We start from the raw sequence: 72,089 nt of genomic DNA, 5'->3' as shown, positions 1-72,089 counted from the left end.
CATTTGTAGTCACAAAAACTACATTTGAAAGGCTTCTCGCCCGTGTGTTTTCTTATGTGACGTTGTAACTTTGATTTACGACTGCATTTGTAATAACAGTAACCACATTGAAGAAAAGGCTTCTCTCCAGTTTGTATCCAGTTATGGGTCTTCTGGTGATGTCGAAGGTTTGATTCAACACTGCATTTGAAATCACATTTGGTACACCTAAAAGGCTTGTCTCGAGTGTGTATCGCTTGGTGTTTGTGTAAATCTCTTTTAAACAGAGTAGTGTAACTACAGTGACTACAATTAAAAACGTTGTCCCCAGAGTGACTCTTTAAATGAGTCTCCAAACTTTTCTTGAAATTGGTTGTATACTCACATTCTGGACACATGAAATTTGTGAAACCGTGTTCGCTTTTCTCGTGTTCGATTACAAGCAATTTGGTTTGAAACGTAGAAATACAAAAATCACAAGCAAATCTCTTGGGTCCAGACGATAAGTGAGTATATTGTATGTGTTTCCTTAAAACAGACTTGTTTCTGAAATGCTTTCCACAGTGTTCGCAGCTGTAGGGTTTGTATCCACTGTGAACAGCCGCGTCGCTGCGGAGGCGCTCGAGCACCACGAAACAATCCATCGCGAGCTGTTCCCTGGCGCGGGCGGCGCTGTCCAAACGCACTGAAACAAATTGGCAAAACAATTTAAACGGATTCTATCACGTAAAAATCATAAAATTAATTAACAGGCCTGTTATACCTATTTTGTGTTATATATGAGACCTACGGCCACTGAAGAAAGAGTTAATTGTCTTGTCACTCGTGTCAATGTCATTCAATAAAATAACGTAAACATTTACATATGTTATTATTAATATAAATTATGAATACATAAAAAGGCCATAGTCGATTTTGGAGGAAAAATGTAAAATTGATAGATTTTGTCGTTGAAATTATACACGTTTTGTTACGTAATATCTAAATAACAAGTATTGGTTTCTATTAGCACGTCTTCTCATCTTGCCTTTTAATAATGAAGTCGCGAGCGTGTGTCACCTGTAATATATGAAGAGAAGGGGCAGTTTTTAAAAATTCATCAAAAAATTATGGTGGTAAATTATACAAATTGATGTATAAGAATAGTTTCAGCAAATGTTGTAGATTGTTTAAGTATCAAAATTACGTTGAAATTAAGTCGATTTTAAGAGAAATTGTCACTTGTTTTGAAGTAATTTCTGGAGAAAATTGAATTCGTTTAACTTTCATTTCCTCGAACTCTAAGTCATATAACAAAAATGTAATCTGATAAAGGTCTAGTACAGGATATGTGTAACACAAATTTACCAGTTTTAGAAGTCCAAACTTTACATAGTTTACAAATAAGAGCGACAAAATCAGTGCTTTACGCGCGTTTACCTAAACGTCCATCAGAAAAAAAATCATTACTAATTTAGTGCCTCTGTTTAAAAAAAATGATCTGATAAAAGGCAAGATAAAGACGTGCTAATAGAAACCAGTACTTGTTATTTCAATTAGGTAACAAAAGGTGTACAATTTAACTGACTAATCTATCAATTTTACATTTTTGCGACTAAAATAATAAGCATATGCCAATCGGTGTTGACCTAATGTATTTCCACCTGGGGAGGAGCTGCAAAAACTAACATGATAACCTTTGAAAGATCTCAAAGAGCAGTCCTGAAGACCGTACTAAAAAAAGGTATTAGGTATCCAACTACTGATGTATACAGAGATATGAACGTCCTCAGCGTACGTGCCTTATTCATAATGCGCGCAACGCTAAAGACACACACTGAACTTCTGAGGTCACCCAACTACACCACACTGTTAGAGAAACGAATCTTTAAAATCCCCTATCCACAGTCGGTAACAATTTTCGCCAAAAGGTTTAGTTCACATCTTCACCCGTTTATCTACAACCAAGTGAGCAGCAAACTAGAAATTAAAAACCTTACCACCAAGCAACTTAAATCGAAGCTTCACGAATGGCTTAGCACTTTAATCTATGCTGAAACCGAGAGCCTTCTGAAAGGAATTTAGTACACTGGTTCTAACACACCTAACTTCTCCCTCGCACACACACGCTCACCCTTTTACACACACGCACATTCACATTAAATCACATACCTTAAGCAATAAAGTTAGAAATTAAGTAATTAGTGTAATTACCAATTGTTATATCTACTATTATAACCTCTGCAGCTCTGTTTCCTTATCTTAGACCACTCTTAGACTAGTTAGTATTTAGTTGTAGCCTAGTTTAACTTAACTTATCAATAGATATGTAAAATACGTTCATATTACTCTCTGTATCAATTCGCGCCAAATTGTGAAACTCGGATGTAAGCTGGTTTCCTACGGGACAGGCCCCGACAGGTCAACTGGGAGGCACACACCCTGTTCTTTCGAATTCTGCACTGTACTTATAGCTCTTTATTAAGTGTAAGCATCAACTTGAATTTGTAAAGAGGAATAAAATCGACACCGGCCTCTTAACCACACTTACATCTCAAAGTTCTCGACGTTATGTCAGATTTTCTGTGTCACTAAAGAGTGCCAGAACCAATATAACTTGGAACTCCGGTAGCCGTTTATAACACTCTTACGGTAGATGTCGCTAGGGCCTCCCTAAGGCACATCATAATATATGGTAGAAATATTCGCTGTTTTGGGTAAGATCTTGGTAGCTTAGATGGAAGAGCACCGTGGGTTCAAGTTCTACCCAAGACAGTGAATTTTTCCATTTTTAATTTGTTTCTATGCTTAGTATTCTTAGTAGGCCAAGCAAAAAAAAGGTATAGATGGAAATGCTTGGAACACGAGCTTTGACTTCGTAACTTTGTTTAGACTAGTTAGGAGGATAGGAGGTGAACATATCAAAAGTCTCGAGCTGGGGGGGCTACCTGAGCTGAGCCGGGGGCGAGAGGGGGGGGGGGGGGGTTTGAAGGTCCATTTTTTTGGTTTTTTACTTTTATCTTGGAACTTTGCGTCTTAGCGATATGACTTAGGTTGGTAATAACATCACTAGTTTATAAGTTTAGTTTGACATTTAGTGTTATCTATGGCAACTCTCTTTCACCCAAGATGGCGTCGCTGTAAAAGTGCTCTGTATTGTGTTCCACAAATATTTAATTAGAATAAATTATATAAAGTGCTTTCACCATTATAACAAAGACTACTTAAACAAACTGAAAGCTGATTAAATTTGCTACAAGTTTAATTTAGTCAAGTTTTTTCGATATCTTGAATAGTTTTCGGGATATCCTCTCTTGACAGTATATTTGGGCTCTCAATTTTATCTTGATATCTACATTAGTGAAACTACGAGGCCATGTTTGGTATCGTTTTCGTATTTACAAGTACAATTACAAGATGGTAAGATGACATTCGTCTGACTCTGGGGCCATACTGCATGAGGGTTGCTGCAGACAGAGCTCAATGGAGACAGTTGGAGGAAGCCTATGGCCTATGCCTTACGGCACACCGAACTGAGAGATCTATTATATTTGTAATTATAAAACATTCAATTGTAATTTGTATTGTTCGGAATAAATGGCTTTATTAATTATTAATTAATCGTAGTGTTGCCGTACTCACCTGACACGCCGTCCTCGTCACTCGCCTCGTCCGACAGCTCCGACTTGACTGCCCGCTCCTCCACTACAACAACAACTCTACTTCATGCTGTGTCTTACATTACTGTACAGTTGTATATAAAACTAAATATTATGAAAATAAATTAAATATTATTAAAGACTCGCATATGCGAGTATATTATTCTTATTCAGAGCCCACTGTGTCCCACTGCTGGGCAAAGGCCTCCCCCCTCTTTTAATATAATACCTGATTATATAATAGTTCAAAAGTGACCGACATACTCGACATACTCACTAAAATAGATCAGCAGAAGTGGAGATGGACTGGCCACATGTTGAGAGACAGGCGGGAAAAATGGAGCAAAATAGTAACAGATTGGTATCCAAGAGGTTGCCACGGGGCCAGAGGAGACCTCGAACAAGATGGGAGGATGAACTCAAACTCACAGCGGGCCCGAACTGGAGAAGAGTGGCCCACGACAGACCTCAATGGAAAGAGCTAGAGGAGGCCTTTGCCAAGCGGCACACTGAGCTACGGGACATACTCTAGCTCAGAATAAAAGGGCTAGATAAAAAAAAAATAGTTCTTCAATGACTGTCTTAAAATAATTTATTTTCCTTTCAGTCCTTCGTGTCCTTACACGCACAAATGATAATATTAAAAATTTTACTAAAGTTTCTATAGTAGTCTTTGTTATACTATTGCGCATAAATTTTTAGTAATTCACAAAAAAGTGCCAGTGAGTAAGGTTGCCAGAGCTCAACGAGGGTGCGGAGTGTTAGGGTCGGCAACGCGCATGTAACTCCTCTGCATGGAGTAACATAGGCTACGGAAACTGCATAACATCAGGCGGGTCGTATACTTGTTTGCCACCGACATAGTATAAAAAAAATCTTTCAGGAAAACCTAATAAGTCCAATGTTGTTATTTTTATACAGATATTTTAAACATCAAACAAAACAAACATCATAGGTGCCCTCGAGTTTGTGCTGAAACAGAAATAGAGATGGGCCGGCCACATAGGAAGATTGACAGATGGACCAACAAAGTGGCCAGGACCCCATGGCAAAAGGAAGGCGGGAAAACCCATAACAAGGTGGTCCAAGGACATCATAGCCACAGCTGGAGAAAATTGGCTAATCAAGGCAAAAGACCGAGAAAGGTGGAAAGATTTGGAGGTGGCCTATACCCGACAGGGGTCCTTAATATAGTAAAATGAAAAACAATAATATTACAAAACTTTTACTATGTAAAACTATTTAAGGAAAAATAAAGGCTTAAATAAATAAATATAAATAATTTTAAACATAATCTTAGCAAACTACTATCTAGTAACACTTTCTAAATCTGTTATTATAAACTAAGTACTCACGCATCGTCTCATCAGGAGCCCCATCTACATCCAGCGTCTCCGGCTTGACCGGGGGCTCTTCACCTGAAGCAAACATACAAGTTAAGTTAGCCACAAGCTATTGTATCCATAACAACTGTGAACCAAAGTCCAGTTAAAACTTATTACATTATCCATTATAGAGGAGTACCTAACTCACGCCATACAGAGTCCTCACTGGTCCCGTCTCCATCCTGCATTTCTGACCCGACTGTGGGTTCTTCCTCTAGAGCAAACAACAAATATCACATCATCTTCATGTTCAAACAATGATTTTGATTAATAAATTACAACTCTATCTAATAAACTATTTAGAACTATAGCAGAAGTGTGTATGGTGCGACCAACTAGTATTTAAATTAAAGTGTGAACGTACTTAAACTTTGGCGTTAAGATGTAATTAAGAAAGTTAAAATGGCAATGGAGAGGACATATGACACGGGATAGTAAGGAAAAATGGACCGAAATACTTACAGAATGGCAGCCACGAGACGGTAACAGAAAAAAAGGTAAACCAATTAAAAGGTGGATGTATGACATCAAGCCTATAGGGGGCGCCACCTGGACCAGGAAAGCCATTAATAGAAAGGAATGGAAACAGCTGGGAGAGGCCTATGTGTCACAAGACACGCTAACCACTAATCCGGACAATCGGATGTGTTAGTTTTTAAGTAAATTTGTATATAAAAATAATGTAATACAGTTTTAGTTCCGGCGATAAAGGCTATTATGATTATGAGTACTTAAACATAATGACTAATATTCCAGACTGGTTTAATGGCTTATGCTTTCCTACCTTTGACACTCACTCCCTGCAGCCGCGCCTGCAGCTCCACCTGGCTGCGCTGCACTTGCAGCTTGAAGTCGCTCGCGTCTCGCAGGCGGCCCACGCACGCCGAGCAGATGCCGCACGAGCCCACGCCGCCCACCAGCAGCTGAACGTTTAATTGTCAAGATATCGGCCAAAAAAACTCCAAATTTCCTTCAAAGTTTAAACTGTGTTACAGTTATAGTTATAGCTTCACGTAATGATGAACAAAAAAGTTGTAGTATATACTTGCATGTATATCGTAGCACTGTTTGAGCATGTCGGCATATATCTCCGTTTCGCCGAGATGTGTGTACGGCGTTGTCAGGTCCTTGTCCGGAGGACACCGCAGGCAGCAGCGACACGAATGCATTGCGTCCATCACCGCAACCGCAACCGTAATACTTCAATAGTCAAAAAAACAGAACACAATCACACGAGCTAATTAATAATATAGGAATATTAAATCTATTAAAATTATCTATATAAGCTAACCTTAACCTCAATAATTTGACACTGAGAGTTAAAATGATTAAAATCAAATAAAATCTTTCGTTCAGAAAAAAGTAAAGGCCATCCAGACGAGTCAAGTCGATTGTCAATTTGATAAGAAAAAACTGCTTCATCTCATCTAGCATTTTTTTTTTTTTTTTTAACATTTATGGCCTGGATGCGTCTCATCTAGCGTTAAAACGTACTTAAACTTAACGGGCGTACCTGTTGGCCTGGTCCGAGGCCTGTTCGTTCGTGTGGAAGGTTTCCATCGTATGTCCGTCAAGGAGGCATTTTAATTGAAAGCGAGAAAGAGGTATAATGACCGTATCTATGTCGCGGTCCGGTCGCGTTAGTGCATTAATGTATCATCGGAGCTTCAGACATTTCGGACTATATGTCAATGGGGTTGACAACTGTCAAAGGTTTGCATAGATGGCGCCACAATAGCTTACCCCTTTTTCTATGAGATTATAAGTTATAATTTTATAAATTATTAACTTAATCAAATACTAAGCGAGGCATATAAGTTATAATTTTATAGACCTATATATTATATACTTTTAATAGACTTATATATTCAATGTCAATTATTTTTAAATTTTCTCTACAATTTTTTGACTTTCAAAAAGTGTTCTGTATGAATCTATTTTGAATAAAAATATTATGATTATGATGATTATGATTATGAGCGTCCTTGTGGTAAGCGACAATGTGGTACCTTTTACTTGAGAACGTCACATATATTATGCTGAAGCTATCAACGTCAAAATCAGTGATTTGTTAAGATTTCAACCTTGATGCTGGCAAAATTGTCCCAATGGACAGATGCCATAAGAACCAAAAACTGAACTGAACTAGTTAGTGGAAAACGTTTTCTCCCGATATGGAAATTCTATGAAAAAGTGGCTCTTGTCAGTAGGGTTTACTGATGTTTTGGCGAAAATTACTTGACAAACTATGTATGGGGTTGGGAAATGAAATGCGAAGTAAGGTTATGGCAACGATTGGTTTGTCAAATGAAACTTTGGCGAAAACTTGGTTGCCAAGTGAAATTTGGCGAAATAAATTTCGCCAAAAAGGAGGTACACCTGTCAGTAGCTATACCTACTTCCCTCTAGTCTGAATATACGCGCGAGCGGCAGGCCGCGAGCGACGCGCGGCACACACTGCTTAACCTACTTCACCGGCAGTTTATTACTTTTGTCAGTTGGTGCTACGTGAATGCCCACCGCACCACCTGACATGGTAATAATAATAATTATGTGCGGTGGAAAGCTCATGCGGAGGGCATGCACGTCGCACCAGCTGGCAAGTATAGCAGGGGCCCGTTTATTAAAATGTGGCTTGTAATACAAGTGGGAGTCTCTTTTTACAAAAGCTGTCAAAAAGGGGCTTCCACACTTGTATTAAAAGCTGCAAGATTTTAATAAACGGGCCCCTGGTCAAGCAAATCTTGTCAGTAGAAAAAGGCGCGAAATTCAAATTTTCTAACGGACGATATCCGTTCGCGCCTACATTTTTTATTTTGGCGCCTTCTTTTACTGATAAGATCTGCTTGACCAACTATAATAATAAATACTGGTACGCATCGCACCGTAGAAGGTAGGATCCTATAGAAGAGGCCTACCGCGTGCGCCCGTGAGGGACATAACACAATATGATTGGTCGAGTAGATTTATAGGCCGCTCCAGACTACTAGACGCTGATTAGCGAACTAGACTCCACACTCGCGTTCGCGGCTTCGCGCCTTATTGATTTTTTTGACAGAACATACATTTTCCTTTTTTGTTGTTTGTAAGCAAAGAAAAGAATAGAATAAGATTTTATTCGTAAGCACAAACAAACATTACATAATATAAAAGAAAACATAAAATAAGATTAAAGTCCCACGAAATGGCCTCATCTCAGCATGTTGCTGGTGGCTTCCAGCGCTGATCTTCCGATGAGACCATCAGGTGAGAAGAATCACGGAAAGTAACATACAAGAAGAAAAGAGACAAAAAATAACATACAAAGAATAAAGTAAGGCCCTTACTCGCGAGAGCTTTTTCAACGCGCGTTAAAAAAGCGTTTTAATGACACAACATGTATTATGGATGGTGAACATGTATGTTGCATGAGCTACTACGTATCTACGCCGTGGCGTTGTGTGTGTCAGCAACACGTGTGACGCGTAGGGCGCGCGCGCGGACCACGCTCGTGTAGTACCGCGCGGACGCGCGCGCGGCGCGGGGCCGCATCGGCGAGGTGAAGTCCACGGAATACAGGCCGAAGCGCGACCTGAGACCAAATTCGTGTGATTTATAGATCTTATGGTACCTCTACACGATGGGCCATCATACTGGCACACTAAAACGGGTCAGCGTGTAGGGCGTAGTGGTGTCGGATGGCTTATGGCGCGGTGGGATGGCCACGGTGTCGGTTTTTCGTCCACACATCAAGTGGGCCAGCGATGGTGCGTGCTCTCAACCATCGCATGGCCATCTCGCTGGTCCAGCTCTGGGCCAGGCCTAGAGTAGCCATTACACATATACCATAACATAAGACATTAAGATGTTTAAAAGGAAGTGCAAAATATAGTTTGTCAAAGGACTGTCTTATTCAAACATGGAGAGAATCGTACTATCTTTGTCTTACACTAGTACTAGCACTCAAAAGAAAAGGATGAGTATAGTTTTTTGTTCTTATTTACTGACAATTTGGTTTGACCAACTATATTATAATTATAAATAAATACGATGATAGCCAGCTGATTTACTAGTGCAGCTGTTGGGGGATGGGGAGTAGCGACTCCACGTACAGTCAACCAATTTGATTCTAATAATGAATCAATTTGTTTCTCTTCTACGACAGTGGTTATTTGAGAGATGTAGGTATGTCATGTAGTACCTATCTAGTAGTTAAAGCGACAAGGTTGTATAGTGGCCTAGGAATCAAATTGGTTGACTACATGAGCACCAGAAACGCCAGCCAAAGCCAGGCATATAACGTACTGACTTTATATGCCTGGCTTTACGCTTGTGTTATGGATATGGATATTACGATCGATCGCCTTTGCGGCGACACTACTGTTCACAAGGGAGAAAAACCATACGCCTGCGATATGTGAAAAGCAAATTCATAGCTGAAGTGGAAGATAATGTACAGAAAGTAACAATTAAATATCGAAAACTTGTGATTCAAATTATCATAATTAGTTAATTATTGTTGTTTTTATTTAATCGTGACATTTCTTCTTTAATTTTTATTAACTTTCACATGTGTATTACATCTCGTACTTTCTCCGACTTCAAGAAGAAATAAGTTATGTATTCAGTTGTAGATATTTGTTCTTATATGGATAAAATTACGGATTTCAAATATCAGTATAAGCGTCGGTGGCCTAGCGGTAAGAGCGTGCGACTTTCAATCCGGAGGTCGCGGGTTCAAACCCCGGCTCGTACCAATGAGTTCGGAACTTATGTACAAAATATCATTATATATTTACCAGTCGCTTTTCGGTGAAGGAAAACATCGTGAGGAAACCGGACTAATCCCGATAAGGCCTAGTTTACCCTCTTGGAAGGTCAAATGGCAGTCGCTTTCGTAAAAACTAGTCTACGCCAATTCTTGGGATTAGTTACCAAGCGGACCCCAGGCTCCCATGAGCCGTGGCAAAATGCCGGGCAGGGGCGTAGCTAGAGGATATGGCGCCCGGGGCAGTCACCAAATTTGCGCCCCCTGACGACTGACAAAAGTTTCCCTGCTGCTGCCTTTTGGCTATTTTGCCCCCCCCCCCCCCCCCCGTTGGATCGCGCGCGGGGCACTTGCCCCCTCTGCCCCCCCTAGTTACGCCACTGATGCCGGGACAACGCTAGAAGGATAATGAGTATACGTACGTGTATCCACTAGTCCACTCGAAGTTGTCGAGCAGGGACCAGGCCGTGTAGCCGACCACCCGCACCGCGTCCTCGGTGACGGCCAGGAGAACCTGGGGATGCAGGGGATGTAACAAACACTATAGTTGTTCGCCCTGAACCAGTGAGGCGACACTCCTTTCGGGCAGCCTCGGCTCCGTTCGGCTCAGCATTGCTCCGAGCAATCATTATGGTCGTAATACACCATCGCACCGCACCAAGGTCATTGAGCGACGCACCCATAAGTAAGAGCGAGAAAGAGATATTGCTTTCTCATTCTTACTTATGGGTGCGTCGCACAATCACCTTGGTGCGGTGCGACGGTGTGTTACGGCCTTTAGGGTTGACACAACTTGACGTCCCTTTGCGTGCCAACCACTGATAAGATAATGACTTGATTTTTGACAACCCTAAATAGCTGAAAGGGATAGTGCCATACAGAAAGGACACTTCCTACAAAATCGAAGTTTGACAGCGATTCAGGGACGAATCATGCTGTCCCTTACTAATGTAGGTATGGTACTAATGTAGGTAAGGGGTATGGCACTATCCGTTGCGGCTATTTAGGGTTGTCAAAATTCAAGTCATTATTTTAACTGTGGTCGTGCGCGCAAAGGGACGTCGCATTGTGTCAACCCTAATATGCTCGGAGCAATGCTGAGCCGAACGGAGCCGAGAAAGCCCACAAGGAGGAGTGTCCCCCCAATTTACGAATCTTCGTATGAATATCAATGGACTGCGTCACCTGTTCCAAATAGTCTTTGTAGTAGTTGATCCTGTCGTGGTCGTCGAGCTGGTGGCCGGTGTCGGAGTATCCGTTCTCTGTGATCAGGATCTTCACGTCTCCGTACTGCTGCTTGATCAGCTTCAGGAGGTTACGGAGGCCTTCCGGATTCACCTACAAGTTATATAAAATAAAATAAAATAAAAATAGCCTTTATTTCTGAAGTTTTGTAACAATCTACTTAAATATACCTTATTTTTCTCTATAATTATATATATATTACTATTTACTATTTTCTAGTTCCCATCGACAACTTCAGCTTGTCCTCCGACATAGGCCTCCTCCAAGTCCTTCCAGGTATCCCGGTCTCTTGCTTTCCTGGTCCAGTCCACTCCGCCTATCCTTTTTAAGTCATCCGACCATCTACGAGTAGGCTTTCCTCTCTTCCTTTTGTGCCCCCTTGGGTACCACTCTATAAGGGGCCCTATTCGAGATGCACAACTGTCAGTTTCGGCTTCAACATCAGTTCAACAGTGGAATGAATCATTTGTTCATCAACTGTGGAAAGTATCATTTGGTTGTACACCAAAACTCATTAATTGAAAAAATTATGCAACAAAAATCAACTTTGTTTTCTTACTACTATACGGTTTAAAATGGCTCTGAACTCTGCGTGGTTCGGTTTGGTTTCGTTGTCACCTAACTGTGGATTGCTAATGTCAAATTTACCTATTTGACAACACACGATTTCTTCCATTCAACTGAAGTTCAACACGAAACGTCACTTAACGCATGTCGAATACCGCTCCAGGTCTCTTGTCCACTTTTCTAGCCCTTCTCTGATGATGTGACCGGTCCACCGCCACTTCTGTTGCTTGACCTTTTTAACTACTCTCCCACACTTTGATCTGGCTCTAATTATGGACAATTTCACTCTATCCTTGAGTTTAATGTTTAACACGCTTCTTTCCATGTTGTTTTGACATGTAGCGAGCCTTTTTTCTTGTTTTTTCGTAAGTGCCCAAGTTTGGCATCCATAGGTGAGTACAGGTACAATGCACATATTAAAAACTTTAAATTTCTGGCTTGTTGGTATTTCTTTCGCCTTCATAACCTCTTTTAATGACCAAAATTTCTTCCATGCATTTGATATTCGTTTTTCAATTTCCTTGTTAGACTGATCTGATGGTGATATTATTTGACCAAGGTATACATACTCAGTTACATATTCTATTGTATTTCCGTTTATATTGATTTGGTCTTTAGAGTTATTTGTCATTAATTTAGTTTTTGACATGTTCATGGACAGGCCGACCAGTTTGCTTTGTGTGTCTAGTTCTTCCAGCATGTACTGGAGTTCTTTGGGATTATCTGTTAACAGAATCAGATCGTCTGCAAAACGTAGATGGTTAAGTTTTCTTCCATTAATATTGAGACCATAGCTCTCCCAGTTCATCCGTCTAAACACACTTTCGAGGACTGCTATAAATATCTTTGGCGACAAAGGATCACCCTGTCTGACTCCTTTTCCTATATTAAATTCTTCACCTATTCTCTCTAATTTAATCTTTGCTGTGCTTTTTGAGTATATTTCTTTTATAATCCTAATGTATTTTTCCGGGACGCCTTGTTCCTTAAGTGCTTCCCATATCTTGTTATGCTTAAGTGAGTCAAACGCCTTATTATATATACAAATTATATTATTTGTATTATCTACAAATGCCACGTAATATTGTCTTCTGTATTCATGACATTTTTCAACAATTTGTTTGATGACTGAGATGTGGTCTATTGTGGAGAAGTTTTTTCGGAATCCAGCTTGCTCTCTTGGTTGGTTCTCATCCAAAACTTTTGTAACTCGTCCTAAAATTAATTTCGAAAACACTTTATATATATTACTCATTAAGCTTATAGGTCTGTAGTTATTTATGTCGCTTTTGTCTCCCTTTTTATGTAAGAGTGTGATTGTAGTTTTTGTCCATTGTGTTGGTATTTTTTCATTCTTTAAGATTTCATTAAAAAGGTTAGTGAGCGGATCAATAATACTGTTAAGGGCTGCCTTTAATAACTCATTAGTAATATTGTCATCGCCAGGGGATTTATCGTTTTTTTGACTTAAAATAGCAAGCTCCACTTCTCTTTTTAAGAATTCGGGAACCTCATCGGTGTTACTCTGGAAATCATAGTCCTTATTTTCATTTTCCTGACTTTCATCGTCGTTGTAGAGGTTTCTATAAAATTCAGTGGCCACGTCCATTATATGTAGTCGTTTGGATGTCTGTTTTTTATTTTTGTCTTGAATCGAAGGGATCCAAGATTTTTCTTCTTTAAGCTCTTTCATGGCTTTCTTTACTCCTCCTGTTTTTTCAATGCAATTTTGAATCCTATCTGTCCTTGTTTTATGTCTGTATTTTCTGATACTTTCATTTATTTGCTTGCTGATAGATGTTATTTCTTTTCTATTGGTTTTCTTGTCTATAAGCAGATGTTGCCTTTGAATTATGAGGTTTCTCGCTTCTGGTCCCATTCTGTCTCTTTTCTCAGATATGTTTTTGAACTGCTTATTTAAATCAATTAGTTCTCTTTCTATGATATTATATTTTTCTTGTATGTTAGTAATTTGGTCTGCATGTGAAAGTTTCTCCGATATATGTTTTTTCATCTCTTCTGGGATGTGATGTGGAATTACAGTCTTATTTTTAGTTATATGCTTTCTTGATTTTTGGGTATTTTTGGTAGTAATTCTTCCACGAATCAGTCGGTGATCTGAATTAAAATTCACATTGTTTAGTGGTTCTACGTCAAAAAATGCTTTTTTGTTATTAGTTAATATAAAATCTCTTTCATCTTTTACTCCCAGTGGAGACAGCCATGTCCATTTTTTGCTAAATCTTTTTTTGAAAAATGTATTCATTATGTATAATCTTTTTTCCATCGCAAACTCTATTAATCTGGTACCATTATCATTTCTTTTTCCTGTAGTGTATTTGCCAACGCTACTATTATTTGTCTCCTCGGATCCCAGTGTACAAGTTATAGTGGTTCAGTAATATTCTCCATTTTTATCAGACTTCAAAAACTTTTTTTTCTTTTTCAACAAGTAGGGATCATTGTTTTTTACAAGCTTTTTATTAATGTACGGTCAGCTACAGAGAAAAGGTGCCACGCTGCATACAAACTTCTATGTAGGGGTGGCACATTTTCTCTGCAGCTGACTGACTGCTCTGTACCTATGTATGTATGTACGGGTCTTGTAAGTTGAATTTGACCCACTTCCCGACTTCCATTGAAGCTGAAAAATTTTCATACATATGTAAGCCGGGTGACAATGCAATTTTATGAATATTATAATAACATTGAGCTGATCAGATGATGGAGACAGGAGGTGGCCATATGAACTCTGTGATAAAACAACGAAACCTACTTGTGTTTAGAGTTTTTAGAATTGTCTCGATGAGTATTAGTTGCCTGTGAAAAAAAGTACAGTCAGCGATAAAAACTTGTACCAAAAATGAAATTGTTGCCAAAAACTTATTATGTTCTCCGGTTCTTACGCTTCAACTAATTGCATACTTCACATGAGATCCTGAAGTAAATAATTGAGGGAACTGCAAATATTTATTAGCATAGCGTAGTGATTTGGATATTCTGTGATAATAACTCGTCGATTTCCGACAAAGTTATATTTCAAGAAGTAGAATTGCTGATGATTCATTCATTCATTTCATTTATTTATTTCTATAACAATATGATATTCTGTTAGAAAAATTTTAGAAACTTATGTATGGACATAAGTAATAGCGGGACATGTCAATAACTAAAATTCCAAAAATGCACTTAAAAAAAATACAGAAGATGTAAGAAGTAGAGAAGATGAAGACCTGCTTAACCATACTTAATGCGAAAGTCTGTCTGTCTGTGTGTTCCCTCTTCACGCTTAAACCGCTGAATCGATTTATATGAAATTTGGCATAGAAATAGGTTGAGTCCCTGAGAAGGACATAGGATAGTTTTTATCCCGAAAATCATCCCTTAAGAATGTAAAAAGCGGGGTGGAATTGATGTGTTAATAAAGTGCCTGCTAATTTGGGTGCATAATATGCTCAAATTGATTGATTGCTATGAGAATTTTTCCAAGCGCTATAGTTACTTTAGCTGCTGTTACTAAGTCCACGCAGACAAAGTCGCGGGGAAAAGCTAGTTGTTTTATGAATTCTGTTTAGTTAAAACGAACCTTTTTGTTTAGTTAGAACGATCCAGCCTGAACTTATAAATACACCATGGATAGATTGCTCGCTTAGTCGGCAAGAAATTGTAACAGCTCTAAGAGTACGTTCGGGGCACATTCCACTTAATAAGTTTGGATTCATGATGCATAAAGTTACCTCTCCATTATGTTCAGAGTGCGATATGATTGAGGACGTGTACCATATATTGGTGGAATGTGAGCGGAACGAATCCTTTAGGAGCCAACTGAAAATATCATTTAATATTTTTAACAATGTTGGTGGCTGCAATAGTGCCCTGGCTTCTCCATTGTCGGACGAGGCCAGAGCACTGTTTAAGCTAGTAAATATAGGCCTTAGTAATCGTAAGTGAGTGTGATTGTATGATGACTATATGGAGCGACATAATCGCTAAGCGATAAAGGTCTTTAATAAAGATTTAAAAAAAAAAACCTTTAACCAGGAAGACGCGGCAGTTTTCCAGTGGGGCCTGGTCTCCAGCGCGGCGCCCAGTTCCTCGGCGGCGACGCCCGCGCGCCGCGACAGAGACTCGCCGGGGGCCGCGGCGCGCACCACGCGCGACGTGTAATGGTTCAGACCGTAGAAGTCAAACGATCCTTAAAAAGTAAACTGGGATCAAAAAGGGGGATTTTTTTTATATACCACGTCGGTGGCAATCAAGCATACGGCCCGCCTGATGGTAAGCAGGTACCGTAACCTATGGACGCCTGCAACACCAGAGATATTACACGCGCGTTGCCGACCCTTTAAAAACCTGTACACTCCTTATTATTTATCTCCACGGGACTTAATCGCGTAAAATAGTTTTAAAATGTACCTCCGACGTTTCGAGGACGGCGTTGTCCCCGTGGTCTCGGAGAAGACTGGCTAAAGTTGACATCAACATCTTCTAGGCGCGCCAGCCAGCCAGTCTTCTCCGAGACCACGGGGACAACGCCGTCCTCGAAACGTCGGAGGTACATTTTAAAACTATTTTACGCGATTAAGTCCCGTGGAGATAAATAATAATGAGTAAAAATCGTGAAAGTTTAAATCAGTGTGCTGTACACTCCTTTTTTGAAGAACCCCATACTGTAGCCCCTCGGGAAAACCTCGGCAGGGAGCTCATTCCACAGCCGAAGCGGCCGCGGGAGGAAATTCCTCTAAAACCGCACAGTACGCGACCATTTAGGTTCTAGAGTGTGAGGATGAACACCCTGCCGATGGCGAGCGGTGCGGTGATAGAAAGCGGCCGTTGGCATCATAGAGGCGAAACACGTGCCGAGTTTTGTACTTTTGGTGGTGGTTAAGTGCATTCCCGTCGCCAGGGAGGTTTTTGGGATTATACTGAGCAACTTTTACTATGGGACCAACCCCGAAATCGCGAAAAAATGTTTGGCCGTTTCATACATTTTGGCTGGTCCATTTTCTATGGGAGGGTAATTTTTTTTTCGCATTTCGTAGTTGGTCCCATAGTAAAAATTGCTCAGTATAATCCCAAAACCTCCCTGGCGACGGGAATGCACTTGTTTTTTAGCCACCCTCTATATGTGGCATTTTCTATAAAAAGGGACCTTATTGTCGATGGCGCTTACGCCATTATTAATGATGCTCCGATATAAATACAATGCCGCGCGACGCTATGCGGCGTAAGCGCCATCGACAATAAGGTCCCTTTTCATGGAAAATGCCCCATATTTTTGCGGTGGGTGGATGGAAATATTAATTGCATATAAAAATACGCAAGTAAGTATTACGGTTTAATTAGCACTGATTGACTAGCACGTTATTATTCCCGGATTAGCAAAGTAGTGTTTTTGTTTTAATTAATATCGCATCTGCATCGTTCCCTAGCCAAGTGTGTATTGTAGTTGTAGATATCTAGTAAGTTAAGTAATAATTAATTGTATCTAACATAGTTTTAAGTTCCTGCATGTTCGACTAACCTGTTATGGATTTCTGTGGTCCGATTTTTTTTTTTTATATGGATTTCCGCGAAGTAAAGCCTGATTATATTAATTATATTCGCAATGTATTGTTAACTATCACTGTCAAGCATACGGCCCGCCTGATGGGGGTTCATCCATTAATTATCCTTGAGGTCTGGGGTAACAGTGTCCATGTGAAACCTGTTTTGATTTTACAAAAAAAGGTTGTGAGATATGTTGATAAGGCGAAGCCACTTGAACATTGCCGTCCTCTATTTGTGAAGCATAAAATATTGACAGTGATATCGCTTTACATATACTTAGTCTGTATTTTTGTTTATAAAAATAAGACCCGACTTGCATGTAAAAACAAAAATAGACACCCTAGATTAAGACATAAATTTGACATACAATTACCAGAATCTAAAAATTATTCACATTTCAAAAGTAGTCTGGAATACATAGGAATTAAAATTTATAATTTTTTAAATGAGGACATTAGGCAATGTGATAATATTATTGACTTTTCCAAGAAATTAAAATCATTTCTACTAATAAGACCATTTTATAATCTGAATGAATATTTTGATAACCTGACATTTTAATTGTAATATTTAAGGAATTTTTATTGAAATACAATTTAAAATTAAATAAATAACTACCTAAACATAGAGTATAAAAATTAAACTAACCTAAAACATTGTAATTAGATTATTTAGATTATTATTTTAAGTTAGTCTAAGATTTTGCATGCCATATTGTGGTAGACCATACATGCATGTAACACTTAATAGCTACACTATGTACCTATAACATCCCAATGAGATGTAACCATAACAACTGTGTATGTTCAAGCGAAATAAATAAATTGAATTAAATTGAATTGAAATTACGTCACACGAATTTCGAGGTTTTTTGACCCCATCCCCCCCCTCCTTGTCACACTTGGTCACATTTGGCAAACCCCTCCCTGGTGTGACGTCACTTTTTTTAAATGAAATTGGCAAATCGAATTAAGTATTATTAATATTTTATCAAAACATTTTTGACAAAAGAATAGTTATTTGTTATACAAGGGTGCAAAGTTGTATTTTACCCGCGAGTGTGGAATTGAAACACGAGCAAGCGAAAGGATTCTATAGTTGAACCACGAGCGAAGCGAGTGGTTCTAAAATAGAATCCTGAGCGTAGCGAGTGCTTCAACACACGAGAAGTAAAATACATTTGCACCCATGTGTAACACAAAACTTTTCACCTCACTATAGCGAGGAAAGTGCAACATCCACAGGCGTTAGATCATCTTCATCACCAGTGATTCCAGAATCACTAATTTTTTTACGATATTATAACAAAAAACTCTGGAAATTCTGTATTTTTACGTGAGAAGTTTTAAGTAAAAAATTTGTTGACAATGTTGGCATTTCTGACGTATGAAATGTCAGTGATGCGTTTTGAAATTGCATCGACTCAACTTGTGCGTTCAGAACTATATTTAACATCATTATTAAAAAACAAACGTTTCTTATGGAACTTTAAGGTTTATTACATAAAATCATTAAATAAAGCTAAATTTGGTATTTTTATTAGATTCTCAAACCATTTGTTTAATGATAATTAATATCGAACGAATCATTATTATGAGCGTTTTACGTTTTGTTATCTGTCAAGCTACTTAAACACGCTCCATCCAAGGTCAAATTACTTTCCCCACTAGTGGATAAAATGCGTTTTTCCCCGCTTGTTTTAAAGGATAAAAGACGGCTTTCCGAGCTAGTGAGGGGAAAATATTATTAATTTTATAACCCAAAACAGATTCGGAAAGAAAATTAAACGATTAAAAATTAACGATTATCGTTCCAAAAACTTGTTATTTAGCTGTACAGCGAATAAAATAATTTAAATAAGTTAAAGTGATGTCACAAAGTTTGTGACTCCATCCTCCCCCATGTCACAATAACATGTCACTTTTTTTTGACCTCCTAATTAATGGATGACCCCTGATAAGCGTTACCGTATGCGCGTTGCCGACCCTTTTAAAACCTTTGTGAAACAGGGCCCCCCTACCTTTCACAAGTTGTATCTCATCTTGGGTGAACGCCGGGAGCCTTGAGCGGGGGTACCCCTCCTTCTTGCTGTTATCTGCCATGTACCTCTCCAGAGCGGGAGGCCAACCCCCGGCGGCGGAGTAGATGGGGTGCGAGTAACGCCCGAACTGGAATAAATAACCCCGATACTGCGGTACGTGCATCCATCCGGCACGATCGTGTCTCCTGGACATTAGTCACCTGACATTGACAATTTCTGGTCCAACAAGTAAATATTGACGCTATGTGCCATCGTTATGTATGGTTATGTACCATATCGACCCACAGAAATGTACAGGAAATCATCAGGTGACTCAGGACCGTTGAGTTCTTAAGATATATATGCTTAATTTTATGTATCTAGTTTTTAGCTAGGATTCCGTACCCAAAGGGTAAAAACGGGACCATATTACTAAGACTCCGCTGTCTGTCTGTCTGTCACCAGGCTACATATCTCATGAACCGTGATAGCTAGACAGTTGAAATTTTCACAGATGATGTATTTCTGTTGCCGCTATTACAACAAATACTAAAAACAGAATAAAATAAATATTTAAGTACCCACTCCCATACATCAAACGTGATTTTTTTGCAGTTTTTTGCGTAATGGTACGGAACCCTTCGTGCGCGAGTCCGACTCGCACTTGGCTGGTTTTTATATTTTCTTTGTAATGCGGGCTGTACACAATCGTCGAGAGACCCCCGACACAGGCTGAGAACGAGTGTGTACATGCTGCTCCCTTCTCGTTTCGCTCTTCCTCGTCTCGGCTCGCGGTTCTCCGATCGGAGCGGTGCCGAGACTCTTGGCAAGAGGCTCTCGACGAGTGTTTACAGTTGAACAGTGGCGGATTCGCCCTAAGGCCTAGTAGGCCTAGGGCGGCAAGACATTAGGGGCGGCAGTAAGGCGGCAGTCTATGTAATGGCTGCTGAGAAAGGGGCGGCAAGTAGTTACTACTGGGCCTAGGGTATAGCCGACATAATACTTACTGAATATTCTCTCGCTAGTAAAGTAATTTCCATGTCTTGGTCAGTTTTCGGTTCATACCAACTCTCCTGGTTCGCGATGGACAATTCACCTGACAAACAAATACGTAAGGATAGAAAAAGAAATACATTTAAGTATTTGCAAGAATGCAGGTCAAAAAAGTTACAAAAAGGGTAAATACAAAGTTCCAAATACATTCCGCCAAATGATGGCATGCAAAAATATTTACATTCTTAATTTAATTGTTAGCTTAATTCTAGGTGCAGGTAGGTATAAACGTGGTATTTTCTATAAAAAGGGACCTTATTGTCGATGGCGCTTACGCCATTATTAACTACAATCTTTATGAAATACTCCTATATAAATACAATGCCGCGCGAAGTTGTGCGGCGTAAGCGCCATCGACAATAAGGCCCCTTTTCATAGAAAATGTCCCAAATATTAAACATTAATTCAGTCTAGGTGTGCGTCAAATTAAACAAATGATAAATTCAAACAAATGTCAAAAAAAGAAGTTCAAAAAACACATTCAATTTAGTAAATTTAAAATGTCGGTTGGAATACTAATGACTAGTAATAGTTTCAAAATGTTCATTAATAGTATAATATTGTTTATTTAAACACCAGTTTACTAATTTAGATTTAGGCTTAAATTCGGGGAAATTAGACATCTTCATATCCTCTGGCAGATGACTGATAGTTTTGATTGCCATGTATATTATTACGGTAGTGTTTTGTTTTGGATTGGATTGTATGTATCTGCTGTCCGTGCTTAAACTACATTAATTTAACGATTATGGAACTTCCCCACCACTCTCAGTGGATGTATGTGCGCTTCAATTCTTCTACTCACCAAGATATTTCGCCTTAAACTCCTCCTGGTACACCCTATACGCCCTGGCATGAGCCAGCAGCACGTGCTTCGTGCACAACAGCGCCCCGATCTCGCGGTCCCTGACCCCCGGCGCCAGGAGCCCCCTGTAGCCGCCGTCGCAGACGGAGCCCGGTTCGTTAATGGTGATCCAGGTGCTCACTCGATCAGCGAAGAGGGTGAACGCCACACGAGCGTAATCAGCGAACCACTCCACTATGAGGGGGTTCGTCCAGCCTCCTGGAGATAAGATGTTCAGTAACTGTGTTACAGGGACGTCTTCAATTCACAAGTGGCCCACCGTACAAGAAAAATTGGCAGTGGAAAAGTAATTAATGTTAGAGGCGTTCTTGGGACGACCGACTGGTAGTCGTCCGGTAGGTCGGCCCAGCCGGCCTAGCCAAGGTGACAATCGCTATCGCTTCGACAACGAAACGCTTTGTGTCTCTCTATCACTCTTCCATATGTACGACAGTGACAGTTGCGTTTCGATCGCTACGGAGCGTTAGCGATTGGCGTGTTGGCTAAGCGGCCAGGTATCGTTGGGAAGACAGTGTGACGGCGGATCTGCTTAAGCTTCGCGTCAGTAACTGGCAGGAAGTTGCGCAGGATCGGGACAGGCACGCTCTCGTTTCGGAGGCCAAGATTCTCTTTGGATCACTGAGCCAAAATAGTTATAGTTAGAAAATAGGATTGAATTTGTTTTTAAAATCCCTTAAGCGGTAAATTTCGGTTATACCAGCTGCCTGGATGTAGCATGATGCTGGGTAAGTCATCAGTTTTATCAAAAATAAATACGCACCGAGATCCTGTAGTCTCTGCGGCAAGTCCCAGTGGTAGAGCGTGACTACAGGCGCGACGCCGCGCGCCCGCAGCCCATCGATGACAGCATTGTAGTACCGACGGCCATCTTCGCTGATCTTGTTGCTAAAGCCGTGCGGCAGCAGGCGGGGCCAGGATATAGAGAACCTGGGAACGTTCATTTATATTCATTATAATAGTTAAGTAGATATTTAGTAGGTGGTTTACCAAGAATTGAAAGTACGCAACCGACATATATTATAAATTTCGATTTAGGTTTTCTATTTCGCTAAATTATCGTGACTTGGCTAGGCTCCCGCAAGCAAATCTACCTGTAGAAGTCTAATCCCATCTCCTGCACCAGTCGCAGGTCTTCCTCCCACAGGTTATAGGAGTCGCATGCCACATCGGCGTTGCTGCGGTCGTCTATGAAGTCCGGGCGAGAATGGACCATGCGGTCCCAGATGCTCTCGCCTTTGTCTAAAACATAGGTAAATTATTACTTCTGAAACAACTTAAATAGGTACAGTCGTGAATCAATGTATTAACAAACAAATACATAAGGAGATCTAGACGCGGAAATGGCATTGGATTGGGCCTATCCTCAGGAAATCTGTCACCCGTCTATCCGAAGTGGTCTCGACTGGGCCCCTATTCGAGATGCACAACTGTCAGTTTCGGCATCCACATCAGTTCAACAGTGGAATGATTCGCATGGAAGATGCGCGGTAAACCGAATCATGGTCACCCTAAATTTACTTGGCGCCGTTCCCTGGAGCAGGAGTTGGGTGTATTAGGGATGGAGTAGAAGGTGATCCAAACTGCCCAGGACTTAAGTCAGTGGTAGAATATATATAATTCGAGTCCTACACCCCAACTGAGGCAGGGGTGCGAAACTTCTTGCTTCGAACAAACTCGGCTCCGTTCGGCTCAGCATTGCTCCGAGCAATTATCAGGGTTGGCACAACTTGACGTCCCTTTGCGTGCACGACCACAGATAAGATAATGACTTGAATTGAAAGGGATAGTGCCATATATTAAGGGACAACATGATTCAACCCTGAACCGCTGTCAAACATCGGTTTTGTAGGAAGTTTCCTTTCTGTACGGTAGTACTATTATTTATGTTGTGACTGATAGACCTGTACCGCTGGCTATATTTTGACCCCTAGGTTATAAAAATATTAAAGTCAATTCTGTTTTCGCTTATGAATACTTTGTTAAGATGTAAATCTTACATTTTGTTTTGTGTCATATATATAATTTGCTTTTCTAGTAATTTGTTATTTTGTGGTAATTATTTTTTATTTTGAATTATTTTGGAGAAAAAAATATTCGAGAGAAAACATGTAACTGTGTTGCATTTAGGATAGTGTTTTTAGTGTGAAAACATAGTTTGTGTCAATTACGTCCACTGCAATCTGATACTATGTCATAATATTCTAAATGACACAAAAAAAATTAGAGTTAAAAAAATTACTTAGGTCGAATTTAATCGTTTAAATAGGTCCATTAAATGATTTTGTGTCTTATTAAGGCATAGCTTCATAAGATATTTGATGATTTTGTTGTAACAGGCTGTCACCGTTACAAAAGAATATTAAAGATATTAGAGTTTACATCTTATTAATTTGAAATGCGGGATAAATAAGATGTGTGAATTTGTGTCACTTGCATCCACTGCATAAACAAATATTACAAAAATATTATTTGCGTTCAAACGAAGCTAGCGGGCGGTCTGAATGGGCAACGGAGGCCGTGCAGGGTGGGGCCGCGGCGTGACCTTGCCGTACGCAACGCATGTTTACTTCGCCTGTGCGCCAAATTAACGCAACTTATTCAAAGAAGTTACGCAAACAACACAACAACAAGCAACAAGCAAGCAAAGAATGCGTCGAATTATCTTTTACCTATTTAAAACTTATAGATATTGTACAATGTCACCATTATGCAAAAGAACTGTAAGTACATGTTTGATTTGCGAGCGAGCTTGGCAACATTGCGCAGGGAAATCTTAAAAATATCGCGTTTACGTGAACGCCACATACATTTGTGACAGTGATAGGGAAAAGGTACCACTAAAGTAAAATTTGGTTATTAATACCGTGACTTTCTTTCATTCTTTGATAAAAAAAATTGCTATTTATGCAACAAGTGCGGAAATCATCTTTACGCACGTGTATCATACAATGTTTTACTATGCATTGTGCGAGTAAATAAAAAAACATATCATGGCAAATAAGTTTAATTATTAAAAGGAGTGTTTTAAATCGACACGAGTTGCGAATTACCTATTCGCACGTGTATCGTACGTTTTACAGTACATATGGCCCTTTAAACTTTCGACATATGCACGGTAAGTGCTCTTTTCCGCACTAGTGCGAGAAAGTAGCACAATATGTACTGTAAAGAAAAATTGAAAACAAAAAGCACTAGTGCGGAAAAGCAGTACTTTCCGCACGATATGGCTCCGTAGGAAACGCACTTTTCGAGCACATGCATTGTAAAAAAAAATATAGGACTGTATCTCCTAAACCATGCGTCGTAGCGCAAAAATAATAAAATTTTCGTTCCCCTTTATGTAACCCAAAAGTGATACATGAAAAATACAATGAAAAAAAAAAGAAACAAAATCTTTATAGGGCTGTATTAGCTGTATCGCAATTAGCTGTATTGTAATATACAAAAAACATAATGAAAAAAAAAACAACAAAAAAATCTTTATAGGGCTGCATCTCCTAAACCGTGCATCGTAGCACAAAAATAATCAAATTTTCGTTCCCCTTAAGAAACCCTTAATTAAAACTTAAAAAATAACCAGGAAAAAAACTTTATACAGCTATTTTAGCTATATATAGATATATATATAGATATATATCTATATATATAGATATATATCTATATATAGATATAATATCTCCTAAACCGTGCGTGGTGGCGCAAAAATAATAAAAGTTTCGTTCCCCTTTATGCAACCCATAATTTATATTTAAAAAAAAAACGCAAAAAAAATTTAAAAAAATCATTATAGGGCTGTATCTCTTAAACCATGCGTCGTAGCGCAAAAATAATAAAAATTTCGTTCCCCTTTATGAAGCCCCAAAGTAATATACTAAAAACACAATGAAAAAAAAGAAAAAAATAACAAAAAAACTTTATAGGGCTGTATCTCCTACACCGTGCATCGTAGCGCAAAAACAATTAAAAAAACCTCTTTAAGAAACTCCTAATTAAGATTGAAAAACGCAAAAAAGAAAGAGGAAAAAAAAACATTTTAGGGCTGTATCTCCTAAACCGTGCTTCGTAGCGCAAAACAAATAAAATTTTTGTTCCCCTTTACGGAACCCCAAAGTAATATACAAAAAACGCAATGAAAAAAAAAAAAAAAAAAAAACTTTATAGGGCTGTATCTCCTAAACCGTGCATCGTAGCGCAAAAATAATCAATATCCGTTCCCATTTAAGAAGCCCCTAATTAAGATTTAAAAACGCAAAAAGAAAAAGAGAAAAAAAAAACATTTTAGGGCTGTATCTCCTAAACCGTGCGTCGTAGCGCAAAAATAATAAAATTTTCGTTCCCTTTTATGAAACCCCAAAGTAATAACAAAAAACGCAATGACAAAAAAAAAGAAAAAAAAAACAACAAAAAAAACTTTAGGGATGTATCTCCTAAACCGTGCGTCGTAGCGCAAAAATAATCAACTTTTCGGTCCCCTTTATGTAACCATTAATTTATACAAAAAAAACGCAAAAAAAAAGAGATTTTTTTTTATAGGGCTTGATCTCCTAAACCATGCGTCGTAGCGCAAAAATAATTAAATTTTCGTTCCCCTTTATGAAACCCCAAAGTAATATACAAAAAACACAATGTAAAAAAGAAAAAAAGAAAAAAAACAATAAAAAAAACTTTATAGGGCTGTATCTCCTAAACCGTGCGTCTTAGCGCAAAAATAATCAAATTTTCTTTCCTCTTTATTCAACCCTTAATTTATATTAAAAAAAAAACGCTTTCACTAAACTGCTGTAACTCGGAAACTTAGAATCCACAAAGGGGACTACTAAATTATGACACATATTAAAGCCTGACCAGTAATATATGATCATTGTCAAGAGGGCGCTGTTCATTCTCATGTATAGGGTGACAGTTCAGTATAGTATGAAAAATATTGTATTTAATGAACATCATCATCAATGTAATTAATGTTGCTTGCCACGCTTAAACATAACAAAAATCACAATAACTTGCGTCTTAAAATAAACTTAAAAAGTCTACTAAAAATCGAAACAAAAGTAATTTATTAGTCGCTGATGTGACATTCTCAATCAAAAGGTAGGTACCACTGTCGTTTACCATAAAGACGAAATTTGATTATATCTTTATACAAATAACCTGTCAGAGAAAGTGGTACCTTTTGATTAGGAACGTCACAAATGTTGGTCAGTATGAGGAGTGCAGCCTACAGTTTATTTTTAATTATATTTATATACCTATTACGGTAAGATTGATAAGACAATGTAATTATGCCTCCGAATGAAATAAATATACTGTATCGCAAAACTAAGTGGCGAGACAGCTCATAATGCCATCTCTTTCACTCTTGGTTGGTCTTAACAAGGGTAAAGGAGATAGTATTAAGATCTCAGTCGCCAGCTGATATTGCGGCAAGTATAATAAGCACCCCACCCGCGTAGGTACCCTTCCCCGCGCACGCCCTTCTTGCTCAATTGAGTTTTATTTTGCCAGATATTAAAAAAACCGTGGATCAAAATGACCCAAATTACGAATGATGTCTCAATGTGGTATTATAATATTGTAGACGTAAACTTAATAATATGATTTTTTTTTTGTGGCAGATACAGGGTGTTAATTAGAAAAAAATTTTTTTTAAATAAAAGCGGTGGATGAATTTGACACAGATTTGTTTGAATAACATATAACAATGTTCTGTAAAGTACAACACTTCACTTACCGACTCTAATATTTTTTTACGCGTTTTAGGATCAATATTAGGTATTTATTAAATGCCATTATACCCGTGGATGAAAATGACACAAAATGCGTGTGTACGTCGGAAGCCACTTTGCCTTTACAGGGAAACAAAGAATTTCGTCTCTAATATTTTTTTTACAGAATGCTGATTGAAAAAATAAATACCTAAATTTCTACCTAAGCAAATACCTAGGATGACACAAAATATTATTTTTAGGTTTAGTATATGGTCTGGAAACTATATATAAAAAATAAGCAACATTAATATTCTTATAACCTCAGAAGTTATTGGTACAGGTCTATGAGGGTAACACCGTAACAGGATGAAAAGAACAGGGCATTCACTTTATTTGTCGACGCTGCGTACACTGAGGCATGGTCCGCATGGTACCTACAATACCGACATGCGGTGCACACTTACCACTTGCGTTCCAGCCGCCTTCGATTTGGTAGGCGGAGGTGGCGGCGCCGAACTGGAACCCTGGAGGGAAGCTCTGGCTATCCACGCGCTCGTTTGCTACCGCTAGCACTCTGGAGTTAAACGACACAAGGCAAGCTAAAATAACCGGCCAAGTGCGAGTCGGACTCGCGTTCCAAGGGTTCCGTACATTACACAATTTTTAACCTTTTGGACGCCAATGACGGATATATCGGCACCGCAGGTCCAACGCCAAAGACGGATTAATCGGTCAAAGACCACAGAGTAACATAGACCTACGTGCATGTGCATAAAGTTCAATTTTAGTTTTGACATTTCGGTGACGTGGCGTCCGAGTGACAGCTTTTGTGTTTGGGATACGGCGTCGAAAAGGTTAACAATGTTTTTTTTTAGGTATGTGAAATGTTTTTAAAAAACCCGTAGAGGTCGGATCAAAAACTAAGTTATTAAGTCCGACTTACGCTTGACTACACATTTCTAATAGGTTTTCCTGTCATCTATAGGTAAAGTACTATTTTGAGTATTTTTCAAAATTTTAGACCCAGTAGAGTAGTAGTAAATCTATTTGAAATTCTCACAATAAGCTCATTACATTTGATATGTAACACGATATAGTTTGATAAACTTTATTTTTTAATGTTCTAATTTACCCCCCAAAAGTGGCCCCCATGTTTAAAATTCATTTGTAAGGTTTTGTACTCGACTGTTTCCTCCTCCAAAACTTAACCAATCGTAACCAAATTTGGAAATCTAAATGATTATAAAATGGTCTGTGTCGGACTGTTTTGATTTTTTGGCTAATTGATATCAGTTTTGAATACCACGCCTCTCATTGCGGCATAGTCAGTGAGGCCATTTTTGGCCATGTTTGAAGGGCTCTAGCGCCTTTAAAAACAAAAATATCAAAAAAAGCAAAACACACCGACACAGATATTGTCGAAATCATATTTCAAGCCAATGAAGAAGATGTCACAATTCCTGAGGCCTGTAAAATGCAATACCCCTCTACAGACTGCAGGAGTGTACAGGCTGGACTGTGAGTGTGGCCTATCATATGTCGGGCAGACGAAACGGAGCATTTCCACTCGGGTGAAGGAACACATAGCTGATGTCAAGCACCGTCGACCTAGGTCTGCTGTCTGTGAGCATGTCATGGATAAAGCCAATCACTCAATCAAGTTTGATAAGCCTCTGGTTCTTGCCAAGGAGAAGCGTTACATACCCAGAATGCTGCGCGAGGCCATTGAGATTAAGAAATATCCAAACTTTAATAGGGAAGATGGCTTTTCTCTACCACCAGCTTGGGATCCTGTAGTCCACCTGATAAAGGAGCAAGCGAGACATAGACTGTGAGACCGTAGTGTTGGATGATGCTGGACATTCTGATGTTTTGAAAAGATGTGTCCCGCCGAGTTTGTTGCCGGTCCCATATTGGGATACCCTCCTACAATTTAGGAGGGAATTAAATCTTCTCGGGTCCGTGGTGTAGGGTTGGAGCCGGCATAGTTTTTATCGCGTATATAATATATATCTTTACTTGAAAAATAATTATAGTGTATAACTAGCCTTATGAACCGATTTTGCATGTACAACCAGCCTTAAAGTTTGTAGTCTATGATTGTTCATTATTTTTTAGTATGTGGGTATTTTTGCATTTTGTAATTTTTCCTCAGTCACCCGTTGACCACGAACGCTGTAAAGAGTTCGAAACGTCGGGATGAATTATAAATTCAATATACGCGATATAATCCGTTTTCATAGTTTTATTTCATGAGTAACTATCGCGGTAACCGAAGACAATATAATATTAATCTGTGTTGAAAAAATCATTGGTCTAGCTTCAAAAACCACGGAGGAAACAGTCGAGTACGTTGGTATGGAGAAATGACCACTCCTGTTGGCTCTTAACCGACGATAAAGTGGTTTGTTTATGTGTAGCTATTATGGGAATGGGACATGCGTTGATGCGTTCGCATCGACGGCCGGGCGCAACTGAGGCGCGCGCTGGCGGCGCGCTTGTATTTATTCAACGGCTGGAGCGAGATAGAAGACAGGGCGTGCTACTCTCAACAGCAACATAGTGAGATGCGCCGCGGAAGGGTAAAGGTGACTGTCCATTTTCAACCGCAGCTGCGTTACTGCTCCGACACTACTGCAGCGGCCTGAACGCGTCGGTGTTATTGTCAATTTCCATAGTAAAATGAATGACGATATCGACTGCACGTAATATGGTGATTTTAACGTTTTCCCGACCGCAGCTGCACTACTGCTCCGACACGTCGGTGTTATTGTCAATTTCCATAGTAAAATGAATGACAAGACCGACTGCACGTAGCATGGCCATTTTTGCGTATTTGGTGTATTATTGCAACTGCGGCTGCAGACCGCACGTCAAATCTGTCACCTGCACTGAATTGTCTTTGATCACAGATATTAGTAGTTTTAAGCAAAGAGGATATAACCACTACGTTCTAAGGAGTTATTACACCCACGGATAAACAACCCCGATGGTACCGTCGCCATATATCGCAGATATATCGGGGCGGCCAAGGAGCTCACAAATATCTGAACACGCCTTTATTGTCAAGGCGCTAGAGTGCATGTTCAGATATATTTAGCACCTCGGTCGCTCCGACATATCTGATGGCGACTGTAGTACTACTGTAAACTTTTTTGCTAATCTATATTGAGCCATACGAGTATCACAGAGCCAGTTAGGAAACTAGAATGATAGGTCCGAAAAAGAGAGTGTCAAATTCGGAAGTTAACTATAGTCTGGCAAACCCTTCGAGCAACACCGGCTTCCGACACGTCGGAAGGGAGGAGCCCAAGCGATATCTTACCGTACAAATCGTTCTGCCATTTTTTGCGGGGGAAAACGTGCAGACAGTCGCACTTCTCACTCACTACTTGCAAAATCCAATCTCTAATTAGGATTGTTAATTTTTTTTTAATGTTCTATTTCGAAAACCATTTCGAGATATTAGGTTTTTAAACAGTTTCCGACATTTGCTGCGATATAATAATCGAGGATTGAAGATATTTCAACAAATATACTGATGACCTTAGTTTGACCTTCTCGCGAGGCTGAATATAATAATGTCATCGTATAGTAAAAGTTATCGAACCATAGTAAATAAATCCGTCACTCACGTAATTGTCAAAGATGTCATTGTCATCAATTGTCATAATATAAAAATTCAGTTAAACCGCTAGTTTCTTACGATTTGATTTATAATTTTTAATACCTAAACAGTAGATTTTGATTGCTTAATATATCAAAAACCATGTTTCCACTTGTGGGAATGATTTACAAAAATTATAGTCCGCGAAGACCTACGTGAAAGACAGTGTTGTCATGAAAATGTGGAATGGAATACTTCAAGTGTTACACACAATATTGCTGTGAGGATCACGTCGATGTAAGTATAAAATTAATATTATTTTACTACGAATATTTAAAAGTCCATTTTGGTGGTCGGGTCACTATTACCTATTTATTTTCTGTGATGATGTGGCCAGAATATCTAAAGACAAACCGTTTAACACAGCTTGTCCGCTACTAGCTCCATTTTACTGATTTGAAGTTAAATTCAACAAACAGACATACATATATGTAACTTATAACCATCTTGCAAGCAATAAATCATATACATACAAAAATACATAGTTATATTCAAAATACAACATGAAACTGAAAAGATAATTTCTAATTTCCAGGTACCTACAAGTTGCAGTTCAAGGCTCAAGCTGCTGATATCACGGTCATGGCGGACAAAACTAAAGTTGATAAAGAGTTGTGAAAAATAAAACATGTCTTATTTTTTACTTTTTTATTAATTTACGAAAAACCTGTTTCCCAAAAAAGTGTATACATTATATGTTCAACATGTTCTGCACGTAAGGTTGACATTGAGGGCTTTGTTTAGTAGCATTCAGTTGAAGTTGATTTAGGTTCTACTCTTGTTGATCCAGAAAATAATTGTATAGTTTATTATTAAATCTATGCCCACGCCCAGGCACTATTCTTGCTATAACTTTACATTCTCCGCCTTCTCTAGAAATTTGTACATTATATACATCCAATAAAACTAAGGTATATAACTTAAGGCAGATTGTGGAATCAGCTTTCACAAATTTAGCGTATTTTGAGATTATTGATTTAGGGATTCAAATAATACGACGATATTATTTATAGATTCATTAAATAAACTGTTCTTTTATTTTTTCGTAGTTTTGCGAGGATAGCTATAAGCTCGACAGGGCACGAGCGATAGAGAGGCAAATAGAATACCGAATATCCGGCAAAGTGGCCAAATACCGAATAGTTGCCGAATATTCCTGGCAACTGTAATTGTATTGTAATATATCATATTATATAATGTCGTTTATGGTGACAATTTCTCATTTTGTCATTGCAAAGCCATTCCTGAGCTAAATAAAAGAAGCAATCATTTATTTTTATTACAAGGGGCAAAGATGTTATTTAATACCTCATGGTAACATATTGATATCCAAACATACGAAACGATACAAAATTGAACCACGAGAGAAGCGAATGGTTTAAAATTTAGAATATTGACAGTTGCGGAGGTCTCAAGGCATGAGGGTTAAACAAACTGTGTTACAGTGCAACACGTAATTCTTCACACCAACACGAGGAAACCATTTATTATTCAAATTAATTTATTAAAAGTTCTTTCTATCGGCCAAGGCGAGGGAAATATCTTTCTTCATAAAGGATTTCTTGTCTCGCCCGTCAAGTTTTATATGGATGGTGCGGTCATATCATAGAGTGCCGTCGCCCATTCACACCTGCAACTGGACAATATGAAGTGTAAATTATAAATTATTTTATTCATCATACTTCACTGTTTGGTACCTAAGGAAAGTAAAATTGGCTTAATATGGTACTTAGAAAGATAAATCTGTAATATTTTGCTAACACCGAACGACTGCCTGCCCACCATTGGATAATTTTATTCTTACGTGTCGCATCGTCATCTCCAGAACCCACGAATCACTTTGCAGAAATCAATAAAAGGCCTGCTAAAAGAGCCTACCTGGCATGGTTTTGAGGGGACGTTTATTACAGACTTCTAAATCCAGCCGCACTTTTCTGACGGCCGAGTACCTATACGTGATGCAGGTGGATCAAGTGCGCACTCCCCCCGTATATATCACGAACTCCATGAGTCCCGTTTCCGTCGGATTGCTGTGTGCGGTGGTCACGCATTTAGGCAAGAGGATGGGGAAGAAAATTTCACATTGTGAACTTACCTTAATGTTAAGAATAATTTTTCCTCTGCATTAATTTTATTTGAGTAATTTGATTGTATTTCGTCAATTATTAAGTCTCATTCAATGTTGAATTATCTGAATAAAGGATCACCATTAAATATCAGATTTTTTATTAATATTGCGTAGCTGCCTTCGTCGGACTCTGACTATTGTAGAAAGGCAAACTGGTCTTCTTTTTCATGTAGCATGTAGCATTATCGTCACTCGCTTCTTCACGTAAAAATACAAAAGTAAATTAGTATTTTATTTGTACGTCTGACATTATATGACTTGACATTGACAAGCCATCAACGAACGCTGTCGCGACTGCACGCCGCAACAGCCGCAGTCGTGCTGCTACAGTAATGCGGCACCGCGTAACGTCGCAACTGCAGTGCAGCGGCAGTTACAAACGGACAGTCACCTTAATCCTGAATTGCTGTATTTTCCACTACCCACTTCATGTATCCGGCGATCGAGAGCGGGATAGAAGACATGCCATCGCTATCGTTAGAGGCGCGATTTACGTAAAAGGGTAGATTAAATTCTACAGTTCTAGGATACCTATCTTTCTGTTTTTAATAAAGTATGGAAATACTATATAAGGCGACAATTTATTACAATAAATATTCATTATAAGACTGACCGCTGTTTGCCTCACTCCTCCTGCCTGGACCCCTATACTATTAATCTTTATTGCTATTCTATTAACAAAGTTAATGCTCTCTTATCGCCGTTCTCGCCTGTTTTCCCTCTTAAAAATTAAATAACCAGCCAAGTGCAAGTCGAACTCGCGCCTTCAAGGGTTCCGTTCAGCCAATTTTTGACATTATTCTTTGTAGGTCAACTTTAGGATTAAAAAACTTGAGTTCTGATTTTTATTCAACATTCTGTTGTGCAGGTAGGTAAGTACATATTTACCTACAGCTATTTTTTTCTTACTTGCTCCCAGTGGTAACAGGTGAGAAAAGATCCCAGTTGTTACCAGTGATAACAACTTAGTGGTGAAGGTAACAGTTGAGAATAATGCGTAATACCTATCTACATTAGATTTTTTACTTTATCAAAAACCAATAAAGTCGATATTTAAAATATGCTCTTATTACGCAAAAGGGAGTACTTTCATAGCATTTGTACGTCTTTTTACTAAGAGCCGTTACGGCTATAAGGAGGAGAAACTTTTTGCGAAAACTAAAAATGGTGACCATGTTTGCTATAGTTTCCAAGCATTTCTCATTCACGGTCAGGTCAGTGAGCTAAACCGCAGACGGACATGGCGAAACTTTATGGGTTCCTACATATTTCACTACCGGACCCTAAAAACAGCTGCGTTATTATGTCGGAGAACGGGTGAATCGTGCCATCTACCGCATTTTAAAGACTAATTACCTTCATTAATAGTTTAACGACATTCTACGGGGTTTTATAGCATTCTAAACGTGATTGTGAGCAGTTTTATTTTAATTAGTTTTAACTGTAAAATATTAGCGTCGGAACGGGTAGTCTGTATGTATGTCAAATAGTCTCTGAACTCTGTAGCCTTTAAAACTATATCTCGCGCGTCGAATGGCAGCTCATTATTATAGGGAGCATAGACATACTATATACAAGTACTTAATTATAGACGCGCCACCGAGTCACGGCTTCGCTTCGGGCTATAAAATGGTGAGAATGGGGTAGAAATAGTTATTTACAGTACATATGGTGCTACTTTCTCGCCCTAGTGCGGAAAGTGCACTTTTTGTGCATATGTCGAAAGTTTAAAGGGCCATATGTACTGTAAAACGTTGTTCGATACACGTGCGAATAGGTAATTCGCAACTCGTGTCGATTTAAAACACTCCCTGCGGTCGTGTTTTAATTTATCGCCACTCGTTTCGAATTTCCTCTTAAAAAATAAATTAAAACACGACCGCAGGGAGTGTTTTAAATCGACACGAGTTGCGAATTACCTATTCGCACGTGTATCGAACGTTTTACAGTACATATGGCCCTTTAAACTTTCGACATATGCACAAAAAGTGCACTTTCCGCACTAGTGCGAGAAAGTAGCACCATATGTACTGTAAAAATAATTAGACTTCGGTCGAAGTCGCGGGCGATGTAATGTAGATAAGTTGGGTTTGCACGACGGATCTGAAATGTATTGATCCCGTTTGCAAACCCTAGACATGAGACAAGTTGTTTATTGTTATTTATTTCGATCACGAAAAGAGAAAATTAGTGAAAGAAGGCTAACAAAGAGAGTGTATAGGTAAGGGAGAGGTAGAAACGGGAGTTGGAAGGGGCAGACCTCGGCGGACTTTCTCTGATCAGATCGGGGAAATCCTGAAGAAAGGCCAGGTCAAGAGCACCGTAAACCGGCGAGCGTGTATGAGGAATGTTATGAAAGTGAAGGAAGCGAAAGAGGTATGTCAGGATCGTAGCAAGTGGAAATCCGTAATCTCTGCCTACCCATCCGGGAAATAGGCGTGATTATATGTATGTATGTATGTGTATTTCGATCACTTACCCCACAACCACTAGGAGACACATCTTGCGAGCGACTAAACCGTTATTGCGATATTGAGACTTCTAAATTTAATTACTTAGACAATGTATCTAGGTATATATGTTATTGTTATGATTTATGAATGACAAATGCACGAAGCTTGACGCAGATGGAGCTGCAATCGTCTACGTTTCAGCTTCCATGTGTTCCAGTTATAGGTATTGAATAAAAAAATTGTAGTTGAGAATTTGAAGCTCGCAAAAATGAAAATCCTTCAAGATTTTCCTGTTTATGTTTTTATTATAAAAAAAACATATTTGAGTTTAGAATGCGATTACACAGAATGTGCTAGCATGCACTGGTGACCATGGAATGTAGATGGCGTTGCAAAAACATTTTTAAAATGTTATTTCCATTTAACCTCGAGGACGCAGCTCTCGCGACTCCACTCTGGACGGCTAAGGCAAGCCACAGGCAAAGGATCGTGTAACTACCCACCCACCTTTCGGATGACATAGCTCCACCAGTACCACTCTGGTACGTGGGGTCGCTACTCCCCAACAGTTCGTACAAGTTGGCCTGACTGATTGCACTGATAAGAAAAAACCGGACAAGTGCGAGTCTGACTCGCCCACCGAAGGTTCCGTAATTTTTAGTATTTGTTGTTATAGCGGCAAAAGAAATACATCTGTGAAAATTTCAACTGTCTAGCTATAACGGTTCATGAGATACAGCCTAGTGACAGACAGACGGACAGTGGAGTCTTAGTAATAGGGTTCCGTTTTTACCCTTTGCGTACGGAACCCTAAAAACAGCGAGCGATGGAGTCTTCGCATCCCTAAGCCAAAGAACCTTCCAATTATTATTGAAACTAATATTACTCTTCTTACAATACAATATCAGAGTACCAGGACTCCATAGACGTCTTAGTTACATAATAAGTGTAGGTCATAATTATAAACAATATATAAAAAAACATCCTAACTACCAAAAAATTACACTTTAATCTAAGAAATACGCTACCCTTTTTAACCGACTTCAATTTCATAGAAGGAGGAGGTTCTGTATTCGGTTGTGGCTTATTTTTTTTTTTTTTTTTTTATGTATGTTCACCGATTATTCCGAGCCCCGTGGTCCGATTTGAGTCATTATTTTTTTGTTCGAAAGGAGCTACTTCCAAGTTGGTCCCATATTAATCTGGTTCTGATCTGATGATGGGATCCCTGAGGAATTGAGGGAACTCCTCAATTTTTAAAGGTACATGTATGGTGATTTGGGTGTTTTCATAAGCAACTTGAGCATTTTCTCTCGAAAACGACCAATTTGATGAAGTGGAACTGATGATGATGATTGTTTTGAAGGTAGTGATGATGATTTTTTTAATGTAGGATGTTCAGCGATTACTCCGAGACCCGTTGTCCGACTTGAACAATTCTTTTTTTGTTTGAAAGGAACTACCTCCAAGGTGATTCCACATTAATCTGGTGCTGTTCTGATGATGGGATCCATGAGGAATTGAGGGAACTCCTCAATTTTTAAAGGCACATGTATGGTGATTTGGTCGTTTTCTTAAGCAACTTGATCATTTTTTCTCGAAAACCACCAATTTGATGAAGTGGAGCTGATGATGATGATTGTTTTGATGATAATGATTTCAGCGATTACTCCGGCACCCATGATCCGATTTGAGTTATTCTTTTTCTGTTTGAAAGAAGTTACCTCTCCAAGGTGTTTTCGTAATATTTTTGGTTTTGATCTGATGATGGAATCCGTGAGGAATTGAGGGAACTCCTTAATTTTTAAAGGCACGTGTATGGTAATTTCGGTGTTTTCTAAAGTAACTCAAGCATTTCCTCACCAAAACCACCAATTTGATGTAGTGCAACTGTAGCCTAACCACGAGTTTGGCACTAAATATTCTTCGTAACTTTGTACACTAATACGCCAGTACGAGCGAGATGCATAAACAGTAAGTTACGCACACGATAGCGAATATATCAATGTCAAACTCGTGGTAAGGCTACTGATAACTTCCCTCGTATGTGTATTATGATTTTTGATGTAGGTAGTGTTGGAAACAACCAAAGAGACTGAGAGGTGAAGGTAGAGGGTATTAGTGTTTGGGGGGTTTGAGGTTGGTGGTTGAGGGGACGTGAGTTGATGGGTCGGAGACTGAGGGGTTGGGAGTGGGATTGGGGGTTAGGGTTAGGAGTTAAGGGGTCTGGGGTTAGGGTCGGGGATTGGCGGTTGAAGGGTTGGTGGTTTAGGGTTGAAGGGTTCAGTGATCAGGGGTTGATGTGCAGTGAGGTTGAGTGATCGGGGGGTTTGAGGGATTGGGTCAGTGGCGGGGCGGAGAATGGATTTACTGACAGGAATGATTTCCCAGACGGACTCGAGGAAAATTCTGATTATTTAATAAAGTTTACGAATTTACAGATAAACATGATTATGTTTTTCATTCATGCGTCACGCTCTTAATAATGTCTTAAAACTAAAAATGGAAAAATAAAAACTTTTATAAAAAAAAAGATAAACCGACTTCAAAAAGGATGAAATAAAATATTATCCTTTTTAGGGTTCCGTGTTTAAGTATATGCGTTACCAACTGATATGTTTGAAGTCGGTGCCAAGTCAAGTACTCCAAGTAGTAACAATACCAGTCAAAAATAATCAGCTTTATGTCTATAAATCCCATTACAACTGTACAAATGTTATAAACGTGAAAGCAATTATGTCTGCCTCTTTGCTACCTTTTCATGGCTAAACAACTGAACCGCTTTAGCTGAAATTTTGCATGAAGGTTCCTTGAATTGTTTTATATTTTGAAATGTAGTCCTCTGGATAAGCGACAGAAAATAACTCAGTCCCAATCCCACACTTGCGTGCTATGACTGTTTAAGAATTAGTAAGAAATGCTCTTTAAAAAAATACGACGACAAAACGTATTAGATTTACACTAACGTGCCGACAAGCACGGTACGAACTGCGCCAAGAAGGTTCAACCGTGTGTTCTGTTCTGAGGTGTACAGGAAGTTCGTTTATTGTCGTAGTGTAACGCTGCGTCTTACATAGGCGAACACTCGCGAACGCGAAGCGAAGCGACGCGGCACGGCGCGGCCGGCCCAATGCGTTCGCGTTCGCAACGAGATCGCCCACGTAGGACACTTCTATATAGGTATCAAAGGATTAATTAAGGCACCGTGCCGCGCCGCTTCGCATTCGCGTGTTGTTCGCCTACGTAGTACGCTGCATTAGGTAATCCAACGTACATACTTATATAGCCGCATCTTTATCGAATTGCACCAAAATCCCTGGTTTAAAATTTGGCTTGGCACCGACTTCAAACATATCAGTTGGTAACGCATATACTTAAACACGGAACCCTAAAAAGGATAATATTTTATTTCATCCTTTTTGAAGTCGGTTTATCTTTTTTTTTATAAAAGTTTTTTGACTTGTTGAGTCCAGACGCGAAATATAGGGCAGACATTAGGGCATTAATCTTATTTTATGTTTTCTTTTATATTACCTATGTAGTAATGTCTTGTTTGTATAAATAAAAATGAAAATCTTCTTCTATTCTATTTAATAATGAAGAGTCATAGTACCTCGAAATAGGGGGTATTACTGCAATGTTCTGCCACCAGAGTGCAGCACTAGCCCCTTTAATAAACCATAGAGTAACTGAAACATACTGTACCTTTAACAGGTTTTTGACAAGTTTTCAGAGATAATAAAATATGACATTGATGCACAGAGGACCTACCGGGAAACGCGAATCCGAAATTTCGCTATCTGCCTCTTTATCGCTCGAATATGCAAGCGTGGAAGAAAATCGAAATTTCGTTATCTAATATAAGGCTTCAGAACAGTTTAAATGTTACAATATTTTTCTTTTTTTATTGTGGGATGTACCACATTATTACAATCTATAAACTGTATATACAGATGTCAATCACAATAAATAAATAAAACCGGCCAAGTGCGAGTCGGACTCGCGCACCGACGGTTCCGTACTTTTTAGTATTTGTTGTTATAGCGGCAACAGAAATACATCATCAGTGAAAATTTCAACTGTCTAGCTATCACGGTTCATGAGATACAGCCTGGTGACAGACAGACGGACTGCGGAGTCTTAGTAATAGGGTACCGTTTTTACCCTTTGGGTACGGAACCCTAAAAAAAAATAAGATAGACATCATTTATTGGTAATTGTAATTGTTCTTTGTAATAAGGTTGATATTTGTATGTAGGGATTTTTCTGAGAGATAGACGTGTGCACTGTTTGAAGATTTATTTGTGACTGGATTTGACAGATACATGCATACATTAATACGTTCACTCACACATGCTTAAAACGCAACTAACATACCGCCCACCAAAAGGGCATCGACCTTTTTTAAAACTACATAGGTATAGATACAACTCATCTACAAAATTGTACATAGTATTTGACTATAACAAATTGTACGATTGTAACTACATAAATGCATGCAATTGCATTGACAAACTATAACACTATGCATAGTAAGGAAAAGCAAGTATGAGAGAGTATTAGGTAGGTATATAATAATAAGCAAGTTAGGTGAAATTCAATTACTAAAAGTGATACAATTCTTATTCGCAATTATTACGAGAGTATTCAGTTACAGAACTAAGTAGAAGATTTGAAACATAGCTACATGCAAAATTAATTTAATGTGGAGCATTAAGTAAATTAAGATGCTGTATGAACAGGCATAAGGCACAATTTAGTGATAGTTCTTTTTACGATTGAATCGCCACTTTTAATACTGTATACACGAGTTAAGTTATCCGCGCACGCGGGTTTATCCACTATATCTCCAAGCTGTCATTTCCCAGGTGTATACCAATTCTAGGTGTATAGCCACGGTGGCCATGCATATGAAAATTGCTATGTAGGCCTTACATGTTTTAGCACCTCTACCTCTAGACACAAAAAATTGATAAGGTCCGGCAAAATGAACACCACTATTCAGGGTCATCTGATATTGTACATGTAAGGTTCTTCGGTGGGCGTCGTGCAACTCGTGCATGATTAGGTATGTGAAGTGACATTTGACTAAAATCATAGGAAGCTTTCGTTCTTCATCAAACTTAAAATGGCACGATCTACCGCCCACCCTGAGGATGTCGCTTGCGTCAAGGTAAGGGTTTAAATTTCTTAATATGCTCTTAGTGCTTCCTCCTTTTCTTGTTTTCAAGCTTTCTACGTCTTCCATGAAATATTCTGCTTGCACAACCCTTATACATAACAGTGCTTTCTCTAGCTCTTGTGTTGTTACTATCATTTCCGTGTTTGAGTTTTTCTCTTTGTTTACTTCCCCTTCACCTTCTTCAATGTAGTTTAGTTTGTATTCAATGTATTCTTCTATAGCTTTAACATACTCATTCTTCAGATTAGGTTCCCTTGCGAATATTTTTTCTTGTTGTTTCAGTCCCAGCATGGCGATGTCTCTTGTTTGTCCTTTTGGAGATAGATGTTCTTCTTTTTTGAATGGTAACGTTCCTATGTATCTTCCTTCTTCGTTTCTTGTATGAGTCTCCTTGTAAATCATCTTACACCTTTCTTCTTGTCTCGTAAGACTCTTCTTTGTATCTGTAGTATCTATCTCCCAAAATGCCTTCAACATGTCGTTCACGTCGACCTGATGATGCATCACAACTATGTTTTCTTCTAAAGTGTCTGCTGTGCCTTCTGCGTCTCCGAATATTATCCAACCTAGGCTTGTTTCTTGTGCGCATGGAGTGCCAGGTGGACCTTTCATTACCTTTCCTTCTAGTATTTGTGCATACACTTTTACACCAAGTAGCATGTCTACTCGCCCTGGCTGATGAAACTTAGGATCAGCCAGAGTGAGTCCTTGTATGTGTGACCAGGCTTGTGGGTCATACTTAATCTTCCTTGATGGTAGTTGTGATGTGAGCTTCGAAGGCATTATATAAGCTTTGACATCTAGCTTGAAACTGTCATCTTGATTTGACAATACTTGAACATGTGCTACGCTGTTGATCTTGACCTGGAGGTCGCCGACACCGGTAACAGTTCCTCTCACAGGTGACCTCTTGACTCGCAGAGCTTTTGCTGCGCGTTCACTTAAAAAGCTTGATTCTGAGCCTGGATCAATTAAACAACGAAGGGGAGTCACGTGACCTTCGTCGTCCCTAATGGATATTATTGCAGTCGCTAGCAGGCTTTTGGATTTCTTGCAGGTAAAGTTACACGAAATTTCCACCACTTCTACTTCTTCATCATTCTGCGGGTCTTCTTCGTGGTGTGTCAGCTGACTGTGGTAAGCTTGAGTTTTCACTGACTCCTCATTCTGCGCTTGGTGTATCATGGTGTGATGCCTCTTTTTGCATATACGACATGAAAAGGCAAGACGACATCGTGATGCAGAATGTCCAGGTAGGAGACAGTTGAAACATAATTTAGTTTTCTTCACATAGTCAATTCTCTCCACAGGTGACATTTTCGTGAACTCTTGACAGTGACATAAAGTGTGTTCTTCCCTACATAAAACACAGTTCTTTGATGATGTTGACACGTGGTAAGACTTTTCCTTAATTGTTTTTGATTCTTTAGGTACGGTAGCAGTGACAGGGTTAACCAGTTCCAACGTACGAAACTTTGACTCGAGATATTTCTTTAATTCAGTCCACTTAGGCAACTGGTCAGCACTTAAACTGTAGGCGTGTTCCACCCAATCCTTATGAGTTTCGTTGTCGAGTCGGTTCACGACTAGGTATATTATGAACGGATCCCACTCGTTTATATTCACTTGAAGATTTTGTAAATCATTCAAACATTGCGTCGTAGTGTCCAGTAAAAGTTTTATTTGACTAGATGTTTGCGTAGTAATCTTCTTTTGATTAAACAATCTCTTCAAAAGGGAGTTCACAATTAACCTCTTATTACCATACCTTTGTTTCAAAGTCTCCCAGGCCAACTCATAATTTTGTTCTGTAATCGTAACATGCTTCAATAAAGCAGCGGCTTCACCGGCGATACTTGACTTTAAATAATGCAGTTTCTGAACCTTACTAATACTCGTGTTGTTATGTACTAACGACGTAAACAAATCGTGAAACGTCGGCCACTCTTCATAATTATTAGAAAACACAGGTAAAACAATAGCAGGTAACTTGACATGTTGTTGTACAGCTTCGAACATCGTAATATCCATCGAACTTGTTCCTTGAACATGTGTGGGAGCGGCACAAGCGAGCGCGTCCTTGATATCACCTTGTAAACACAGGTATAACTCCTCCACGACATAATAATCTTCCTTAAGAAAGTACTGTATCTCGCCGCGCTCCTGCATTGTAGTATTCTGTACCAGCTGTTTATGCGCCGATGTAAATGTTTTCCAATAAGCGTCAATACACTGTGCTCGAGATTCTAAATAGCCTTTAGTTAAACGTTGTTTGGGACATTTCTTCAAATTAACTTCAGTTTTCTTTAATAATAACGCTGTATCCTCCAAAACACGAATTAACTGTTCGTTAGTACTCATATTGCAGTATTTACTTGTCCATTCACGTAAACAACACGATAGCACAACTTAATAATCTTCACTTCATTTAATTTGTCATATTTCCTTATAATTCGCACCTGCAGATAGCAACTAGGCTCAGGAATGCGGTCCGCTATTGTTCTCGCCGGCCGGCTGGGCTTCGCTTATCTGGTTCCTCCTCCGGTTCGATGTCGACCAAATGTTCTTTGTAATAAGGTTGATATTTGTATGTAGGGATTTTTCTGAGAGATAGACGTGTGCACTGTTTGAAGATTTATTTGTGACTGGATTTGACAGATACATGCATACATTGATACGTTCACTCACACATGCTTAAAACGCAACTAACAGTAATATTAAAGAAAAAATTAACGATGATCAACTCTGGTTAACGTGGGACTCGAACCCACATCATCCTTGTACAAGAAAATGTACGGTTATTACCCGTTTCTGTACCCAACCAAATTCTTGTTATGGACCCTCGGTTACAACTCGTTAGAGGTCAGGCGAAACTTTTCTTTATTGACTACGGCTTTACGGGTCCTGCGTGGCGAGTCAGACTGCCCAGAGCTGGTGTGCCGCCTGGTACGACTGTTTGTCCCTGACGTTCCCAGGATGGCTCTCAGGCCCCGCCGACGCGACTTATTGGCAGTGCCGGCGGCTCGCACTGTGTCCGTGTGTCGCGTAAGAACTCGCCACTTCTTCGTGCTCTCACACTATTGAATGCGCTCCTGACATCAGCTACTGACTGCGATATGTTTGCGTGGCGATGGACGGCTGTGTGCAGTGAATGTCTGAGGTTTTGTGAGAGGATGGATGATAGGTGCTCAACTGTAGTAATTTTGTGTTGTAAATATACCATAGTACTAGTTGTAATTTAAATGTAATTAACTTTCATGGCGCATTAGTTTTATACTGTAATGTCATGTAAATGTGTTTTCAATAAATAAATAAATTGGTAACGCCTTGGACCGGCAATCCGAGTGGGATCGAGTCCCACCTTAACCAGAGTTGATCATCGTTGATTTTTTCTTTGTGATTGACGTCTGCATGTACAATTTATAGATATTCAGAACAGTATTTGTAAAATGTTGCCGTAAGCTTGACCCATCACCACAGAATCCATACTAATATTATAAATGCGAAAGTCTGTCTGTCTGTCTGTGTGTTCCCTCTTCACGCTTAAACCGCTGAATCGATTTAGATGAAATTTGGCATAGAGATATGTTGAGTCCCTGAGAAGGACATAGCATAGTTTTTATCCCGAAAATCATCCCTTAAGAAAGTAAAAAGCGGGGTGGAATTGAGATAATTAATGAAGTATCTGCTAATTTGTGTGCATAATATGCTCAAATTGAATAATTGCTATAAGACTTTCTCCAGGCGCTATTCTTACTCTAGCTGGGGTTACTAAGTCCACGCAGACGAAGTCGCGGGCAAAAGCTAGTATATAATATTACTAGATACAGAAGATTCACTCCCTAACAAACCGCGTCTACTACGCGCCAGGCGGCGCAAGCGCGTGCAGGCGTCCGTTCCGTGGCGGTGCGAGGCAATGAGGGCTATCGTTTTTTTGCTCACCAGTTGGCGCCTCTGTTGATGGTGGTCCAAAGAAAAGCTGTCAGTCATTGAAGTGACAAGTGACATTTGACATTTCGAACTATGGAAAAGACCACCATCTACACTAGCGCCCCTAGCGGCGAATTCATACGCGTTAGCCCTCATTCAATTACTATGGAAAAACCTCAATGAGGCGGCCGCAGGTACTTGGAGCGACGCGACGACATCGCGGAGTGAGACACGCCTGCCATCACTGCGAGTCACAAATATATTTGTAAGGATTCTATCTAGTGTGTATCCTCTGGTGTGTTCGGTTGTGCGTCTTCTGGTAATGTCACAGGTTTGGTTCATTACAGCATTTGTTAAATCACATTAAAAAGGTGACCAATATGTCGTTCCGCGACTTAACATATTTAGAACTATTGGTGCACTTGTGATCACATTAACTAGTTTAACTTAGTTGATATAAACATTCACTAAATTCGTAATACATTATTATGCAAGTCAATACATTTGTGGCGAATCGCCACGCATCCAAACACACCTCTTGTCAAGGAAAAAGTAAATTGAGCGGAATTGAGTGGTTGCAACACTGAGAGAGAGATCTAGACATACTAACTTGTGGATTGTAAGACTTTCTTAGATTATAATATAATGTAGTTCTCATTATGGAAAATACTGTGTGCCTGCTAGCGTAAGCTTGGCAAATAAATGTTGTCTACTACCAGAAGCAGTTGTGTCATTTAACTGAACTTCATCACCCAAACATTTCTATGTTAATTAGATTAAATCATTGACAAATGTGACGTTTTCAACCAAAAGGTACCACATTGTCGCTTGTCGATAAGGTTGATTTCTAATTGAAGCTATATGGAAATAACGCCTACACACAAGCGACAATAAGTACCTTTTTTTTCTTTTTTATTATAGACTTATATTGACCGGGATATAGACCGTGATTACCTTTTGTATTATTTGTGAGCTCCCGATATTTCGACGCAGTTACATGCATCATGTTCACGGGTGACTGAAGATGTGGGTGGGTGTCAAAGTTGTGTAGACAGCGCTCTGTCTACCCTCATTCTTGCGCGTCGGCTGCGTTCACTTTCAACGTTACCAACGGTCGCATTCACACTTGTTGGTCCGGTCGCGTTCACAATCTCAAGTCTAGTGAAACTAACCGTGAATCATTCAAAACTCTTTTTTTATATTAAAATATTATTTATTTAATAATTAAATCATACAAAAAGGTAATCCGCCACATGCTCCGTCAAAACACAAACGTAATCCGCACAAGCCTCGTCCTGACTTTATTCTACATTAACACTAATACAAAACATAATTTCCCTTTACCCTAATTACCCTTTTGGTTGATAATATATCTAAGGATGGGCTTTGCCCAATGAGAACGGGGCCAGTACAGTGGTGTCACGCACACGAATTCGAGCCAATCCAATATAAAGCCACAATGCGATTGGTTGATGAGTTCGCATCACGCACGCGATTGGTCGCCACTAGTTGTGTAACTACACGATTGGCTCGAATTCGTGACACCGCTGAACTAGCACCATTCTTAGCGCCCGTAACGCCCGTCTTTAGATATACATCAATGGATTAAATATTATGAAATATATTGTTGTTGTCTCCGAAATAGATTGTTTTCAAAATTCGTTAGCTAGTCTAAAAAATATTGTTAGACGTAAGTTGTTTTAGTACCTAAGTACATATAGCAGTAGCAATTCTTAATACTGATATAGATATTCAATAGTTAAAATTGTGTTTATCTCAGTTAACATAATTGTATAATTTATGAACCTCCAGGTCTTTTTTGTTGTATTTTTCTTTTGTTGCGGTACATCTTTTGTATCGCATTTTTGATATGTTTGGTTTCTGAATAAACGAAAAAAAAAAACCATTTGACATAAGCGGATTAGTATGGCTTCTCTCCGCTGTGTATTTTTTGGTGGGCTCGTAGGTTATGTTTTAGACTACATTTGTAGTCGCAATCGCTACATTCAAATGGCTTCGCCCCTGTATGTATCACCTGGTGTCTTTGTAATTGTGCTTTCAGAGCGAATTCGGAATCACAGTGGCTACATTGAAAACACTTCCCACCCGTATGGGTCAATTCATGTATTCGTAACATTGACTTAAACCTGCACTTGTGGTCGCAATGACTACATGTGTACGGCTTCCCTTTGGTATGTACCCTCTGGTGTGATAGCAAGTGTTCTTTCCGTTTGCACCTGTAGTCGCAATTGCTACACTTAAATGGCTTCTCCGCACTATGTATCATCTGATGTGATCGTAAGCGTGATTTCTTAATGCATTTGTATTCACAGTGGCTACACTGAAAAGGCCACTCGCCAGTATGCGCTATTTCATGCTTTCGTAAGCTTCGGCTATCTCTGCACTTGAAGTCGCAATAACTACATATGTACGGCTTCTCTCCAGTGTGTATTCTTTGATGAACCCGTAAGTCTCCTTTCTGCCTGCACCCATAGTCGCAGATACTACATTGAAATGGCTTAGCCCCAGTATGTATCATCTGGTGTGTTCGTAAGTGTGTTTTCTGACTGCATTTGAAATCACAGTAGCTACATGCAAATGGCTTTTCGCCAGTATGTGTCCTTTCGTGTACGCGTAACTTATAACTATCACTGCACTTGTAGTCGCAATTGCTACATTTGAAAGGTTGTTTTCTAATTAGTATTCTCTGTTTCCTCCGGTTGTGCGTCTTCTGGCGACGTCGCGGGTTTGATTCAACACTGCATTTGAAATGACAGTCACTACACTTAACAGGTTTTCCAGCAACATGTATTGTTTCGTTTTTCTGTAAATCTATTTTACAAGAACTTGTGTGACTATAATTAAAATTATTCTCCAAAGAGTGACTCTTTAAATGAGTCTCCAAACTTTTCTTGAAACTGGTTGTATACTCACATTCAGCACACATGAAATTTGTGACACCGTGTTTGCTTTTCTCGTGTTCAATTACAAGCAATTTGGATTGAAACATAGAAATACAAAAATCACAAGCAAATCTCTTGGGTCCATACGGTAAGTGAGTATATTGTATGTGTTTCCTTAAAACAGACTTGTTCCTAAAATGCTTGCCACAGTGTTCGCAGCTGTAGGGCTTGTATCCACTGTGAACAGCCGCGTCGTCGCGGAGGCGCTCGAGCACCACGGAACAAGCCATCGCGAGCTGTTCCCTGGCGCGAGCGGCACTCCCGTCCGTACACACTGTAACGAAAATTAACATTTATGTTTTTTGGCGAATATTCAAACAGCTCAATCGATCATGATATTTTTTTAATGTTTCAATTATAATTTATTTTCTTACATTTATATACATATTCACTTCATCAAAAATGTGTATTAGAAAGATTGATTAAAAAAAATCTCGAAATTAAAATAATGGTGTTCTGCGAACTCAATTATCAATAAAACAAAACAAGTGATGTCCCAGCCAGGGTTGTTCAACAATGAATCTGTCTTATTGGCTTAGAACGCAAAAAGTGAAACGTAATGCGTGCGTAGCGCACGCACTTGGAAGACTGAAACCGCAAGAAATTAATCACAATGCGTTCTAAGCCTTATTAATCGAATGCTTACAATTTATGATTAAAGGTAGCTAGCAGGTAGCAGATTTACTCATACATAAACCTCGAAACACTTTAGGGTGGTTCCACTCCTCAGGGCCCAGCACGAGCTCGTCCTTGACCTCATGATCAATATACAGCCCAGCTTCTGCGGCTGCTGCGCTCACTCCAAGCAGCGCGCTGTCCTCCCACTCCCGCTCTTCCTTTACACACACTTCTCCAGGCTCCGTCTTCACACACACCTCTCCGGGCTCTGTCTTCACACACACTGCCTCTGCCTCCTTAACATGTCCTGTCTCTAGTGACATGTTGTGCACTTTAGCTGTGGTAACTGGTAACACCTGCAACGCATGATCAATCGGCAACCATTAGTTTTGCACCCATGCATACATATTTGTATGACACAAATGTTAAAGTATTGCCTGCTGTGTTTACCTTTAAGTGATTGTTGAACTTAGAATATCACTGAAAGTGCTTGTATGTATTTTTTTTTTCTGTGCTAGTGTAAACAGTTGTTGGTGAACCAAATAAATAAATAAAATGTACAGTCAGCTGCAGAGAAAAGGGGTAAAAGGGGTACATGCATAGAAGTTTGTATGTAAAGGGCTAAGCTAATAGTTTTACTGACTGTAAAATATGAGTTGTGTTAACCAAAACAACAACTCAGGAAGCTCTGTGACATATTGGTAAAAGGGACCTTATTGTTTATTATAAACGATGCTCCAATATAAATACAATGTCGCGCGACGCTGTGTGGCGTAAGCGCCATCGACAATAAGGTCCCTTTTCATAGAAAATGCCCCATTATATTTAAGAATTTACACTTACAGTCACTTGGTATGTATTTTGGAATAAGCCACTCAGTATTTTTCAATCTAGAGCAGTTCAAAATCAACTCTGCATTGTGAATATATTTGTAATCTACTCATAAAGGCCTTTCATTTGGTACCCCACATAAAAAGAAAAGAAAAAAAAGTTAAAAGCTTTGTACTGCAGACTTTATGACGTCTCAGTCAATACCCCCCACCATTTTCGCGGTTGTCATCTCATATTGTTTTCAGGGCATCAAAGTGAATGCATTGATACCATATTGACCCATAACCAAGATGACATGAACGAAAAGTAACCCAAAACCTATTTCGGCGCCCCCACCCTACTATAACATTAATTTCAAATCTCAAATACTATATATGCCACATCCTGTCCCACAAAACTGTGTCACAACACAACCGCCTAACATTATTCTTTAGTCATCTGATAGGGTAAATGTGCAGTGTTTAAAAGATAAGCAGAAAGGTAAGCGTCCACTTGTCGGTATCGTACGCATTGGACGCATCGCATCAAACGGATAAAGTTTTCACAGTGCGTCCACGGCATTGGCAGCGTACGGATTACTGACGGTGAGTACCAGCATACGGATTGACGATGCCAGTTCATTCGGATTTTCGTAGTGAGCGCACGTGTGGACTCGTGATAATGGAGGAAAGCGATGAAGAACGAGCGAGCGAGCGTGCGAAATGCGTCCACCTGATCGGCATTCCGTATGACGTCATCGGCACGCATCGCAAAAGTTGCCTCTCGGAGCAAAGGTGTCGGCATTGCCGATGTGCGATGCGTACGATGCGGACAGGTGGACGCACTTATATGAGTTTCTATACAGAGAATCCTACGATCCGTTGCGTGCGATGCGTCCGATGCGTACGATACCGACAAGTGGACGCTTACCTTAGACAATATTATGAAATCACAGTCGGCGTAAACACAAGGAAATAGGCGCGACGGGCGCGTTATGAAACCACAGTCTTCTTCTTTTATTTATTGGCGGTCTGGCCAACCAAGTTGGCACAAGGGTCTCAGCGACGCAACGTCAATTTATTCTTAGGTATAGGTACATGGAAAAAACGTTTATGTTCAGAATAAAGAGCTATACAAAACATATACAGTATGAAATACACACCTATGTGTATGCTGTATCTTCGAACACACGACCAACAGGAGTCGAAAACAAGCCGTAGCGGTGGTACGACAATTTATTTACTATCCCAAGGAACTCAAATACAGAAAACAAACAAATTAAATAGCTATTAATCTAACCTCAAACATTCTGACATGACATTACCCACAGATTACTAAGTAGATACTACATTACCTCACTAGCTACAGATAAGAAAAAAAATGCGCTTACTGATGGACTCCACAGGCCTTCCAACATGGGTGGCATGCCTAGACAAGCCTAAAGGGATGCCGCTATGCGATGGAATGAGATAGCAACATCGCTTGTTCCCTCTACCGCAAAACTGTATCTCTAGGCTTGTCGAGGCTTGCCACACATGTAACCGAAGCATTAAAGCATGAATCTAGTATAACATGGATCGGTCATGAGGGGTGGGGCGAAATGACCGAATGGGATAGTCTTATGTATATTTCAGTAGTAGTGACAGAGAGCAATATATTACTTTTTGTCTTTGTCATAGTTTCACTTTTCCACCGCTGCCACAACCGAAATTGTGGCAAACAAATAAGTACGTGACATGTCATGCTTGTTCGTTGCTTGTTTAATTATTGTTGTTTTCTATGAAATTGTGCTTTCTCTTATAAAACATAGTGATGGTTAGCGTTTTGAATTGATAAAATAATGGTGAATTGTTCTGTAATCGGCTGTAATAGCCGCTCTGAGCAAAAATATGAGAACATAACCTTTCACACGTAAGTACGGTATTTTACACCTTCCTCTTAACGCAATATGTGAGAATAACATCGTAAAATTAACGTAATTAAACACACTCAAAGCAATGTAGAATCAATTGATTTCAATATAAATATCACAATTATTTACGCAAATTAACAAAAGAATTATTTGTAAAATTATTCGCCCAAATTACGTAGGTTGGTTGTGGTAATATGTCAGCTACTCAGACGAGTCTGAGGTCAGCCGTTTTTAATCTTATTCTTAATTTAGCTGCATAACAATCATGTTAGGGATACCAGATGAAAATATCATAATTTTATGGGTAATAATATATAATAATAATAATAATTTGCCCCGCAGGGCAGCTTGTGGCGAGCTGTTGGGGAGTGACGACCCCACGGACCCGAGTGCTCCAGAGAGTCGGTCAGGGTCTCCGTCTCCGGCGTGTCTTCGTCGGTCGGAGTGGACCCCAAGGGGACCCGCAGGACTCTCAGCTCTGGCTTGCCTTCATTGGCCGTCCAGAGGGGAGTCGTAAGAGCTATATGCTCCAGGGGTGGAAGTGAAAGATGCATAAGACGCGAGTTGGCACAGTGGCTGTTAACAGTCACTGGGTAGAAAGCGGCGCACACCTCTCGACACCCCTGAGCCGCTCACACCGGTGTTGCTCCTGGTCGTCTTCACGACGGCAGTTTCAGGGGCCCATCTAGTCAGCGGCAAGTCACCACCTGCCGCGATAACGTGTATTAACATTGTTATGGCAGGTGTCCGGAGTTCTTTACAATAGCCCAGTCTCATTGCCCACCCAAACTTCAATCCATAGACCGGTATACTGTTCACTTTTTCTGCAATAGTCCCAATGCCTGCTGCGACCGGTTCATGGGTGTCTATTGTTGCGCCTGTGAACGGGTTCCAGCAGGCGTTCTACATGACATTAAAGCTCTCCAAGGGGCCTCTACGTGTTGGATCTATATCCCCACGCAAGCCTATCAAAAGACCGGGATTTATAGGCCCGTGATATCCAAGGAGATACAAATAATAATATATTTATTGCTTTCACATTGGTAAAATTACAGATGTTCTTAATCGATAATGTATCACAACATGACACCCTGTAAGGGTATTGCAATTTTATCTATCTACTCTAAACTAATACATATGTAAATTAAACACAGAGATAACATTACACAAAAGTTATACCTATCTAAGCTATGTATTACTTATATGTCTATTTATGGTATTTATTACAATCAAAATATTCTTGTATAGAATAAAAACAATTACTCGTTAAATAATTTTTCAAGCAGTTAACAAATTTATCATATTCTTGCTCTCCCGCTATTTCCTTTGGGAGACTATTGAAAATTCTTATTGACATATTATAGGGGCTCTTATTACTTATTTGTAAGTTACTGGCGGGAAGGGCTATTTTATTTTGGTGTCTTAATAATTGGTAATTTTGACCTCGAAGTTTTTTCGTATTTCTAAGTCCAAAAAATAAAATAAACAAATGTTGTGAAGATTAAATGTGGTGTACATTAATTGGTGTGAATAATGTGATTGTGATTTCATAAAATTAAAACTCATAATACATTTTATTTAACGTTTTATTTACTAAACATGTTTAGTTTTGTACAGGGACCGGCCCGCTATCCCTTATCGGGGTTTTATAAGGGTATTTCATAAGGCTTAACTCACCATACCCTTTGCCAGACGAAACCCTTTGTTTTGGTTTTAAAAACCCTTATATAAAGCTACCACATTTGAGTAATCGGTAGCCCAAATACCCTTATAAAACCCTTATCATCCGCTCACCAACACCTTGCATATTGCTTATAAGGGTTAGCCTTATAAAGGGCTTCCCTTTTAGCATATAAGCGTGCTAATTTAAGTCGTCTACCTTTTTCATAAAGCACACATTACTTCGAATCCGAGCGATCGTCGGCGGCGACGGCGGCGTTCTTTGACTAGGCACGTATTTTCTTTCCTTTTCATACACTACCGTAGATATATACTAATCCTGTCTCTTTCACGCAAAGGGAAACCTTTATAAAAAGCGCTTAAAGATAAGGGTAACCCTTATTAAGAGCTAGCCTTATTTTTGGTTAGCTTTTCGGTAAGGGTTAGCCAAAGGTAAGGGTATGAATAGGCTTGCAGTTCAAAAGGGAAAGTCTTTCAATGTGTTAGCCGTGTTTAAGTGTTGGAAGGGTTTTATCGCGGAAAGGGTTGTCCGGTCCCTGGTTTTGTACCACCTGCGCGAATTATAGGAGGTATTTCATTGTTCATACGCCTAAAAAGAACGGCCCATTGACATTTTATTCAACAATTTTAATACCGTCAAACTTTGCCTCCAGGGTAATCGCCCCAACGTGATATCAAATATTGGGGTAATTTTTACCAATATGGTATCCCCACGTTTATGAAGTCATCTATGTCTATCCCTTACGGGCGCACGCGGTAGGCCGCATCTATGTAATGCTAGGTCTATGCATTAAAGCCGATGCGGTGCGATGGTGTGTTCTTTTACATTTGCAGCATGCGACAGCCAGAATATTTTTTCAATTCCAGATACAACGATTTTTAAGACGAGAGAAAGCGCTATTATTTTATTTATATTTTTTTGTTTGTCACAGTCTCACATTTTTTTAAATTCCCCACCATAAATTTAGTATTGTTTACCCGACCAAATTACGTAGGTTGTTTCTGGTATGTTGTCAGGAATGTTAGAAAGTGTTTTTAATTTTGTCGCATTGCGATGTCCCACACGGGCGCACACGTATAGCTCATCTAAGTAATACATGGTCTATGTGTCAAGTCCATGTCTGTGGTATCTGTCAAATGTGTCTATTTTATTTTTGTATTTTGGGATTTGAGGTTAGCTTGTAGCTTGTTCATTGAAGTATAATGTACTAAGTCCAACCCAACCACGAAATGAAAGGACGATTCATTTTGTTTTATTTACTTTGGATACTACCCGTTCGTGGCTCCATCCCTTTAGAGTAATTGGAATTTAAACTTTCTGTTAAGGAATGTCTATTTCCTGCTGTGGGAGTTTATTAAACAAAGGGCTACTTGTGGGGATTAGCGAGTACATAAAAACAACATAACGATTAACGGTTGCCGTGATGGACGTGACGCATTCGTGTAGCTGCTGCTTGCGGTGTCCCCCGGACAAGGACTTGACGACGCCGTACACACATCTCGGCATAACGGAGATATATGCCGACATGATCAAAGAGTGCTTTGATATACATGTAAGTACGACATTCTTGTTACTGTAACTCAATCTACACAAACTAAAATTCGTGTTAATTTAAACATACATGTTTTTATTAGGAACAGTGTTAGGACTGCATAGTCTTTAATATAATACTGGCGAATATGTCTGTTTGACTATTTAACTTGCAGCTGGTGGTGGGCGGCTCGGGCTCGTGCGGCATCTGCTCGGCGTGCGTGGGCCGCCTGCGAGACGCGAGCGACTTCAAGCTGCAAGTGCAGCGCAGCCAGGCGGAGCTGCAGGCACTGCTTATTAAAGGTTGGCTTGAACAACTAATTTTTACTATCTATATTTCATGTATGTTCTGTTCTGAATTAATACTTGTATTTGGAAAATCACTATGCAGCACCCAATATCTCTTCTCTCTCTCTTTAGTCCTTTTCTACCCTTCGGGTGTAGGCCTCCTTCATTTTGCACCATTCGTCACGGTTCTGTGCGACCTGCGAGTGCGAGTACCCAATATATGGGTTACTAATATATCTGCAAATACACAATATCTATCAGTCATTTTACATTGAATGACCAGGTCCACACAGAGCGAGCATGTGTCATGTTTGCCTCGCGCGTATGCTCGCTCTGTGTGGATCCGGCTAATTACTTAAAACCACAGGTGTCTTGCATTTTTATATGAATTGAATGAACTGCAACAAAGAAAGCATGAAGAATGTAGTTTGTAATAACAAATACAATGTTAACTGGCGTGTTTGTTACTCATTATTTACCTTAAAATGTTAGTGCCTGAGATAGACCGTCATGCTTTCTCTGTAAAGTTATTTTTTATCTTACAATAAATAATCTATTTGAATAGTTTAAGCAGGCCAGGGCTTCAGGGTTGCTTCAGTTTTTGAATTTTTTTCGTCTCAACCCTAAAGGGTGACAAATGATATGAACCTTATTTCAATAATCATTATTTAATTTATTTTCATTTGTTAGAGGTATCAACATAACTAAACCTTTGCTTTCTGTCAGTGGCCTCTATTTGTAGAACTAGTAAGGTAGATAGATTAATTTTGGTAGTTTGTTCTTCTTTTGAAATTGAAATTGAAATAGCCTTTATTCCTGACTCAGTTCAGTTTTAACAATATAGTTTTTAGTATTAGTATATGTATCTATATTTTATTTATTTATGCTCTTTTTTTTCTGCTTCTTTGTCAGGCTGTCTTTGACATAGGCCTCCTCCAGGCGCCACTCATCGCGGTTTTTTGAGAGTCTTCTCCAGTCTTCAGGAAAGTCATCTTCCCATCTTTTGTATGGTTTACATTGGGGTCTTTTCTTTCCTCTTGGGTACCATTCCGTGACATCTTTTGTCCATTTGTCTTTTTGTGAGCGCATCATGTGCCCTGTCCATTTCCATTTGAGCGTTCTGATCACCGCGGTTGGTCACCGCAGGAGAAATTGACCAAAACCCTCCAGTTTGTTCTTCTAGTTATTATTAAATAACATTTTTTGTGTTGTTCAGCGGAGCCTGCGGTCGAATCTGAGCAGGCTGATGATGGCGCGGACGATAAATCTGTTTATGATGCGTTATGTAAGTACTTATCTATAGTTTGAGTATATAACTTTAAGTACAATGTTGGTTTCTTTGTAACTGCAGTGCCCTCGTATGTATATCACATCCCCACTACAAAATACCGCACATATAAGACAACTCATGGTCACCGCACATCGGCACACCCATACTACTGTAGTATAGGAGTATGGCCACATGTCAGTTGCATCAACTTGTTGGATTATTCTCACTAATTCCACCAACTTGATAGAGTTAGACCAAGAAACGTCTGCAGGGATTTTGACAGCACACGCAGTGCCAGTGTTAATTTTATAGAAGTTTATTTTATAGTAGAAGTGGGAATCGCACAACTTTTATGTAAAGAAATTGCGTTTAAAAGATAAACAAGAGATGTAGTATAAAATGTTGTTGGGCGGGGCTCGGTGCTGCTTACTGCGTGGCGATTCACAAGTAAAATAACACCGATGTGTGGTGACCTGACTCTTTGTGACTGCTTCATAAAGCGTTGTTTGTTCTGATGTTTATATAATTAAATTTTGCTTCAGATGAAGAGCCCATACTGGTGGAGCAGTCGGAGGTCGGCGAAGAGAAGAGCAAGGTACTCATGGGTGAGTTCATGTTTTGATACTTATAATATTGTATGTTTGTCACATAGTAAAAGTGAAAGTTTTACAAAAATGTATTCCATTTACTAACGATGTAGCAAGCATTACTGTTGTATATGTATGCAACTACCCATGCATGTGTGTGTGTGTGGCTGCGCCCACGACCCATCTCTTACGTCAATAAAGTAGTGTGCTATAAACCAACGCTCGTGTCACTCGTCTCCTCGGCCGTATATATATATATATATCAGTGGCGACGTTTACCCACATTTAAAAAAAGATGAGTGCTGTTTTCGGGGTCCTGCCGACTTTTGACCATAATGTGCAAGTTTGGAAAAATTTTAAAAGTCGCGTGTGTCAGTGGTTCATCGCTAATAATATTACAAATGCTACAGATGCACAGGGACAGAAACGACGAGCGATTTTGTTAAGCGCACTCAATGACAGCTCATACGAGCTGGCAACGCATTTGGCGTTGCCCAAAGATGTCCAAGAAGTGCCGTACGAAGACATTTTACAATTACTGGACGATCATTTCACTCCCAAGTTAACCGGGTTCGGCGAGCGGCACAACTTTTACTCTGCGGCGCAGCAACAACACGAGTCATACCCGCAGTGGGCCGCTAGACTGCGAGGACTGTCAGTGCACTGTGCGTTTAATAACATAGAAGAAGCGTTACGTGACCGTTTCGTTATGGGGATGCTGCCGGGCAGGGAAAAAGAGAAATTGTACGCTCAAGATGTATCCGCGTTAACTCTAGCAAAGGCGGTAGAACTTGCGGAAAACATACGTCGCGCGCGGGCAGGCGCGGCCGCGGCCGGCGCCGGCGCCGGCGCCGCTGCCGTTACTCCGGGATCGTCGGACTCCTCGGCCTCCGAGTTATTTAAGATCGCGCGTGGTGGTAAAAACGAGGGAAGTGCAAAGGTGAAGTGTTCGGTGTGCGGCTACACCAACCATAGTGCGTCACAGTGTCGTTTCGCTAAGTTTACATGTAAAAAGTGTAATAAAAAAGGGCATCTCCGTAAGATGTGCACTAGCGTAAATTACGTTTAGTGGAGTCAATATAAAGTTTAAGTTACATTAAATGCACACTCAAATTTTTCTACATGGGTGAATTCTATATCATATTGAATACCCGTCTGTAAAGTAACAACTTGATATCAGTTCCCGTTTTTGAGAAATATAGTACATTACTACAGAGGCCGGGAAGTAAGGGGTTGCCGGCCGAATGCATATATACGGCCGAACGTAGTGAGGCCGGATAGTTATGAGGCCGACAACCCCTTTTCACGCCGATGTATGTATAGTGCTTTTCTCAAACATGCAATGAAATAAATAAAGAAATCTCCACGAAATCAAAGTTTTAATTCTAAAGAAACTAAAAGTAAACTAGGCACAAAATATAACTACTACCTGTACCTATCTTTATCACACGTGTCGTATATTTTACACATGTAGTTAATCAATTTATTACACAAATGTTCAAAGGTATATTTATGTATCTTTGATTTTTTTTTGCCTTGCATCCTTCTGACTGTAGTGTTAGTAGCCACATAACTAAGATTACATCGTTTTTTATGTTGATATTATGCTTCACATACATCGTTGCCTTAAACATGGAGTATAATTAACAGGTATTCATTTAATATTTTCGTCGGAACTCATATTATACAATAAACAACGCACAATAAATCCAATAAAATAGAATTACAGATACACAATGAAAAATGTTCAACTTTACCTCCAAAACGATTAAAAAAACACCAACGCGTGTTTGAGTAGACATTTTTACCGCTAATATTTAAATGAAATATAGTTTATCAAAGGACTGTCTCATTTCAAACATAGACAGAGATTATCATACTATCTTTGTCTTACACTGGTACTAGCACCCAAAAGAAAAGGATGAGTATAGTTTTTTTGTTCTTTTTTACTGACAAACTGGTTTGACCAACTATATTTTAAATCTGTATTTGTAGGTAAATTTGCAATTCAATATTATTGGAATTTGTTAATAATGTTTTATTTATATATTTTTGTAAAACTGCAAAATATATTAAATATCGTTTATTGTTTTTTTTAAAGGGGTATTGGCAGAATGTCATTCCGAACCATAAGCAAATATTGGTTATAGTTTTTTTTTGGCTGAATGCCATGATGCTGTGTCACAAATATATGTGAAATGGAAATTAAAAAAGAGGCACTTCCCGGCCTAGGCCTGCAACTTTGTATGAAATTTCATTACAGGCCCCTCGTCTAGCCGCGCCGGAGTCGTGATACTTCCCAGCCTAATATAAAGAACGTAATATCAATATTACATAGCATGTTTGAGAAAAAACTTTTTTTTAAATCTTTTATACTACTTAAACAACAATTCCCACATAAGATATTTTTCGTAGAATGGGTTATGAAGCTTATACGACTACACGGTCAGAATATCTCTCGACAATAATGTAAATTATAGATTTATTGAAACAAATTATTATTTTGTAAGTTTTTCATGACCGAGGAACTCCCACACCGAGAGAAAAGTTTACTATGGTGGTTGTGAAGTAGTTGTATCGATCATGTTTAAAAATCTCCCGAGTCACTACTATATTTGTAGAATAGCAGCAAGATTTTGGAAACAAACAGCAAATAATGTTCTGCACAATTAATGGACATTTCTAGTTTTTTGCCAGTAACTGCACAAGTTATGGAAGAATAACATATTCATTTTTCTCTCGATAATTAAATCAATTTCCAGCATAAAAAATTTAAAAAGTATACGGTATTTCCAGGCATTCACAGAGGCCAATTCGAACTTTATTTAAGATGTCAATAATATATAATTTTGTTATCATTCGCCCGACCGTCTCACTCGCACCAAAACATATTTTAACTAGTACGAGCGAAATGCACACGCAAATTAAAAAAATGACATTTTTAATAACAAAGTTCGAATTAGCCTCAAGGTATATTAGGAAAGTATACCTTATGGCTTATGGCATTGCGTTAAGGTTCAATAGTTCAATGCATTAAGTGTCTGTCTTTATATGAAAAACAATAGCTGTCAAATTTTTATATCTATTCACAAAACGTTTAGAATACTGGATGCTGTGTCAGATATAAATAGACCCTTGAAGTCTTACAACTATCTATTATGCTTGATCTGAATCTTACTGGTTAGTAAGGACCGTCCACTTAGTTATACTTCGAATAGCCGCCCGGACAAATTATAAAGCTAATTTCGAATTTTAAATTTGGACAATTCACGAGAAGAGTAACGTAACGTCAAACGATATGTTTGTCCCTTTTCAACGATCCTGTCATCCGATGCTTTTAGTAGCGGGAGCTGTGAGAGTGAAAGACGCAAATGTCAGCAATTCTTACCGCTTGGTATTTGTCAGCGAGCGCATCGCGACATGAAACCAGTATGAACCTGGCCCTCGATTACGTATAATTGTAAGGAAACTTGGGATTAAGTTATATTAGTCTAAGGTCTAACAGTTGAGAATAAGACGTGCTCTGAATATACAGTGTGGAATTTTTTTATGGGCCCTGAAGGGAAAGTGCCTTAAAACCTTAAGTTAGCTCATTTTATTTTTAAAAATAAACAAAACTGCATTCAAAGGTTTTTTGAAATTCGCTTGTCTCGCCTGGGAATCGAACCGACTAAAAATTCCAAACAATAAACACTCCCTATTTTATTCTACTAGTCGATACCACGTCGATACAGTTAATGTTAATGATAACATTTCTTCAAGAAACATTAGGTCTTACACTCGTCTGTCGTAGCAAAATTGAAAAAAAAAATTAAAAACCTTTGAATGCAATTTAGTTTCTTTTTAAAAATAAAAGAATGTCTCCTTTAAGTAAAATGAGCTAACTTAAGGTTTTCAGAGAATTTCCCTCCAGGGCCCATTAATTTGATTATTAAATTATAGTGGTAAGTAAGCGCATTGAGTATGCACTTTTGTCTCAGGCGATGCCGCTTGGCACGATTGATTGTTCCTTAGGGCAAATAAAACTGATTCAGCCCGGTAGCCACGAGATCGTAACGCCCCCCAAAAGGGGGGTGAAAGGGTCGGCTCCCCAAGTCCAATCTATGCTATATTTCTTCCTGTTCTTAGCAACTAGGGTAACTTATATATCATTTTCGTATAATTTAGGAACGAGGAATTCATTTTTGAAAAAATTATTAGACCTTTCCATACAAAAAATTTAATGTTATGTAATTTTTTGTGACAATTTTCCCTGTTACAATTACAGTGTGGCGATTTGCACTAAATAAAAAAATGGACAATGTAGCCCATTTATTGTTCATTCTGGAAAATATCACTTTAAAGGAATAGCTGCCGAAACGCCTGTCAAAAAAGAGGCGTTTTTTCTTACTAAGCGGCGTTTTAAGTTTCCAAGTTTTTATTCCTTACTTGTTGTTTTTATTCCTCACTTGTTGTTTTTATTATTTTTTCGCAACTGTGTTAAAAAACGTCGTTCGATACACGTGCGGAAATGTCATTCTTCACTCGTCCCGAGTCTTGCCAAGATACCTATCTCGGTACTCGTGAAGTAATGACATACTTTCCGCACTAGCATCGAAATGTACTATTTATTTCATTTGGGCACCAAGAAGTATGTTGGTAGTAAACCTTTTTGCGAGTAAAATAGTATGTAATAATGATTTAATATAATATTGTTAATTAACTAAAGTTTCATTATTGCGTCATTTCATCTCATAACCCTACTACCCATTGAATTGAATGACCTTTTTCACGTTTTCTGCAGCAATGCAGTCGACTGCAGCAGCAATATTGAAGCGCGACATTGCTGTCGACTGCTACGGCAGTAGCCGGAAATGTCAAAATCAAATTTCCTGTCTGGATTTTGACGTTCATTTAAAATAAATAATCAAAGGGGATCATCGATTTTGGGCCCGGAGGACAAACCATCGCGTATATTATGGTACACTACACAGACGGTTACAGTAATTATAAACGCAATTGATTACGGAAAAAGATATAATATTGGGTGTAAATGAAACGGGAATGTATTATACAATAAAATAAATTATATCTATTATTAATTTCCGTAAATCACACCATCATCTTTATTAGCATAGCATAGCTTAACGCTCAATTTCGCACAAACCGTGAGGTTTTCACTAAGGAGTTTAAAATTCTCTTTGCACTAAACTTTATGGTTGGTAAAAAAGTGTGTATTCTAATTTGGCACTAACTGCCACTGTCTGTCATTGCTATGTCATAGCCTCATAGCTGACATACGTGAGATATATGCCGCAATGTATGCATTGCGCGTTTTATCGGAGCTTTGCCTGAGGTGTGTTAAGTAAGCGCGCAATCAAAATTAAACATGCGTAAACAATCGTTACGCGTACCGATGAAACTGGGTAAGTTAGTCATGGGAGAATTAACGGTCGACCGCATCGCGAACTCTCGGCAGTTCAAGCGGACCGATCGTCTACCGCGAACATTGAAGTGAGACGGAGATATGGAAGTCGATCAAACGTTCTCTACAGTGAATCAGTACCCGTCAGTTAGTGCCTGCGTGGGTAATTTAAATAGCTTGGACGTCGTAATAATTATGGTTGTATTCCATACAATATTACATATACGTGAGATTTTTTTTGTTATTACACTAACATGAGTAAGAGATTTATGAAGGTGAAACAAAAGTCGAGTGTCCATTTTCTATAAGCAACAAAAAAAAATTCGAAACAAAAATGGTTAATAGTAATTAAACGGATTCATTTACGTTAGAGATTTTTTTGTAGAATATAGTAAATATAAAGAGCTTAATTAACATGTAATTTTTATGTACACATTAGTTGTTATTTTTATGTAAAAAAAAAATTAATAAAGAAAGTTATTGGGGGCAGGTTTCTGTGCCAAGCTGGAAGAAAATATAAATACTTAATGAGTATATGCCTGAGAACAGCATATTAGAAAATCTCTAGTGTGGGGATTGATGTTTTGGTTTATTTCTCTATTTTAGTAATAATTTGGATTTATAAAAACAAATTGACATATTTTGTGGAGATTTTTTTCAAAATATATTATTTGTAACATAGGTAATCACATCTCAAAAAATCTCTAATGTGAGAATTAATGTAGATTTCTCATACATTTTGAACTGTGCGGACCGGCCTAGTTAATGTATCGGCGGATTGTCAGGGCGATAACGACGACGACGGTAAGTTGTATTACATTCGATCTTTCAGGGGTGAGCCTATGGTTGAAACGGTAAAAATCAATGGTCGAAAGTTAAAATTTGAAATCGACACTGGTTCCGCGGTGACTGTTGTTTCTTACATTACGTACAAAATGCATTTTAAAGATGTACCATTGTTACCTACAAAAAAAAGATTAGTCACTTATTCAGGCGAACATCTACAGTGTAAAGGTAATGCACGGTCGATGGTGGAATATGCGGGTAGCACTCACGCATTGAACGTATATGTTGTTAACGACGACGGGCCGCCGTTGCTAGGCAGAGATTTTATTGCTTTGTTTAAATTGCAACTTACACCTGTGCAATCTGTGCATTATTGTAATGATAAATTACATATAGGTAGCACTGACTTAGAGAAACAGTATCCCAAATTATTTTCAGGTAACTTAGGGTTATTCAATAAGTATAAGGTCAACTTAAGGCTTAAAGAGGACGCAAAACCTGTTTTTTTTAGGGCGCGGCCGGTAGCGTTCGCATTACGCGATACAGTTAGCAAAGAAATTGATAGGCTTGTCAGTTTAGGGGTTCTGAAGCCAGTTGATCATTCCGAGTATGCCTCACCTGTAGTGCCAGTTTTAAAGAAAAATGGTTCAGTACGTTTATGTGCAGATTATTCCGTCAGCATAAATAAACAATTGCTTATCGATCAATATCCGCTGCCTACAATAAATGAATTGTTTTCAAAGTTACACGGGGGGAAAACATTCACAAAGTTAGATCTGTCTATGGCATACAACCAGTTCGAGCTAGACGAAGACTCACAAAAGTTGACCTGCATAAACACGCACCGGGGATTATTTCGCTTTACACGTCTCGTTTTTGGGCTGGCTTCTGCGCCAGCGATATTTCAGCGAGCAATGGAATGCGTGCTCGCAGGCCTCGACGGCGTGTTGTGCCTGCTCGACGACGTGCTTATCACGGGCGCCGACGTCGCCCAGCACCAGGCCAGGTTAAAGGTAGTGTTGCAAAGATTACAGGATGCGGGACTGGTATTGCAGCGGGATAAGTGCGAGTTTTTTAAGGACGAGATTAGCTACTTAGGCTATATAATAAATAAACAAGGCTTAAAAAAATCCCCAGAGAAAATTAAAGCCATAGTCGAAGCACCGGTGCCAACAAATATTAGTCAGTTACAATCATTTTTAGGGCTAAGTAACTACTACCGAAATTTTGTTCCGGGCGCCTCGACCATACTCAGTCCATTATATGACCTACTTAAAAAGAATACAAAGTGGGAGTGGTCAGAGTTGCATAACGACGCTTTTAACAAAATTAAAAGTCATCTGGTGTCGGATCAGGTTCTTACACACTTTAACCCTAAAACAAAGCTGTTTTTGACCTGTGATGCATCACCTAGTGGCCTAGGGGCTATTTTATCACAGCTGGATTCTGACGGGGTCGAGCGGCCGGTCGCATTTGCCTCGCGCACTCTAAACCCCGCGGAAAAAAGGTATGCGCAAATACAGCGGGAAGCAACCGCAATAATTTATGCAGTGCGTCGCTTCCATCAGTATTTGTACGGTAGGGCAGAGCCGTTTGTTTTAAGGACGGACCACAAGCCTTTAACTTCAATATTTGGGCCCTACAAAGGCATCCCCGAGGTCTCCGCTAATCGTTTACAACGGTATGCACTATTTCTCAGCGGTTATAATTACACAATAGAATATGTGCGTAGTGCGGACAATAGTGCAGACTTTTTGTCTCGGGCAAGCCTGCCGGGGGAGAGTGGGCGCGGCGCGGAGCCAGCACTCGCCGATAGTGATAAGGCCGCATATGTTTGTTTTGTTGCAGACGGCGAAACTAAACCGTTAACTCTAAATGAATTACAGGTAGGTACCAAGACAGATGCGATATTAAATATCGTGAGTAGGTATATCCTCAATGGTTGGCCAAATAAAATCACCGATGTGCGTCTCAAGCCGTACCATTTATGTAGAACTCAGTTAGCTGTAGAAAATGGTATTATTATGCGGGGTCATAAAGCGGTAGTTCCACAGTCGCTACGCGATAAAGTTCTGGCAGAACTACATACGTCACATCTGGGAATAGTTAAAACCAAAGCAGAGGCTCGTGCTCGATTCTGGTTTCCTGGGATTGACAGGGCTTTGGAGTTGTTTTTGGGTTCGTGTGAGGTGTGCCAGCAGTTGCGGCCGTCCCCGCCCCGCGCGCCACCTGTACCGTGGCCTCAGACTGCGCGTTGTTTTGAAAGGTTACACATTGATTTCCTCGGCCCGCTATATGGACATACGTATTTAGTAATCGTAGATACTTATAGTAAATGGCTCGAGGTATATCCCATGGTTAGCACGACATCCACGGCCGTAGTAGACAAGTTATGCGACTTTATTTCCAGATTCGGGTTACCAAAAACAATAGTAAGTGACAATGGTACTGCTTTTTGCTCGCAGGAATTTACTAGATTTTGTGACCTTAACGACATAAAACATGTTACGTCACCGGCCTACCACCCCCCCAGTAACGGCCAGGCCGAGATTTTTGTTAAGATCACAAAAAAGGGTATTAAGTCGAGCATGTTAATGGGTAAAAATGATAGACAGAGGCGGTTACTCTTATTAAGATATTTAATGGATTATCGCAATTCAATACATTCAACCACAGGCTGCGCCCCGTCACAGTTAGTATTCGGTCACAAAATAAGATGTAGGCTTGATGTGTCGAATCCATTGTCGGAGTTATCGCCCTTATCATCTGCCGAGTCCGTAGTTAATAAACCTGGAAAAATTCAACAGTGTTCACCATGTAAAGAAAACGTGTCACGTAATTTTAAAAAAAGCGAGTTAATACTTTACAAAAAGTATGTAAACAAGTCTCAATTTAACTGGTGCAAAGGGATAATCGAAAAAAGGATTGGTAAAGTTTTGTATTTAATCAAAGACTTTTATACAGACAGTATTATAAAAAAACACATAAATCAAATAGCAAAATACAATGGTACCATAAGGATTGACAGCTCAGGGGATCTAAGTTTAACAGATTTGGATGAGTACTTACCATCTATAGACCCTCCACCGCCTCCGCCGCCGTCGCCTCCGCCGTCGCCGCCGCTGCTGCCGCCGCCGCCGCCGCCGTCGCCTTCGCCGTCGCCGCCGCCGCCACCGCCGCCGCCGCCGCCAACGACCGATGGAGGCCATGTTCCCCCTCCAGATCCGTCGTCTCCATCTGGTGACACTCCAGACCTCTCGCGGGAGGGGAAAGAGTCAGTGCCAAGTGACGCCGAGTTTCAAGAAGCGGAATATTTTACGGATAGCTCTGAAGAGATTGATACAGAGATAGTCTCCACTGAGGATGAGCAACAAGGTACCCAAGGTGTGCGCTCAGATTCGCGTATCAGATTACGAAGCCGTTCAAAATTAAATGTAGGTTTTAAGAAATATTTTTAGGATATTAGTTAGTAAAATAGAGGGAGGGGTGTTGTATATGTATGCAACTACCCATGCATGTGTGTGTGTGTGGCTGCGCCCACGACCCATCTCTTACGTCAATAAAGTAGTGTGCTATAAACCAACGCTCGTGTCACTCGTCTCCTCGGCCGTATATATATATATATATCAATTACTATATTTATGATGGCAAAAAAGGGAAATAGTAATTGCTATCATTTTCATTTACTTTGTTACTGTTTAGAAAAAAAAGGTGTGTGCGTGTAATCTTTACGCGCGATTGAAGTAAAACTTCTTTGTCGATGACTTTTATCGCTATGTTGGCACTTTGACGTGTGTCCTATTGTGCGTGTGTCACTACTGAGCGTTACTTCCGTTAGAAAAAAATCCGAGACCCTCTAGTCGCGCCTACGTTTACTTCAATAAAATAAACAATTTTTTGGGTAGGTACCTATGTACCTACATAGAGTAACTTATACTAGAGCGGTACTGTCATAGTAAATTTTTGTAACCCCAGTAAATTCATTGCCATCTGTCGACACACTTTAAAACTAAAAATAAAAATTTATAAAAATACGATAAAATGTATTTAAATATGGATAAATGATTTTTTTTATTTGCATTGATTATTTTTATGATTTTGACCCATGTTCTTTCACTGATATGCGTTAAAATTGTTAAATAACAAACGAAACCGTCAACGCCATCTATACGACAGTAAGCCAAAGCTAGTAGCGCCCTTTGAACGAGAATCAAATTTTCTTGATTTTCGAGGCACGTTTTTTCCGTAGACTGTATACATCTATTACGGAGTTATATCTATCTTTGGTACCTAGTACAAAAAAATATGTTTGTTTTATTAAGAGATCAATATTCTACAGTTTGACATTTATTTTAACTTTATTATTAATATTTCCTTTATTGTATTTTTTCTTTTTCTTATTTAATAATTATTTCTAGAGATGATTTTCAATCTCCTAAGGCCCACAATCACACCCATAGTACTAATCGTAATAATTCAATGCACTTTGATTATCTTCTAAACCAATAACTACCAAAAATAAGTTTTAAACATGTTTATTTAATTTTAACCGGCGAGCGTGTATGAGGAATGTTATGAAAGTGAAGGAAGCGAAAGAGGTATGTCAGGATCGTAGCAAGTGGAAATCCGTGGTCTCTGCCTACCCCTCCGGGAAATAGGCGTGATTATATGTATGTATGTATGTATGTTATTTAATTTTAAGCTTTATTTTAACCATCAGCTACAATTGCACTTTTCATCCTACTTCATTTATAATAATTAGTAATTTTAACATACCCGAACTTCACTTAAAGACAACCATAACATTAATTTTAGTAGTTAATTTTAATTTTTCAATAAATAATTATCGCTTTTAAAAATGTTTACATCTCACAAGACCACAACCAAACGGCTTAGTTCCTAAAGTTCGCGTCAAGTGCTTAATTCTGAAATTGTTTAATAATTTAAATAATTATTTAGATAGATAAAGAAACATGCAGCACCATGTCATTTACGTCAACTTATGTTAGTACAATATCGAAAATAAAATAAAAATTACGATGGACTTATGTTTTTCTCGATTTCCCAAAAAAAAGTTTGTAGTGGAAATAAGGCCCTTTGAAAAGACACTCCTCAACTGTCATTTTCTGTGTAGTGGTTTCCGGGTCTTAGATGTAACTAGGTAGGTACCTATAGGTGGCGACTGACTTGTAACATTTCGGTGCAATGTAACACGATACAACGCGAGTATTACAGCAGTGAGTGCAGCGTGCCGAGCGATACATTACAAGCAAATGTTACAAGTCAATCCACAGCTCCTTGTTATTGTTCCAGATGTAGACCCCCTCGTCAAGTCGGAGACGGATGATGTGCTGAGTGACGGAGACTCGTCAGCGGCGGGTTAGTAGATACTATTATTTTATCCTGCACTTTTCGTTCCTGCTACCATACTATACAATCATAATGATATTCAGAGGATAGGCCGTGGTCGTATACGATGTATACCAACTTTAATAGGAAAGGCGTAATACGTTACATAAATGATCATGATGAATGATGTTTAGGAACAAAAAACTAATTTACCGATATTTTATTATCGAGGCAAATGCTTTGTTTATTAAGTCAGGTCGGACCCGTTGGCTACATCCATGGGTGTGGCCCAGGGCTCGTCAGTGTCTAATATATTTTTTTCATTATTACTGAACGATCTTCCTGTAGCGATAACAGCCGCCGACATTTTAATGTACGCGGATGATGTCGCGGGCATTATATCAGCACCGAATATAAACAGCTTGGAGACACGCCTCATCGATGCTGCGGATCAGCTGTCTAAGTGGTTTAAGTCGAATGGTTTGGCGCTTAACCTCTCCAAAACGCACTTTTTGCACTTCCACGTTCGAGGTCGGACACCGAGGCCACTTCAGATCCAAGCTGAAGGCGTCAAAGTGGAGCAGGTTGAGTTCACCACTTTCTTAGGGTTTTAAGTATGCCGTAAGTTGACCTGGATGAACCATATCGACCAGGTGTGTGGTAAATTTGGTGGTGCATGCTTTGCCCTTCGCCGCCTAGCGTGGGTCGTACCACGGCATTTCGTAAGAAGTTGCTATTTCGCGACAATACATTCGGTGCTGCAGTATGGCGCGGAGATATGGGGGCGCGCCGCTGACTGGTTGCGCGTTTTCAGTCTACAAAAAGAGCCGTGCGTGTGTGTCGCAGGTAAGCGAGTATACCTCCGCGAAAGCGTATTTTAAAGAACTGGGTATATTGACTCTGTCGTCAATAGTGAACAAGTCAATGCTTAAGTGGCTCCTGTGATGTTGCTTACGTCCATGGGCGACGATGACTGCTTCCCATCAGGCGGCTCGTCTGCTCGTTTGCTGAACATCACATAAAAAAAAAAAAAAGTCGCTATTTACGTGTATACCAACCTGACTCAATATAGAAAACGCGCCGACTCAGCATGCACGCTACGGAACCCTAACCAACTTCTCCCGGTAAAACGTAGACTTGCAAGGTCCCACTTGTGTGGCCTACTGTTTATTGTTTACTCTATATAACAGGTTGCCGGAGACAGTCACTTCGTCACCATCGCTGCAATGTTTTAAAGCTAGACTGAAGGCTTGGCTTCTCGAACATACATTCTACAGCTATGACGAATTTTTGAATGTTGAGCTTTTCATTTTATCATTACATATCTTTATCTTTCTTCATCATTACATTATTGTTATAGTTTTTTTACGAATTTACCTAAATATTATTATATGTTTAGAATAATTATATAATTTATTAATATAAAAATGACATGAAATAAAACTATGCAAACGGATTATATCGCGTATATTGAATTTATAATACATCCCGACGTTTTGAACCCTTTACAGACCCCCCTTACCCTTTGTGTTGGATGATGTTGGACATTCTGTGTATAATATGTTTTAAAAAAATGAGTCCCGCCGAGTTTCTTGCCGGTCCCATATTGAGATACCCTCCTACTATTTAGGAGGGAATTAAATCTTCTCGGGTCAGGTGTAGGGTTAGAGCCGGCGTAGCTTTATCGCGTATATATATATCTTTACTTGAAAATAGTTGTATTGTATAACTAGCCTTATGAACCGATTTTGCATGTACAACCAGCCTTAAAAGTTTATAGTTTATTATGGTTCATTATTTTTGTATGTGGGTTTGCATTATTTTTGCACATTGTAGTTTTTCTTCAGTCACCCGTTGACCACGAACGCTGTAAAGGGTTCGAAACGTCGGGATGTATTATAAATTCTACGCGATATAATCCGTTTTCATAGTTGTATTTCATGAGTAACAATCGCGGTAACCGAAGACAATATTATAAAAAAGACATGTAATATTAAAAATATTGTAAATTAAAAAAATATGAAATATTTGTGTTTCAGTGTGTTCGGACGGCAGGGCCGCCAGCGCCAGGGAACAGCTCGCGATGGCGTGTACCGTGGTGCTCGAGCGCCTCAGCGACGACGCGACTGTTCACAGTGGAGACAAACCATACTACTGCGAACACTGTGGCAAGCTTTATAGAAACAAGACTATTTTAAGAAAACACATAGAAAACAAACACTTGTCGATCGGACCAAAACCATTTGCTTGTGATTTTTGTAGTTCTACTTTTCAAACAAAATTGCTTGCAATTGAACATGACAAAAACGAACACGTGATAAAAATTGAACGTGATAAAAATTTCATGTGTGCTGAATGTGAGTATACAACAAGTTCAAAGAAAATTTTAGAGACTCATTTAAAGAGTCACACAGTTGAGAATAATTTTAAGAGTGTCCACTGTAAAGGCACAAGTTCGTGTAAAGGTGATTTACACAAACCTCAATCAATATACATTGATGGAAAGCCTTTTCAATATAGCGACTACGATTTCCTATGCAATCAGAGAACACACCAGATGATACATACTGGCGAGAAGCCTTTTCAGTGTAGCCTCTGTGATTACAAATGCAGTCGGAAATCACATTTAAAAATACACCTGTTGACACACAGCGCGGAAAAGCCATTTAAATGTAGCAATTGCGAATACAAATGCAAGCGGAGAGAACACTTGCTACAACATCAGATAATACACACTGAGGAAAAGCCATTTCAATGTAGCAACTGCGAATACAAGTGTAGGCGGAAAAGACACTTGCTAGCACACCAGAATACACACAACAGAGAGAAGCCGTACACATGTAATTATTGCGACTACAAGAGCAGTGACAAGTCAAAATTACGAACACATGAAAGGACACATGCTGGCGAGAAGCCTTTTCAGTGTAGCCACTGTGATTACAAATTCAGTCAGAAAGGACATTTAAAAAGACACCAAATGATACACACTGCCGAGAAGCCGTACTCATGTAGTCATTGCGACTACAAGAGCAGTGATAAGTCAAAATTACAAGCACATGAAAGGACACATACTGGCGAGAAGCCTTTTCAGTGTAGCCTCTGTGATTACAAATGCAGTCGGAAATGTTATTTAAAAATACACCTGTTGACACACAGCGCGGAAAAGCCATTTCAATGTAGCAACTGCGAATACAAGTGTAGGCGGAAAGAACACTTGCTAGCACACCAGAATATACACAACAGAGAGAAGCCGTACACATGTAATTATTGCGACTACAAAAGCAGTGACAAGTCAAAAACACGAACACATGAAAGGACACATACTGGCGAGCTTTTTCAGTCTAGCCACTGTAATTACAAATTCACTCGGCAATCACATTTAAAAAGGCACCAGATGATACACACTGGGGCAAAGCCATTTCAATGTAGCAATTGCGAATACAAATGCAAGCGGAGAGAACATTTGCTACAACATCAGATGATACACACTGGGGCAAAGCCATTTCAATGTAGCAATTGCGAATACAAGTGTAGGCGGAAAGATCACTTGCTAAAACATCAGATGATACACACTGGGGCAAAGCCATTTCAATGTAGCAATTGCGAATACAAGTGTAGGCGGAAAGAACACTTGCTAGCACACCAGAAGATACACACCGGTAAGAAGTCGTACACATGTAGTCATTGCGACTACAAGTGCAGTAATAAGCGAACCTTACGAGGACACGAAATTATACATACTGGCGAAAAGTACTTTCAATGTAGCTACTGTGGTTGCACATTCAGGCGGAAATCAAACTTACGAGATCACATAAAAATACACACAAATCCTTACAAGTGTAGTTATTGCGATTACAAGTGCAGTGATAGTTCTAAGTTACGAATACACGAAAGGAAACATACTGGCGAGAAGCCGTTCAAATGTAGCCACTGTGATTACAAATTCAGTGATAAATCCAACCTACGACGTCACCAGAAGACGCATACTGGGAAGCCTAAAAAGTAATAATTGCAACTAACAAGTGCTGCCTGAAACAGCACCTGCGACACCTAAAACATAAATGATGTACCTAATTAAGAGGATAGTAGAGGACCGCGTCTCCACATGAACGTAGTCTACCTTTTCCTCTCTGAATATTGACTTTATTATTATTATGTTCGTCCTTTACATAATCTCGGGACCATGGGGTCCCGGACATTTGGAAGGCGTGCGTGGGGCCGAAGCCAACACGCAGAGGCCCCTTGTAAAAAGACAATTTACTCTAAAAGGTGATGTGACACCAACCGACGATTATCCCTGTATGCACTATAGTAGTGCACCCAAGGACAAGCCCCGGTTAGTGCAGGACTATTGCAATGATAAGAAACAAAATAAACTAGGCTATTGTGTTGAGATGTTAGTGTACTGGTTACCGGGTCTATGGAAATACTATGGCACCTGCCCCAATCTATGTTTAAAAACACGAAAAAAATGGACAGGTGGTGACTCGCCAACTCACAATATGGGTCCCCGAAAACGGCCGCTCGCACGGAGCGACAAGGGGACAACATCGCGTGAGTGGCTCAGGGTGTGGAGAGGTGTGCACCGCTTTCTACCCAGTGGCTGTAAACACTCACAGCCACTGTGCCAACTCGCGTCTTATGCATATTTCACTTCCACCCTGCGAGCATATAGCTCTGACACCCCACTCTGGACGGCCGGTAAAGGCAAGCCAGAGGTGAGAGTCCTGCGGCCCCTGCTCAGTGTTCACTCCAGCCAGCCAATGAAGGCAAGCCG

At 39.4% G+C, this 72,089-nt stretch overlaps 4 protein-coding genes across 5 annotated transcripts; 2 read left to right on the top strand and 2 right to left on the bottom strand.

Moving 5' to 3' along the window:
- Positions 1 to 8,123: 8,123 nt before the first annotated feature.
- On the bottom strand, positions 8,124 to 35,070 carry LOC134750972 (myrosinase 1-like). Its single transcript, XM_063686270.1, has 11 exons — positions 35,029 to 35,070; positions 27,219 to 27,328; positions 22,141 to 22,288; positions 21,810 to 21,976; positions 20,990 to 21,247; positions 20,139 to 20,227; positions 19,132 to 19,279; positions 15,593 to 15,756; positions 10,935 to 11,087; positions 10,172 to 10,263; positions 8,124 to 8,573 (listed from the first exon to the last, which is right to left on the bottom strand). The coding sequence occupies exons 1-11, from the start codon at positions 35,049 to 35,051 to the stop codon at positions 8,426 to 8,428; spliced, it is 1,500 nt and encodes a 499-aa protein (XP_063542340.1). The 5' UTR covers positions 35,052 to 35,070; the 3' UTR covers positions 8,124 to 8,425.
- Positions 35,071 to 45,402: 10,332 nt separating this feature from the next.
- LOC134750970 (zinc finger protein OZF-like) lies at positions 45,403 to 49,789 on the bottom strand. Its single transcript, XM_063686267.1, has 3 exons — positions 49,668 to 49,789; positions 47,775 to 48,051; positions 45,403 to 47,351 (listed from the first exon to the last, which is right to left on the bottom strand). The coding sequence occupies exons 2-3, from the start codon at positions 48,016 to 48,018 to the stop codon at positions 46,036 to 46,038; spliced, it is 1,560 nt and encodes a 519-aa protein (XP_063542337.1). The 5' UTR covers positions 48,019 to 48,051; positions 49,668 to 49,789; the 3' UTR covers positions 45,403 to 46,035.
- Positions 49,790 to 53,305: 3,516 nt separating this feature from the next.
- LOC134750955 (zinc finger protein 585A-like) lies at positions 53,306 to 71,454 on the top strand. 2 transcript variants are annotated; one of them, XM_063686241.1, is made up of 6 exons: positions 53,306 to 53,650; positions 53,805 to 53,931; positions 55,133 to 55,201; positions 55,729 to 55,791; positions 67,277 to 67,342; positions 69,352 to 71,454. In XM_063686241.1, exons 1-6 carry the CDS (start codon positions 53,522 to 53,524, stop codon positions 71,316 to 71,318), a joined length of 2,421 nt encoding a protein of 806 aa, XP_063542311.1. In that variant the 5' UTR covers positions 53,306 to 53,521; the 3' UTR covers positions 71,319 to 71,454. The 2 variants fall into 2 exon arrangements, with proteins under 2 accessions (XP_063542311.1, XP_063542312.1); XM_063686242.1 differs by lacking the exon at positions 55,133 to 55,201.
- LOC134751217 (uncharacterized protein K02A2.6-like) lies at positions 56,050 to 67,128 on the top strand. The gene is made up of 3 exons (XM_063686601.1): positions 56,050 to 56,836; positions 61,963 to 65,075; positions 67,098 to 67,128. Exons 1-3 carry the CDS (start codon positions 56,069 to 56,071, stop codon positions 67,126 to 67,128), a joined length of 3,912 nt encoding a protein of 1,303 aa, XP_063542671.1. The 5' UTR covers positions 56,050 to 56,068.
- Positions 71,455 to 72,089: the final 635 nt, after the last annotated feature.

The sequence above is a fragment of the Cydia strobilella genome, chromosome 21, assembly GCF_947568885.1.
Source record: "Cydia strobilella chromosome 21, ilCydStro3.1, whole genome shotgun sequence".
Lineage (NCBI taxonomy): Eukaryota > Metazoa > Arthropoda > Insecta > Lepidoptera > Tortricidae > Cydia > Cydia strobilella.
Note: the sequence above shows the minus strand (reverse complement) of the source record. Positions and strands in the feature narration are given on the sequence as shown.

Coding starts and splice junctions, on each gene's coding strand:
- LOC134750955 (XM_063686241.1), top strand. CDS start 53,522: ATGGACGTGACGCATTCGTGTAGCTGCTGCTTGCGGTGTCCCCCGGAC. Junction 53,932..55,132: donor GCAGGCACTGCTTATTAAAG/GTTGGCTTGAAC, acceptor TGTGTTGTTCAG/CGGAGCCTGCGGTCGAATCT. Junction 55,202..55,728: donor ATCTGTTTATGATGCGTTAT/GTAAGTACTTAT, acceptor ATTTTGCTTCAG/ATGAAGAGCCCATACTGGTG.
- LOC134751217 (XM_063686601.1), top strand. CDS start 56,069: ATGAGTGCTGTTTTCGGGGTCCTGCCGACTTTTGACCATAATGTGCAA. Junction 56,837..61,962: donor TGTGCACTAGCGTAAATTAC/GTTTAGTGGAGT, acceptor GCGGATTGTCAG/GGCGATAACGACGACGACGG. Junction 65,076..67,097: donor CCGCCGCCGTCGCCTCCGCC/GTCGCCGCCGCT, acceptor TTTTCTGTGTAG/TGGTTTCCGGGTCTTAGATG.
- LOC134750972 (XM_063686270.1), bottom strand. CDS start 35,051: ATGTGTCTCCTAGTGGTTGTGGG. Junction 21,248..21,809: donor GCAGAGACTACAGGATCTCG/GTGCGTATTTAT, acceptor TCTTATCTCCAG/GAGGCTGGACGAACCCCCTC. Junction 8,574..10,171: donor GAGTGGACTAGTGGATACAC/GTACGTATACTC, acceptor ATTTGGTCTCAG/GTCGCGCTTCGGCCTGTATT.
- LOC134750970 (XM_063686267.1), bottom strand. CDS start 48,018: ATGTCACTAGAGACAGGACATGTTAAGGAGGCAGAGGCAGTGTGTGTG. Junction 47,352..47,774: donor CCACCCTAAAGTGTTTCGAG/GTTTATGTATGA, acceptor TTTTCGTTACAG/TGTGTACGGACGGGAGTGCC.